The sequence below is a fragment of the Coenobita brevimanus genome, chromosome 14 (genome assembly GCF_032717465.1).
Source record: "Coenobita brevimanus isolate Jiangsu-jjx chromosome 14, ASM3271746v2, whole genome shotgun sequence".
Taxonomy (NCBI): Eukaryota; Metazoa; Arthropoda; class Malacostraca; order Decapoda; family Coenobitidae; genus Coenobita; species Coenobita brevimanus.
Genome location: NC_136967.1, coordinates 33,438,170 through 33,510,258, shown reverse-complemented (window position 1 = coordinate 33,510,258; position 72,089 = coordinate 33,438,170). Strand labels below are relative to the sequence as shown.

Here is a 72,089-nt window from a genome sequence, read left to right as displayed (position 1 = left end):
CGTCTTTGAGATGGTGTGACACTATGTTTTAGTATCGCTGACTGTCGTTCCTGACACAGTGATAATGCTTGTCTTATTCTAACGCCTTGTAGCACATCATGTTATTCACCATCTCCTAAGGCCAGTTGAGTTTATCCATACCCGTGGCATCATTAAGTGTGTGGTGTTAGTTAACATGGTGTAACAGCGCGAAGTGGATACATCACAGAGCTTACCCCTACCAGTATCTATAAAGTGAGCACATCACAGACAGCCATACCACTCTCTATAAACTGACTGCAATATGTACCGGTATATCAGCAGATACAAACAAATATTACAGTGACTATCATAGGTATAACAGTAGACATAAACAAGTCTGTGATGTTACTGGAGTTGGTGCATCAGACATACCCATACCAGTCTCGCTATAAAAGTGAGAATGGTGGACAGCACCAGTGGAGCAACTTCGGCTTGTAGTTCACTAGGTTCACGTCCAGATGAACAACAACAACAATGCCTCCAACACGAATATTTCATTATAATCACGTTGCTCAAATATTTGGTACAAATTTACAAGTAGTATAAGAAAATATTCGTGTTCAAACAAAAATATACGTGATTTAAGCATTGTTCCATTCACAGATCACATGAAAATCGAGACATTATTATGCTGTACAAAGTCATCTCAGGGAAAGAGATAATAGACATAAATGTGTGTGTAACCTATGGGGAAACATCGACAAGAGCTACACTGCAAAAAACTATATAAAAAGAGAGGTGACGAAGATGTAAGGAAATTTATCACATACATACCAGTAACTGCTTATAAGAGTGTGACGGCGGTGGAAAGGTGTGGAGTGGGTGCATCAGAGGAAGTCATTCCAATAGCAACAAAGTGGGTGCATCGCTGTAAATAAGTATGTGATTCTAGCTCTACGGTGAGAAATGGGTGAATCACAGTATCAATAACTGTCAATAAACACGTGATGTCAGAGTGGGTGCATTAGAGAGAGTAGTTTTAAGCAAATAGCTAATGCTTTCCTCATCCTAACGCTGGAACAGGCGACAATGATGCAGGCACAACGGCAGCTCTTACAATATCAACACAAGTTGTGTTGTTAATTCTGATTACATGGATTTGCTTGTTACCACTCAGGACTCCAGCGCCTGTATGGCGTGTTTTCGTGTTACTGGTGGTGTCGGTACAGGAATTATTAGCGTACCTGTGACGACGCACTTACCCTCGTATTCACCAAAGTGATGTTATAATCAACAACATTTGGCACACCTGGCATTAATGAAGAGGGCATATATCCTCTCTCGGGTGACATAACCTTGGACACTTCAAAATGTTTGTGTCAGTATGTATAGAAAAAGACAGTCTAGCCCGAGGACATTTTGATTTTATTCTTTCGCTTTTCTGGCAACCATATTCAGTTGAAGATAAACTCATTATTTGGTGGCGGTTTATATAACGCCTTCAGTAACCTCTTCATTACTAAAACGAACTCCTAAGCTGAAAAGAATCGTCTGGAAATGGCAAGTAAAAATATAAGACACGCACTCATAGTTGGAATGTTAATAACATACTGTAGTTTAGCATAATAATTCACTGCTACCATCAGTTAACCCATTTCCTGCGGTTGGTGCTCTTTAGTATTCTATAAGGCTGACATCAGATTTTCTTGAAATGACAGAAATATCAGCAGTCAGAAGCTTTAAAAACTACCTCGAGTAAAACCATTTCACTGCTATTAGTATACCCGAGAGTTTTAGGTTGGCATATGACAATCTTGTGCAACCAAAACAAATCCCAGGAATAACAGTGTGAACGGCATCAGCTTGAGGACTTATTTTCCACTTTAATCTTGCTACTCCCTGCCGATTATACTCAAAACTTTCTTGAAGTATCGGTGTAAGATACCACTGCTAACATTTGCAACACTAGGGGTCTTCCCTAAGTTGAATAAGATCGTCCACTTGTAGCTGGAATGAAATGTAAAACAGGTCATAGTTATGAATTAGTTAACATCGTTTTTCTCGGTCACAATCATTAAATTCTTCAGTCCCAAGATTAATTATTTATTTAATTCTTGCTACCTCAAGGCGAAGCTATAGAGTTTAGGAGAGAGTTTTTGAATTATCAGCTCAGATGTACTGTAGCTCTCACTGACTAAAGTGAATAGCAAGCGATCTTTTGTTCCTAACAGTACAACACAGAACATGTTTCATGAATAACAGGATGAGAGTGGGTGAAAGCACCAAATACTGACGATGTACCAGAAGCACCTGTGAAAGTGGATGATGTTTTGAGTAAGAGTTGCGACTTGAATGGTGGACTAAACCATGGCTGTGTCATGTCATCATGACTGTTTCATGTGTATAATATCGGAATACTGAGAAAGAGGAAACGAGAAACACTTGATAGAGGATTGATTCTGAAGACGGACAGATCTCTCAACTTGAAAAAAAAAAAAAATACTTGACGGGATAAACGTTAACCATTTCACTCTGATGATATTTTTCTGATTATTCTTTCTATTTCCAGACAATTTGTATTCACCTTAGTACAGACTTTTCGAGTCGGTGGGGTTTGATATAGCCTTCACTTAATCCATTACTAGAACACTTCCCCCAAACACTATATAAAACCAATTAGTAGTGGCAATAATACCGGTATATATATATATATATATATATATATATATATATATATATATATATATATATATATATATATATATGTTAGGACTCCATATTATAATTACAAATCATAATAGATAAATAGATAAATAGATAGATAGATAGAAAAAATGTCACAAAAGACTTTGTATAAACTTGTAGAGAAGTTTTGTAGATTAGTTATATATATATTAGACTTGTGGACGAGCGGTTGTTATAAGTGAGTAGATTTGTAAGTAGATACTCTTGGTTCCCTTTTGTCATGCAATGACAGGAGAGGTAAAGAATAGTATGGGACTATTTTTATTTGTCTTGGATATATTAACAGTCTCTCACACACACACGAGTGAAGTATAAGTAGAGTCCCGCGAGCTACCTCCTGTCTCGCTCTCTCTCTCTCTCTCTCTCTCTCTCTCTCTCTCTCTCTCTCTTCCATGTTGCTAAGCCCTTCTCCCTGCTACCTGCCTGTTCTATGGCTAGCCTTCTTCTGCCTCTGCTTCCTAAATTCTGGTGTAGCAGGGGTCGTGTCACGTGTGTTACACTGTGGTTGGAAAGTTCTAGATGCCTGTGTGTGAGTATGTGTGTATGTGTGTGTATGGTCACGAGGCGCTGTCGTGCGCCTATAAAGCATTCCTTGAGTTAAGAGTGTGTAAGCATGTTTAGCATTGCTCGATTCTCGCAGACACAATACCTTCTCATCATCTGACTTCCTGCTTCTATCTGTCTCTCCATCTATCGATTTATCTATTTATCTATTATGATTTGTAATTATAACATTGAGTCCTAATATATATATATATATATATATATATATATATATATATATATATATATATATATATATATATATATATATATATATATATATATATATATATATATATATATATATATATATATATATATATATATATATATATACGTGGGCCAAAACAAGAGTTATCCAGATTAAGAAAAAACATTGTGTGAATCCGCTCACCCTAAGTGTGTTAAACTGAATTTACAGAGATTAGCCTGTTCATCCCCAGGGCGTCTTGTATTTGTGAGTAATGCTGCCTTCTGACGATCAAAAGAGAGACTAATCGAAGTGAAGAAAGTAGACAAAGTAGCTTTGACTGATCATTTTAATATGGGACGTCTTTCCTTACCTGAATATAACAATTTGTTTGTAGGAACATAAAAAAAAAGTAAAAAAAACAAAAAAAAAAAAACATACGAGATCATCAGACTGCATGGACTAAAATCTTGAACACTCCATTATGGCTTGGAAATTTCCAGTAAAGAGTTTTCGTGTTTTCTTTCACCCGCTCTAACATTTGCACTATAACTATGTACAGTTACAACACGAAATTTAATCTTCTCGTAGATCTCATGTTAATGTTAAGAGTGAGGGACGTCAAGAAAGAGCTCTTTCATCTTAGCACAATAATAAAGGCTAGATTACCTTGATCCACGTGTTGGGGCTGCCCGACACGACCCTTCAGATATTATGCTATTTTGTCCGTACAACCGCATTAGTTCTAATTACTCGCACATTTACGGCTAATCCCACTGAACAAAGTTTTCCCTTCTATGATCATCATATATTCTCTGCACGGGCTTATAACATCTGCCTAGTCCTGCAAGTCATTGTAACTCGACGAGATTATTCCCTACGTATACAGCCTGACACAAAAAGACATACACACAGGTGGGCAACTTCTCCATTGCATGGGGCTAATTATAATATAATTCTTCTGTATTTCAGAAGATTTTATTCGGCTCTAGGCAAGTTTTTTGAGCTACATGTATTTCGTATACCCATTGCTAATCCCTTCTACCTCGCCCCTTGCCTTAGTAAAATAATACCATGGAATAGCAGTAATATGATGAAACAGACGTCACCCTGTTGAAGCAGTTCATATTTATTTGTTTATTAATTTTTCGCCTCAACTGTCCCAGATACTACGGTATAATAAAACTAAAACTAATTGCGTTTGCCCCATACTTGACCTCTGTAGTTAAATCTACTTTTTTTTTCCCCCTAAGGTCACCAAATACGAATTTTTGAAGATACTCACCACTCGTGCTTATCACAGTAGTCATTTCAGCTCTTTTGCTGCAGATGCTGTATACTCCTCTAATCATGCATACAGACAAATAAACATATACAGATATATAAGTTGTCACTACTTTGCTATTAGTTATTCATTTCCTCACAGGATAAATATGCTGAACCGACCCTCTGCCTGTATTAACCATTTGCAATTGCTGACTTGCACCGAAGCCTTATTTACCCCTGTGTGGAGTGCTGCTGTCATGTGTGACGTAACACACCAAGTAACTGATACAACTCATTACTTTTATTAATTGTTCTTAGTCTTTCTTTCATTGTCTCACGTTCTATTTGCTCTCGTTGTTACCCTGGACAGTATTCTTTTAACTATTGTACTATATGTCTACCTCTTTACGAAGGTTCTCAGTTCCTGTCTATTCACACATTCTTATGCAGTTTCAATTCCTTTGTATTCCAAGCATTTACCCGTTCTGTCTTTCATCCTCCATATCCTCCTCATCGTCATTATTATTATTATTATTATTATCTATCTATCTATATACCTAGGCTGCTTCCCCCAAGGAAAGGGAGGTAGCCGAGACAGGACGACACACTCCCCATTTACTCATCCATTCAAACACATTCATTCGCATCTTAGCCCCAAAGGGGAGAACGGACAGATCCTCACCGCACCACACCGCACAAGGGTCAACTGCGCAATGCAATCAGTGACATCCCCAGCAGGGCCCGACAGCAGAACTGGTTTACCCCTGCCACATCATAACAGACCCATCCCCTTACCCGCACCTGACCTGACTAGCTGATCAGACCAAATGCGGGAGAATATCCCCTCAGGGCTGCGTCATCACCTATTCATTCACAATTTCTCTCCATTTATTTCTGTCACGCACAGCCACTCTTCCTTGCTCAACAGACATCCCTCTCGCATCCAGCGCTCTTTTCACACTGTCCATCCTTCCTATTCGTGGTCTTCCTCTCAGCCTTACACCTCTCACATCAGATCTAGTTATCTTTTTCACCAATCGCTCATTATCCATTCTCTCCATATGCCCAAACCATCGCAACACCCTCTGCTCAACTCTACCAGCCATCTCCCGAACAACTCCAGTTCTCCTTCGCACTTCATCATTTCGCACCCGATCCATACGCGTCACTCCACACATACTCCTCAGACACCTCATCTCCATTACATTCAAACTTTTCCTCTCTGCTACACCCATATTCCATGTTTCAGCCCCATATAACGCAGTCGGTACCACAACACCCTCATACAGCCTTCTCTTTACATCCATTCTAAGCGAACGACATTTAAACACTTTTTTCATTCCTCCCAGCACCTTTCCTACTTCATTTATTCTAAACTTCACTTCTGCATCTATTCTTCCATCCACAGCAACATGTGACCCTAGATATTTAAAACAATCTACCTCCTCAAGCAACTCACCATTCAAAACTACATTCATCCCCCTACCATCTATCAACCTAGTACACTTCATCACTTTACTCTTATTCTCATTTACTTTCAATTTCCTCCTTTCACACACCCTTCCAAACTCCTCTATTATTATTATTATTATTATCATCGCCCGCCTTACGAGAAGAGCGATAATGTTTTTGCCTGCCTCTGTGTGTGTGTGTGTGTGTGTGTGTGTGTGTGTGTGTGTGTGTGTGTTCCCATTATATCTCATGAACGTCTTGAGTTACCAACATGAAACCTTCCGGGTTTCAAGACATGGGCAAAATATTGGCCGAGTTCGAAAATGGACGCTCGAGGTCAAGGTCAAGGTCAGCAAAATGGCTGCCAAAGGCCAAGTAGTTATAAATCGCCCGCCTTTAGCGCCTTTATATCTCATAAACGGCTTGAGCTATCAGCATGAAACCTTCGCGGTATCAGGATGTGGCCGAAATCTTGGACTTGACCAACAACATATTCTGACGGACGATTAGCATGCGGCTCCTGAATGCTTTTCTTTCATTATTACTATTATTATTACTACTACTACTACTACTACAACTACTACTACTACTACTACCACTACTACTACTACTACTACTATTACTGTTATTATTATTATTATTATTATTATTATTATTATTATTATTTTTAGTATGATTATCAGTTTTTCCTGTACAAAGGAAAAGGGAAAAAAAGAAATGTGTGGTAATCATAGGGACATTTGTCTTCGTAGTGTAATAGGAAAAGTATATGGTAGGGTACTTATTGATAGAGTTAGGAACAGAGGAATTAACTGGAGAAGAACAGCGAGGTTTTAGGAAGGGAAGAGGTTGTGTAGATCAGATATTCATTCTTAGGTCTTTAGTGGAAAAGTTTCTAGAGAAGGGAAAGAAGTTGTATGCGGCCTTCATGGATTTGGAGAAAGCATATGACAGGGTGGATAGACAAGGATTATGGAAAGTATTAAGATTATATGGAGTAAATGGGAAATTGTTGAATGCCGCGAAGAGTATGTACATACATAGGGTGCTAAGGCTGCATTGTGTGTGGAAAGTGAAGTGAGTGAATTTTTCTATTTGAAGGATGGATTGAAACAGGGATGTGTCATGTCTCCATGGCTGTTCAATCTGTATATGGATGGGGTTATAAAAGAGATACAACGTAGGGCAGTGGATGTTGGAACGGCCGTAAAGAGAGAGGGTAGTGTTTGGAAACTCCCTGTACTGTTGTTTACAGATGATACTGTGATGTTAAGTGAAGATGAAGGGGAGCTGCAAGGCTTGCTGGATGAGTTTGGGAGAGTGTGTAAGAAACTGAATCTAAAGGTGAATGTAGGGAAGAGTAAAGTAATGGTCTTCGAGAGAAATGAAGTCACTGAATGTACAGTCGGCCTAGGAAGTGACGGCAGAGTATCCAGAAGTTTCCGTTCAGCGATAATGTACAGTCACTCATAAAAGAAAAGACCCCCCCCCTGCGTTAGAGGCAATATAACTCGGGGTATTCAGTGTTGGTAACAGTGTATTTGACGTCAGCCATATGGGGGGATGAGGAGGGGTGTTTGAGAGGAGGGCCGAGTTAATCTGCACGAAACACTGCTTCAATCCACAATTCGAGTCAAACATACATTATATCTGACTTGTTATGTTGTCCTTCACACAAAATTAACTTTATGCTACAAGAACAAAGAACTTTCAGGTGATAACACAAACCCATACCCGAAACATTTATGCATTAATGCCGCACATGATGCAAATGAAACCCCCGGCCTCAAGGGTTAAATGAATGGTCTCGACACACTTAGAATGAACTTTGAATGAACTTCTCCCAAACGCAGCTTCATACCCCTACACCTGACGTCATTTACAGTGTTACCAGGACCGATATCATATTGGTTGAAAGGTGTCTTGGCCGGGGGGGTCGTTTCTTTTATGAGTGACTGTACATCATGAAGTGCTAGGAGCCCTCAAGTTTTCAGGAGAGGTGATGAAATGCAAGTATGATGCCAAGGCAAATGAGGTGAGCTTTAAGGATGGTCACCAGATTTGGTTATACAATCCTAAGCGGAAGAAGGGACAGTTACCGAAGCTGCAGAGCCCATGGGATGGGCTTTACACTGTGTTTGATCGCCTATCAGATGTAACATATCGGAATCGGGGAGGCAGGAAGTCTCGCCCAAGGGTGGCACACGTGAACCGTCTGTGGCAGTACCATGGGCCAGGACAGTACAGCTAGGACGTCTCCAAGGAATCTTGCTCTCCTGCAGCCGGGGATGTTCAGGAGGACCAAGGAACTGAAGTGCAAGAGCATGGTGAGTGTTTCCCGTGAGAAGAAGTGAATCAGGAAGAGGACCAAGACCTTCCAGGAGAAGTGGACTGTGTGGAGGAAGAAGGTCATCGTCGGAAACGGCATAGAAAAACGCCTGATAAGTTGAAGGATTATCTTGGGTATAGTTAGATGTTTCATTAAGATTAAGGTTTGTGTTTGTATATACTATGTAGTTTTGTCGGGACGACAAAGAACTAGGGAGGGGGTAGTGTTAAGAAGTGAGATTTGCCAGTTAGGTGCTCGAAAACCTTCTCGGCATTTAGCGTATGGTAGTTCCTGTAACTGTATGAGTCAGAGTTGCCAGTTTCCCTGCTGTTTGTGAGCGTAGTTATTTCGTAAGTTATGCATTAATTTTTGTGCTCTTTTTCTGTATAATGTTTTATTTAAGTCCGTATGGTAAATGATTTAGAGTTTTATGTGATGTAAGACAGCTTTGGCATGTTTTGGTTGTCTCTGAATTGGCAACTGTTGCCCGTCAACAGTATACTTGAAGTATCGAGAGTAATGCAAACTTATAGAAAGATGGCGAGAGACTAGCGCAAGTTTAGTTGGATTTCAGCTCAGTTTGAGTGAAGATCAGTCGGTTTTCAGTTGAGTTTGAGTGTCGGTACAGTGTCACTGTATATAGTGAAGTGTTAAGCATAATAACAGCGAAGTGTTGCTGGCAAGTATTAAATGTAATTACAGTTAGTGAAGATTATTTTTGGTACTTGTGAAAACAGTGAAGTGTTTATGGAAGTTTGTACATCATCAGAACTTGTAATAACAGTGAAGTGTTGTCAAGCATTAAGTGTAATAGTAGTTAGTAAAGTTTGTATAGCTCCAGTGCTTGTGAGAAAAGTGAAGTGAAGTTGGAAAGCATTAAGTAGATTTACTTGGAAAATAAAGACAGTGAACTTTAAGGAGCCATTGTTTATTTTCGCCTCAGCTGATCTTGTGTACTGCACACATAAAGGCTGACCATAGGAAGAACAACTCACTGGGCAATGTCCTTCCTGTACTGAACTACTGCTGTTGGAGCCTGTGGCAGTGTGGGACGAGGATGTAACACATACATGTAAACATTTGTTGTACCCAACCATCAGTCTGTTTAAATTGGTACCGATATTTATGACAGAAGGAACTGTTATATACATATTTTGGTTATTTTTCCCACAGTGTTGACGATGTACATATTTTGTTTATATTTCCCACAATATTTATTTTTATACAGACCATATAAATATTCTGGATATTTTTCTCACTGTTTATACAGGCGATATAAATAGTTTGGATATTTTCCCCACAATATTAATTTTCTTACAGATGATATACATGTTTTGGTTATTTTTCCCCCAATGCTTATTTTTATGCAGACGATATACCGTAAGTACTTTGGTTATTTTTCCCACAATGTTTATTTTTATACAAACAATATATGTTTTTGGTTATTTTTCCCATGGTATTTTTATACAGACAGTGGAGATTTATAACAGTTTTTGACTGCTTTGAACTTCCCTGTGGCGATAATGAAGTGATATTGAAAAGGTACTTAGGTGATAAAGAGATAGTGAATTGACAACGACTCTAGCCTATTAGGCCTATTATTTGTTACTTACTTTTGGTATATTTCTGTAGCGTCTTAACGTATTTCATAGCCATGACGTAAACTGGGGCTGATATAGGAAGTGTGACTGATGGGTATTGAAGTGGTATATGTCGGTCAGTATTCTCGTCGGTTAAGGAGGTTCCCTAGCACCTCTTCTTTAACCCCTTAACCGCGGGGCGTCACTTTCGTGACGCTCGGGCGCAATGGATCATACCGCGGGGCATCACTTTTGTGATTCTGTGTTATTTTGAATTATCCCGGGCTTTCATGTGGTGGCTTTTATCATCTATCAGTACTGCCAATGTCCAACACTAGTCAGCAATCCAAATCTCATCTGTACTCCCATCCATTGTTGACATTTTAGCGATTTTCCCTCCTTCCTGACTCCCCTCCCTACCTGCCCTCCATTACCCTGTCCTCTCACCTCCCAGGCCGTGCTGCGCTAAGCAAATCTCCCCCGGATTTTTCCACAGATTTCATTCATTGAAATAAGCCCTATGCCCTATACTTATACAAAATAATATATACCAAAAAAAAATAAGGTAAGTGATAGTGTTATACACCAGGAATTGGCTAATTATCACCTGACAACACCTCACGTGCATTCATTCGCTACATTACCACGGTGATTTCCCCTTTGAATTATGCCTTGTAATCTATGTCTGTAATAAAAATATATATCAGAAAGGAAGGGAGAAGCCTAGGTGACATTTACATTCACCTGGAACTACCTATTTCTTCATGTATTGCCGAGATTTTCAACCAATAATTTATTAGCATGTAAGTTAGCAGCTGTCAGCCTCAGTGTCATTGTCAACCTTTGCCTTTTCAGATAAGCCGCGCCAATTAGTTCCTTGTCCTCCACTGTGGTCAAACCATGTCACACTCGCGCCCCGCCATTTCTGCCGCTTCTGCGCCCATTGCAAAGGGCCCCGTGACCTCTACACCCATAAAAAGTCGTGAGGGAAGCAGGAAAGGACTTAGTGACTCTGCAGTGGGACGTGAACTAGCAGAATTGTCTATGGTGATGATGGATAGTGATTTTGACCCTTCGGGTGAATCGTGTGATGAGCCGGGTAAGGAAATCATGCCAGAAAGTGCTAGTACGAGTGCTTCAGTGTCAGAAGTTATCCCTAGGTCCAAGGGAAAGGAGCCGTTAGTGCAGCAAGGGAAGGAATTTGGGAAGGGAGTGAAAAGGCGGCGTGTTAGCCCCAGAACAATGGCCCCGGGTGCCCCAGCCCACCATGAGTCCCGAGTTGATTCACCTCCCCGTTCCCCAAGCCCCACTTCACTCATTTCTTCCTCTTCGTCTGCTGAATTATCTCCAGAGTCTTTGTCGTCAGAGTCACCACTAGCATCAACAGTGAAGGCAGGCCATAGAGGAAGAGGTAAATCCCAGACAAGTAAAAGTAGAGTTGGTACTAGAGTAAAGGCTGCTAGTGCTGTAAAGCAACCCAGGGTCTGTGCGAGTGACCTTGAACCTGATAAATCTGCCTGACAACCACCCACCACCCTCACCCACCCTACATCGCCATGACAGGGAATCCTGGACGCCTTCGCGTGGACGGAAGGGTCCGATTTTGTGCCAGAACATTTAGTTTTTGATGAGAGCTCCTCAGGAGTACAGCCAGCCTTCACTCTTGACGATAATGCTGAGTGTGTGGACTACCTTTTGGCCTTCGTAGATGATGAAATCATGCAGCTCATATGTGATGAGACCAACAGGTATGAATCACAACGTGCTGCACGTGGTACAGGTGCAGCCAAGATGCAACAGTGGTTCATGCTGGGAGTGCAGGAGCTGTATGTGTTCTTTGCCCTCATGCTTCTCATGCCACACTCGAAGAAGCATGAGTTGGAAGAATACTGGTCCATGGACCCCTTACTACCCTCACCCACCTTCAATAAGTACATGGCCAGAGATCGCTTCCGGAACATCATGGGAAACCTGCACTTTGCCGACAATGATGTACCTTCCCAAACCGACCCACTCTAGAAGATCCGGGAGATTCTGAGCAGAATGAAGGATAAGTTTATGTCATTCTTCCACCCCTTTCAGAAGGTTGTCACTGACGAATCCTTGGTTTTGTTCAGAGGACGTCTTCGGTTTGTACAGTACATTCCAAGCAAAAGCCATCGCTTTGGAATCAAGTTCTTTGTACTGTGCGACTGTAAGACGGGGTACATCCTTGACTTCGTCATTTATTCAGCCAGCACTGTCGATCTGGATAAAACACTCCCCCTTGGCTTCTCAGGCTGTGTAGTGAAAGTGCTCCTTGAAAAGTATTTTGGTGGGAATCATGTGCTGTATACAGACAACTATTATACAGCACCGAAACTTGCCAAATACCTTTCAGAGCACGGCATTGGCTCCTGCGGCACTGACAAAAGTAATTATGCCCACTTCCCTAAATTCACAGAGGCAGGAACCTCGCAGCGAGGAGACGTGCACCTACACAAGTCTGAGAAGATGCTGGCAATACGGTGGCATGACAAGAGGGTCGTGCACATGCTCACCACCGTACATAAGGGGGAAATGACAGACAGTGGGAAGGTCGACTGTAGGACAGGAGAATCTGTGATGAAACCTGATGCTGTGTTAGACTACAATATCAACATGCGGCTGGTGGACAAGTCCGACATGATGATTGGTGAGATCGACTGCCTCAGGAAGAATACTAGGTGGTACAGGAAAGTTTTTCTGCATCTCATAGATATGACGATGCCGAACGCCTTCATCCTGTACAAGATGAAGGTCAAGCCACCCAAGTCCTTCTCCCTGAGGTTGTTTGCCAGGACTTGTGTCCAGCAGCTGCTGGAAAGATATGGTAGGGTGACAGCAGCAACTCCAAGGCGCCATCCAGTAACACTTCCCGACCGACTTGAGCATAGGGCGTATATGGATCGGCACAGACTGGAGCTAATGCCTGCCACAGGTGAAAGGAAGGCTGCGATCCACAGGTGTCAGGTGTGTGCACATACCACCCGCCGCACACCTGAGCACAAACGCACCTCTTGGCAGTGCGCTGAGTGCCAGATTCCCCTCTGTGTTACCTGCTTCTTTGATTACCACAGCCAGAAGCAGTTCTAAAAGTGCAAGTGGGAAAGGAGAGTAATGTGTAAATAATCTGTAAATAGCAAGTGAAAGCAATGGATGTTCAGTACATATGATTGAACAGTGTATTATAGTTTTATCGTACTGAGAGTGACAGTGACTAACATAGTGTAAGTGAAATAGAAGGGTAAATATTGAAAACACAATAGAAAATGTAAATAGTAATGTAAGTAATTAGTATTATAAGAATATGAGTACAAATACTTTATATTATAACAGTGAAAGTGAATCCGTGACTCTCTACGTATTTTACTGAATGAAAAATTGAATGACTTCAGCGACAATAAACTAATACTACTGAAGGAAACTTATGGAGAAAAACTCCAGATATATGTAAGTGTGATATAGTAATAGAAATATAAAGTGTGAGGGGTTTTATGAATAATAAATGACAGAGTACCAAGAGCGAACTAGCGCAAGTGCGACGGTCAGACGCGCTCGTAATTTTCATTGCTTTCACAGTGTTTTTTTTTTGGAGTATGGATCCCAAACTACTTGAAAATCATAGAGTAGTGTTTATAGTGTTAATATCTGGCTGTGGTAATCATATTATGGGTTGTCGGGAAGTGTAAAGTGCAGACTTCGTTACCCAACTTCAGAGGTCTCCACAAGTCCTACATTCTCGGAGAAGCAACAGTTACCAACTCGGAGACTTCCAAAATATCCAGAGTTGTCACTGACTGCATAACACTCTAAATTCTTTAGCATACAAACAAATAAAATTACATAATTCAATAATCACATAGATAAAAACATTATAGAGAAAGAGAGCACAAAAATTAATGTATAACTTTACAAAATAGCTCTGCTCACAAGAGCAGGCTAACTGGCAACTCTGACATGTAGCAGAAGCTGTGAGAACCACCGGGAACCCTCCAGTGCTACCTAACTTTCAAATCCTGCTTTTCAACACTACCCCCTCCCTAGTCCTTTTGTTGTGCCGATAAAACTGCACAAGGTGAACAAACCTAATCCTTAATCCAAATGAAATATCTAACTATACACAAAATAATCCTTCAGCCTGTCAGGTCTTCCCCAATGCCGCTTCCAAAGACGTCCCTGCTCCTTCACCCAGTCCACTTTTCCTGGAATGACTTGATTCTCTTCCTGTTTCACATCTTGCCTATGGAAACTGTCATCATCCTCTTGTGCTTCAGCTCCTTGGTCCTTGTAAACATCATCAGCTGTGGGTGTGCACGATTTCTCGAAGATATCCTAGTTGTACTGTCCTGGCCCATGGTGCGGTCACAGACGAGTCACGTGAACCACCTTTTGGTGGGACTTCCTGCCTCCCCGAATCTGGTATGCTATGTCTGACATGCGGTCCATGATAGTGCAGGGCTCTGCAGCTTTGGTGACTGTTCCTTCTTCCGATGAGGACTGTATGACCAAACTTTGTCACCATCATTGAAGCTCACCTCACTTGCCTTGGCATCATACTTGTGCTTCATCACTTTACTTGAAAACTTCAGAGCTCCTTGAACTGGATGATGTTCCTCAGCCAGTTTTTCCTGAAGATCTTTCACATAGCTGGAGGTGTCTGTAAATAGCTCTTTGACAGATGGTCTTCCCATTAACAGCTCAACTGGTAGTCATAGCTACTGGCCAAGCATAAGTTTGGCAGGAGTGTAGCTAATCGACTTATAGGATGCAGATCATTATGCCATCAGCAACACAGTTAATTTCTGGTCCCATTCCATCTGTCCCGATGCGCAGTACCTAATCAGTTCTTGTCCTAGGGTCCAGTTGAATTTCTCCATCATCCCATCTGAGTGAAGCCTTAGTGGAGTCGTCCTGGACTTCTTGATCCCCAGTAACTTGCAGCACTCATGATACACAGCAGACTTGAAGTTTCAACCTTGGTCTGAATGTAGCTCTTGTGGCATCCCAAAATGACAAAAGAATCGGTTGGTAGTTGCAGCTTCCTGATCTGGGATAGCTTAGGCTCCTGGCCACTTTCTGAAGTAGTTCATGGCGACACACATTTACCAGTTTCCTTTTTCAGTGTGTGGCAGAAGTACAGTAATGTCCACTGCGACTCTTTCCATTAGCGCACCTGCATGGTACAGCTGAAGCGGGGCGCAACCACGGTTCTTGGGTCCTTTCTTGTCACAGCATACATCACAGGCCCAACACCACTCCTCAACATCTGATGCATGCCAGTCCAGCAGCAGGTCTGTCACAGCTGAGTTTTCTTTTCTCTGTGATGATCCTATTGTGAGACTCTGTTAAGACCTCAGATCTCATATTCTTAGGGACCCCGAGTTGCCAGTACTTGCTGATGTCACTGGTTGTCTCCCTCTGATGCTCCAGTAGTCTTGTTCAAACGAAGGTCCCACCGACTACAGTAGCCTTTAGTCGCAGGGCTAACCCTGGAAACCTCTTCCCAAGATGATCACACTGTACTCCACTGCAGCCACCCGAGCACTGGTTGTAAATCTGTATCCTCCATCTACATCCTCTTCAGATCTTCTTCAGCTGACACTGGCTCTTTTACTGCAGTGCGTTTTCATTTCATACTAAGGTTTTCTTTCCTATTACACTGCCTGCAAACTGGGTCACAAGGCTGATGACTTGGACTGTCAGCATTGCCATGTACCCGCCCAGAATGGTGCTGCATCTCATAGTGGTGCTGGTCCAGCTTCCCGAACCAGCACACTAGATGTCCTTCTGGATTCTTTAATATCTTTAGCCACTTACGTGCTGCATGGTCCATCCTGATGATGAAGTGGGACCCATACAAGTAGGGATGGAAGAAGTCAAGGCTTTTCATCACTGCCAAGATCTCCTGATGGGTCACACAGAAGTTCCACTCCGATGGGATGAGCTTCTTGCTGTATTATGTTACAACATACATACTCTTTCTGACCCTTCTTCTGTGACAGTACTCCACCAATGCCATGGTCACTAGCATCACAGTCCAGGATAAATGGTTGACTCTGATCTGGGTACAACAACACAGGAGAGCTTGCCAACGATTGCTTGAGCTCATTGATGGCCTTCTGAGTCACTGCAGTCCACATAAACTTCTGCTTCTTTCCTAACAACTTGTGCAGACATGCAGCCATCATTGCAAAGTTCTTGACATAACGCCAGTAGTACGTACACAAACACAGAAAACTCCATAGCTTCTTCACACAATTTAGAACTCGCCAGTTTTTCACAGCTGCCATCCTCTCCGGATCTGTATGGACACTGCCCTCGCCTACTTTGTGTCCCTGGCACTTCATTTCCTTCTGGAACAAGTAGCGCTTCTTAGGGTTCAGCTTGAGATGTGCTGCTCAGATCCTGTTGACCTTTCTGACAGCCCCTCCAATTCCTGGTCGAAAATCCGCCCAAACACAGTCACATCATCAAGACAGATGTGAGCTGTCTGCCAGATCAAACCTTCCAGTACTCTATCCATGAGGCTGTCAAAAGTAGCTGGAGCAATATACAGGCCAAATGGCATCACTCTGAACTGCCATAAACCTCGCCCATATGAAAAGGCTGCTTTCTCCTTGTCATATTCTATGACCTGGACCTGGTGATATCCTGCTTTCATGTCTAGGGTGGAGAACCGCACTTGGCATCTAACAGAGCATCCAGTGTGTCATCAGTTCTTGGCAAGAGGTATGCATCATTCACTGTCACTTCATTTAGGGCTCAATAATCCACACAGCATCTCAGTGAGTCATCCTTCTTCCTTACCAAAACAACTACTGATGCCCAAGGACTACTGGACTTTTCTATCACTCCATTACTGAATATTCTCCATCGTCCTCTGCATTTCTTGCCATTGAGCTGGTGCCATCCTCCACGGAGGCTGTTTAATCAGACGGTGATCCCTGGTGTTGATACAATGCTCCACCAGATCCGTGCATCCCAGGTCTAGGTCTCAGTTGGAAAAGACATCAGCAAACTTCACTAGCAGAGCCCTTGGTTGCAGCGCTTCTGAGTCAGACACTGGCAACTCCTTGAAAACAGGTCTTATAAGTGGTCTGGTAGATTTTCTTCTTCTTTGACCTTACTCCTTTTACAGGCCTTCCCCTGATGCCACTCAGGGTCCACTGCCTGGCACAGTCCCACTATTTCTCCCTTGTTGATTTCTCTCATGGGAGAAATTGGCCATCACAACTGGCACTTCATCTGCACCTGTTTCCACCAAATCCTCCCCACCATCACTCCAGCCTTCGTCTTGAACCATCCATCAGGCTGCACCACTCCTAGACAGCTGACAAAAGAGCCACTCACCTTACACTGGAGCAGCAGTTCTGATCTTGGGGTATCTTTGTAGTGTGCAATGTCCTCACCTCACCACCAGAACTGGTATGTTTCACTGCCATGATGGGAACTGACTTTCTTTGGACCTTGAGCTTCTTGGAGCAGAAGTCCAACTCACATCCCATGGACATCAAAAAGCCCAGACCAAGAAAGCAAGGGCCTTTCATGCTGGCCATGTAGACTAAAAGCATCGCCTCTTGCCTTGCCACTTCAGTCCAAACATTCAAGGGTCCCCTCAGTTCAGTGTGGTGCCCAGATCGCCACAAAATTGTTCTGATGACTCAGACAGATAACGATGACATAACACATCAGGCCTCACAAAATCCTGTTGAGGCTGAATCAATCACCAGGGAACACCCCTTGCTGTCTATTCTTCCGTCTGCCGGCACACTGTCAATCGAAGTTTTCTTCCATTTTCTCTGAGGTGGGGCTACGTGGGAAAAACCGGCTGGTTGTTGCTCCTTAACACAAGCCTGTACTAAATTTCCGCTTTTTTCTTGTCTTCTGCAGCCTACTTCTTATCCTCCTTTTTCTTCTTTGAAAAATCAGAATTGAAGTGTCCCACCTCACCACATGTCCAATGCTCTTTTGCTGCAGTCATAGGTTTACCTGCACTTTTCTGTACTTGCTCCTTCTTCCATTTGTAACAATCCTTCTTGAGTCCTGGCTTCTTGCAGAAACAGCAACGTCCTCTAATCTTTTCCTCTTCCCTCTTCCACTTGTCGTGGCTTTTCACAATACTAGCAACTTATATCAAATTTCTCCACTTCATATACCTGTCCCTTTCTTACCTTGAATCCTGCACTACGTCCTGCCTGCAAATTGGATGTACTGGACCTGACGTAGGATTCAAATTCTAGAGGCATGGCTAGTGCATCTTGCCTGCTTTTGGGTTGTGCATGCTTCACTTGCACTTCCAACTCCACACTATCAAAGGCATCAATGACCTAATCCCTCAGAAGAACAGCCAGCACATTAAGTGCTGTTTCAGGGTACGTCTAGTGTGCCATACTCTCCATGTCATGAGCAACTGCTAAAGGGATTTGCCTCGAGCCCATACATTGTTCCGGAATCTCTCTCTGTAAACTCAGTCTGGCATATGGTCCTGTATCTACTCTAGCACTTCTGCTAAGGACTAATAACTGTTCCTCTCCTCCAGTGACAGCTGGCCAAGAATCTCTATTGCAGCACCCTTGAGGCTATTAGAAAGTTGCATTGACCTCTGCCTATCATCCCAACCATTCTGATCTTCAAGTAACTGACTGCACACGGTAGCTTCCAAAGATACTTTACCATCAAATTCCTGAGGTTTCTTTTTAATTGGACCTCTGTTATAGCCATGCACTTCACTGGTTTAAGGTCTAAAATCTGGGGCATTATAATTGAGTGTTGGACTCAAAACTCCTACATCCTAATCTTTCAGCCCCATAATGCTACCTTCAGATGCTTGAGATTAATCAAGATTCACCATAGGCTACACTGTCCATTTTTTTTTTTATGCTAGGAAGAAGGAACTAACGGCCACGAGCTCACAATAACTGTTCCTTCCAAGAGGAAAACAAGATACAAGAGAGAGCCAAATTCAATATTTAATCATTTCGAGATGCCTGGACATACTGCCTTTGAAAGACTGGAGATCATAGGAAGCAGGAAATACAGACAAAGGGAGACAGTTCCTGAGTTGACCTGTTGCATAAATGAAAGACTGGGAGTAACGGTTAACTCTTGCATTAGAGAGCTGGACAGAAAAGTGATGAGAGTTTGCTGTTAGACGGGTGCTACGCGCTCATTGTAGAGGTGGGGGAATGCAAGCAGACAGTTCAGAGGAGCAGTGACCATTGAAGTAGCGATAGAAAAGAGATAAAGATGCAACAGTACGGCAAAGAGACAGAGGTTGAATGGAGCCAGTAAGAGGAGGGGAGTTAATGAGACAAAAAGCCTTTGACTCCACCCTATTGAGAAGAGCCGTATGTGAGGAACCTCCTCACACATGAGAGTTATACTCTAAACAGGGGCAGATAAAACCCGTGTATAGAGTCAACAATTGTGCAGGGGTAAAGAAGGAACGGAGTCGGCTTAACACAGCTAATCTCTTGGAAGCAGATTTTACAAGAGATGTAGTATGATCTTTCCAAGATAAGTCCCGAGTGAATGAATCCCCAAGTATGTTCAAGGATGATGCAGGATGAAGCTGAATATTATTAAACATTAGTGGGTACACCTGTGGAAGATTCTGTCAGGTTGATAGGTGTAAAAACTGAGTCTTTGATGCATTAAAAACAACCAGATTATTTTTACCCCAGTCAGAGATACGAGTCAAGTCAGACATTAGGCGTGCCATAGCCTCATCCCTTGTTTGTTGAAGTAACTGCTGAGATTGGTGTTGCGGGAACCGAATGGAAAGATGAAGGATGGAATCATCAGCATACGAGTGGATAGGGTTAGATGTAGAGCTTAAAAGGTCATTGATGAATAAAAGGAAGAGAATTGGTGATAGGACATAGCCCTGAGGAATACCACTGTTGATAGATCTAGGAGAAGAACGATGGCCGTCTACAACAGCAGCTATAGAACGATCAGAAAGGAAGCTATAGATGATGGCACAGATAGAAGGATAGAAACCGTAAGAGGACAGTTTGAAATTAAAGATTTATGCCAGACTCGATTGAAAGCCTTTGAGATGTCAAGTTCAATGGCAATGCTTTCGCCAAAGTCCCAAAAGAAGGATGACCAGGAGTCTGAAAGGTAGGTGAGAAGATCTCCAGTGGTGCGTCCCTGACGGAACCCATCCTGACGATCAGAAAGCAGGACGTGATAGGAGAGATGCTTTAAAATTTTTCTATTAAGAATTGACTAGAAAACGTTTGAGATACGGGATGTTAAAGCAGTTGGACGATAGTTAGAGGGTTGGGAATGGTGAAACTTCTTTGGGACCGGCTGAATGAGAGCAAACTTCCAGCAAGAAGGAAAGGTACAAGTTGATAGACAACGGCAAAAGCGTTTGCCTAGGCTGGGTGTAAGCACAGAAGCACAATTCTTGAGAACAACAGGAGGGACTCCATCAGGCCCATATGCCTTGTTAGTGTTGAGGCCTGTGATGGCGGAAAATACATTAGCTGAAGAAATTTTAATGTCAGCCATGAGGAAGTCAAAGGGTGGAAGTGATGGAGGAACAGCACCGGAATAGTCTTAGGTGGAATTGGAGGAGAAAGTCTGGGCAAAGAGATCTGTTTTATCAGTAGAAGAAATAGCTATAGAACCATCAGAGTAGAAAAGAGGAGGGAAGTATGATGAGGAAAAGTTGTTAGAAAAGTTTTTGGCAAGGTGCCAGAAGGAGCAGAAAGAATTTGAGTTATAGAGTTGAGAGCATTTAGTACAGATGAAATTATTTTTAGCAGAACAAAGAACAGACTTAGCACGATTCCGGGCAGAAACATAAAGATGATGTGATTCAGGGGTGGGTTTCCTCCGGTACCTTTTATAGGCCCTCTCCTTGTTGTGGACAGCATGAGAACAAGCGTGATTAAACCAAGGCTTTCTTGCGTTAGACAAAGTATATGACAAAGGAATGTATGCTTCCATGCCCGAGAGAATAACTTCTGTAATGCACAAGGTACACTCAGATGGCTCCTGGCCATGGAAGCAATAATATTTTCAGGAAAAATAAAAGAAGTACTGCCTTGAGGGCCTCCTCATCTGCAGCTTCAAAGTGCCACTGATGACGTTTCTTTGGAGAGTCCACAGGCCATACCGGAGCAATAGGACAGGTTAAGGTTGGAGGAGCCCAACAAAGAGAAAAGATTAAGAGTGTAAGCAGAAGGATTAGTTGTAAGGAAGAGGTCAGGTATGTTGGAGCTCTCTCCAAGGAGGTCAGGGATACGGGTAGGGTGCTGTACAAGCTGCTCTAGGTCATTAAGGATAAAAAAGATGAAGGCTTGTTCACCAGGTGGATCAGAGAAAGGAGAGGAGAGCCAAAAGTTGTGGTGAACATTGAAATCTCCTAAAAAGAGATTTCAGAGAAAGGAGAAATGGATAGAATGTGTTCCATCATAGAAGTAAGATGGTCAAAGAATTCTTGATAGTAGAATTAGGGGATAAGTAAATAGCACAGATATATTTGATCAGAGAATGACGGGAAAGCCGAAGCCAGAGTGTAGAGAATTCAGAAGAATCGAGTTCAGGAACATGATAGGATGATAAATTGTTGCTTATATATACACAACAGCCACCTTTGGCTTTGAAATGAGTATAGAGAAAGTAGGAGGATACAGAAAAGGGTTTGCTGTCAGCTGGCACAGGCAGCTGAGTCTCAGTTAGAAAAAGAAGGCGAGGTTTAGAAGAGAGGTGGTGCTCAACAGAGCGAAAGTTAGAGGAAAGGCCGCGAATGTTGCAGAAATGAAGACAAAGTGAGTCAGACAGTGGTTCCAGGGAGCTCAAGTCGTCACATGAGAGGGGCGGAAGGTGGGGGCATTTATGTTCCCCCCCCCCCTCCGGAGGACTCCGAGGCTGAGTGTTGGTTAGCCATGATTTTTATTTATGTATTTTGGAAAAGGAAGTGAAGTGTGTACTGTGCACGTAGTTTGGTGTAGATAGTTAGAGAAACTTGTATTGGAGAGCATGCTGGCCTACTGTCTGTGTTACTGAGACACTGAAAAAGTTCAGCGAAGGGGAATGGTCAGGAACTAGTCCTGAAGGCTGATGAAAAGGGAGCTCCAGCTCTCCCTGTCATCAGCTTCCATCCGCCTAGTGAGTACTGCCCTGCTCGACTGGTGCTACAGTCTACTCCTCGCAACAGTCTACTCCTCACATATGGTCCCTGTACACTAACCTGAGGCACAGCAGTGCAAGATTTCTATACAGTCTCAGTAATTCTCTCACTACAGGTAATTATCTTCAACAGGTGGTCTGTATGCTGTCTGCATTCCATCACGTTATTGCTCACCTCACACTTCTGCTGCTGTCGCTCAGCGTATACTTCTTCCTTCAACTGTTGATGTTCTTCCTTCAGTTCCCCCTTGAATGTGTCTAGTTGTTCCTGCATCACCAGTTGCAACTCCTTCTGTTGTTCCTACAAAGCCTCTTCAAGCCACTCATGTCGTTCTTTCTGTTCTTCACTTTATGCTTGTAGTTGTTCATTTTGTGCTTGCAGTAACTTCATAATTACAGCCAGAGACGTCGCCTGCTGCCTAGTTTGCCTTCTTTTCTGCACGCCTTCTGGCTCTATGTCGATTTGACTCACTACAGCACTTTTCTATCCCAAATCCTGACACAACTTGTTACGTCCTCATCCCACACTGCCACAGGCTCCAACATCAGTACTTCAGTATAGGAAGGACGTCACCCAGTGAATTGTTTCTCGAAGGTCAGCCTTTCAATGTACGCAAGATCAACTCACGTGTTGTAATAACATAGGCTTCTTACGTTCGTAGTCTTTGTTTTCCAGGTAATTTCACTGTCTGCATAACTAGTTTCACAAGTGCTAGAGCTACACCAACTTCACGAGGCCGCAAGTAAACTCACTCCTCTATTTTCTCCCCCATCCTTTTATAACCTCGGACGTTCTAGGTATTCCTAGCAGCAACAGGTCCAAGTCGGAGCCATCCAAAATATTCCAGAGTTTTCTTACAATATGTGGCACTAATTGTTTTAACATACAAATAGAAAAATAGGAGTGGTACATAATTTAACAACCCTCCAAATAAAACATTATAGGGAGACAAAAACAAAAATAAAAATTGATGCATAACTTTACAAAATACCTCCACTCACAACAGCAGGCTACCTGGCATCTCTGAGTAACAACTGAAAATGCACAAACTATCCGGAATATTCCACCTCCACCTTGCTGGCACTCCTGCTTCTCAACACCTGTATGTTATATACATCTTTTTCTGTTTTTTTTTATGCAAGGAAGAAGGAACCAAAGGCCAAAACATGTAGGATTGTTCCCTCCACAAAAATAAATAAATAAATAAATAAATAAAAACAAGATAGCAATGATAAGATGGTCTGCATCAGTTGCCTGCAAGATTATACCTAGAAGTGCAGGATAATTTGCAAAGAAAGAGGCGTTACGGATCTCCCAAGCCACTAAAAATAAATACAATATCCTCTCTGCAATCACTTACTTACTACCATAGTGTTATCGGAAGAGGAGGTATTATAGTTGCGTAGACTGTAATTATTGTTATCATTGGACTACTGATGAAAAAGATGGTGTTCCGGCACCCATTTGAACATTCATTTAAGCTAGTTCAGATTTGATTATACTCTCCATATCATCCTTACATTCTCACTGCCTTGCGTGTTTACATTCGCTCATTAATTCCCACCGTCACTAACTCAAGAGTTGCCATTGATCACCAGCTAATTCAATATGGAAGTCGGGCTACTCATGCAGAGACCACAGAAGTCGCATTCTTTAAAAATCTCTCCCGTGATAGTTATTGATATATTGTACGTAAGCTCTCCATGATAATATTCTTAGGTAGTTATACTAATTTCATAGATATGTTTTAGTGCGATAAATGCAGGAAAACGTTACTATAAAAGCTGTGAAAGCACACCGGGTGTGACATCATTCATCGCATATTTACAAGTCTCTAGCTGCACCTTTTGTTTGAAACCCATATACTGTAACTTAGTTTTCTAACAGAACAATACTTCATCCCCAAAATGCTGAAGAAAATCTGCAAAGTTTTTCATATGAAAATTGTAGATGTTTAAAGCCGAAATCATGCAGAGACGAGACTGCCGGCAGAAATACGATGACGCCGAGGGCTCCAAAATACCGTACAAAAAGTCAGAACACAACGCCAGTGGTGTACCCTGAACAGGGTGTTCCTCTAGACTTCAAGAAAAACTTCAGTCTAGGCACTGTCCATTTTTCTGTGCAACGGTTTTCCATGATCTATGTACAGCAGGTCCAGCGGGGCAGTAGACACATGTGAGTTTGTTATTGTTTATAATCGTCAAGTACGATCTTCAGCCGTGTCGTGCCAATATTTCTTAACGAAGATTGTTACATATTTCTCAGAACACTGTTTATTTTTGTTTTGATGGACAAATACATGAAATGGATGTAAAATAAAACTTAACGATATTTAAGGAAGGAAAGAATAATAGCGGTCCCAAAACCGAGATGGTAGACTCAGCCCCCAATTTTTTATTCTGATTTAATTTATCACAGCCTCTCTTCCTTGTAGCAGCGAGTAAAATAGTGTTCTTATAATTTCTCCCTTTTAGTGACATAGAGGGCGCATAAAATGAACGGGGTTTAGTTGACCGACTTTGATGTCAAAAATTAAATAATCTGATGAAAAGTGGCAGTTTTTCCTTGGTTAGTGACATCGGGAATTGTAACTCCACCCTTTGGCTCGGAACCATTCTCACGGTGGCCTTGAGAATAGATGCGACCTTGTGATGGTGAAGAATTGTTACTCGATTTTGAAATTTGGTGGAGGTGTTGAGGGGTAGCCCATGACGAAGCTGACTAATTTTCAGAACAATAGGTTAAAGATCAAGGTCAAAGGGCCAAGTCATATTGAGTTTGTCCTGTAACCTTGATAGTTGCTCTATTCTGCTCAAACACTGTAGGTTGTGTTATGAGCTGAGATATAACGTGCAGTCCTGGGCAAAAAATGTTAACTTTCACCTGTTTAACAAGACACCTCCTTTCCAACATGTTTTGGTATTACATTTAAAGAGCGTGTGTGTGTGTATGTGTGTGTGTGTGTGTGTGTGTGTGTGTGTGTGTGTGTGTGTGTGTGTGTGTGTGTGTGGATATACAAAATTTTTAATACTGAGGTAAATATTATTAAAAAGGTAAATTCTCTTGCCCTAGGTAATACATATGCAACGTCGTTGAAAATGTGGTTACATAAAACGAGAGAGAGAGAGAGAGAGAGAGAGAGAGAGAGTCTGACACACACACACACACACACACACACACACACACACACACACACACACACACACACACACACACACACACACACACACACACACACACACACACACACACACAGAACGAGCCTGCATCCCACCAACAATTATAACTAATGACCGCAATTTCGAGTGCTGCACATCGGCCAAATTTCCATTAATACACATATACACTTGACATGCAGGGGGGCACATATGTACCGCTCGTCTTCCACTCCGCCGGGTAATATCTCGTGTGTTGCTGGGACGCCTTAGTCAACGTTATCAGTGTCCATCCTGCATATCTTCCTCACACTCTCACATTTACAGTACGTCTACACCACAGGCAGCGTTATCAGTATCCATCGTGCGTCTTCTATTCATATCCTACTCACACTGTCTCACTGACGTCCACACCACAGTCAACGTTATCAGTGTCCATCCTGCATCTTCTATTCATATCTTACTCACAGGCTCACAGTTTCGTCCACACCACAGTCAACGCTATCAGCGTCCATCCTGCATCATCTGTTCACTCCCTACTCACACATTCACGCCCTCACGACAGAGCGCGTTAGCAGTGTCTATCCTGCATCATCTATTCCCATCTTACAAACTCTCACGCCCACATCAGAGGCATCAGTGTCCATCCTGCTTCATCTATTCATTCCCTACTCACACACTCACGCTCAAGCCCACACCATCCTGCATCTTCTCTTCATTCCCTGCTCATGCTTACACACACGCCCACACCAGCATACAAAGCCGTCCCCTCAAAGCAAGAAAGCCTTGGTTTAATCACGCTTGTTCTAATGCTGTCCGCAACAAGGAGAAGGCCTACAAAAGGTACCGGAGCCAACCCACCCCTGAATCACATCATCTTTACGTTTCTGCCCGGAATCGTGCTAAGTCTGTTCTTCGCTCTACTAAAAATAATTTCATCCATACTAAATGCTCTCAACTCTCCAACTCGAATTCTTCCCGCTCCTTCTGGCACCTTGCCAAAAATCTTTCTAACAACTTTACCTCATCATCCTTCCCTCCTCTTTTCTACTCTGATGGTTCTGTAGCTATTTCTTCTACTGATAAAGCAGATCTCTTCGCACAGACTTTCTCCTCCAATTCCACCTTAGACGATTCCGGTGCTGTTCCTCCATCACTTCTCCCCTCTGACTTCCTCATGGCTGACATTAAAATTTCTTCAGTTGATGTATTTTCTGCCATCACTGGCCTCAGTACTAACAAGGCATATGGGCCTGATGGGGTCCCTCCTGTTGTTCTCAAGAACTGTGCTTCTGTGCTTACACCCTGCCTAGGCAAACTCTTTCGCCTTTGTCTGTCAACTTGTACCTTTCCTTCTTGCTGGAAGTTTGCTCTCATTCAGCCAGTCCCAAAGAAGGGTGACCACTCCCAACTCCTCCAACTATCGTCCAATTGCTTTAACGTCCTGTATTTCAAAAGTTTTCGAGTCAATTCTCAATAGAAAAATTTTAAGGCATCTTTCCTATCACAACCTTCTTTCCGATCGTCAGTATGGGTTCCGTCAGGGACGCTCCACTGGCGATCTTCTCACCTACCTTTCAGACTCCTGGTCATCCTCCTTTCGGGACTTTGGCGAAAGCTTTGCCATTGCACTTGACATCTCAAAGGCTTTCGATCGAGTCTGGCATAAATCTTTAATTTCCAAACTGCCCTCCTACGGTTTCTATCCTTCTATCTGTGCCTTCATTGCTAGCTTCCTTTCTGGTCGTTCTATAGCCGCTGTTGTAGACGGCCATCGTTCTTCTCCTAGATCTATCAACAGTGGTGTTCCTCAGGGCTCTGTCAAATCACCAACTCTCTTCCTTTTATTCATCAATGATCTTCTAAGCTGTACATCTAACCCTATCCACTCATACGCTGATGACTCCACCCTTCACCTTTCCATTCGGTTCCCGCAACGCCCATCTCAACAGTTACTTCAAGAAACAAGGGATGAGGCAATGGCACACCTAATGTCTGACTTGGCTCGTATCGCTGACTGGGGTAAAAATAATATGGTTGTCTTTAATGCATCTAAGACTCAGTTCTTACACCTATCAACCCGACAAAATCTTCCACAGGTATACCCATTAATGTTTAATAATATTCAGCTTAATCCTGCATCATCCTTGAACATGCTTGGGGTTTCATTTACTCGGGACTTATCTTGGAAAGACCATATTACATCTCTTGTAAAATCTGCTTCCAAGAGATTGGGTGTGCTAAGCCGACTCCGCTCTTTCTTTACCCCTGCACAATTGTTGACTCTATACAGAGGTTTTATCCGCCCCTGTGTGGAGTACAACTCTCATGTGTGGGGAGGCTCCCCACATGCAGCTCTTCTCAATAGGGTGGAGTCAAAGGCTTTTCGTCTCATTAACTCTCCTCCTCTTACTGACTCCCTTCAACCTCTGTCTCTTCGCCGCACTGTTGCATCTTTATCTCTTTTCTATCGCTACTTTAATGGTCACTGCTCCTCTGAACTGTCTGCTTGCATTCCTCCACCTCTACGACGGGCGCGTAGCACCCGTCTGGCAGCAAACTCTCATCCCTTTTCTGTCCAACTCTCTAATGCAAGAGTTAACCGTTACTCCCAGTCTTTCATTTATGCAACAGGTCAGCTCTGGAACTGTCTCCCTCTATCTGTATTTCCTGCTGCCTATGATCTCCAGTCTTTCAAACGCAGTGTGTCCAGGCATCTCAAAATGATCGGATCTTGAATTTGGCTCTCTTTTGTATTTTGTTTTTCTCTTGGAGGGAACTGTTACTGCGGGCCATGGCCTTTGGTTCCTTCTTCCTCGCATAAAAAAAAAAAAAGATATATTTCAAGTGCAGCGCTATTCCCTGTAATAAATCCCATATACACTTTTATTTACATTTACAGTGCTAAATAATGGCTGATAACGGAGACTCCTGCCCCGTGATGGCCGTCCCCTTGGCCCCGAAGATCCAGCAGGAACTACAGACGAAATTCGGATCTTTTGATAAGGGACTGGTGGAGGTTGGACCAGGGCGGTACCTCCTGCCACAGCACTGCAGATTGTACCTTGATAAATATGCCCAGTTCAGGTGAGTAGATTTGAGAGAGAGAGAGAGAGAGAGAGAGAGAGAGAGAGAGAGAGAGAGAAAAGTGAGTCGATGGTCTTTACACACGCAAAAAAGGAGAGAGAGAGAGAGGGAGGGGGGAGTGCAGGGAACGGTGTAAGGCTATGAATTTCGTTAAAGCAGACTTACTGGTCAATTATAAGACCCGCCGATATGTCATAAAAACACCCCTGCTAAAACCAATACACCAAGTCCTGTATGATACAGCATTACCATGTATTCAGTATAGACGGTGGCTCTACCATGTATTCAGTATAGACGGTGGCTCTACCATGTATTCAGTATAGACGGTGGCTCTACCATGTATTCAGTATAGACGGTGGCTCTACCATGTATTCAGTATAGACGGTGGCTCTACCATGTATTCATTATAGACGGTGGCTCTACCATGTATTCAGTATAGACGGTGGCTCTACCATGTATTCCGTATAGACGGTGGCTCTACCATGTATTCGGTATAGACGGTGGCTCTACCATGTATTCAGTATAGACGGTGGCTCTACCATGTATTCAGTATAGACGGTGGCTCTACCATGTATTCAGTATAGACGGTGGCTCTACCATGTATTCGGTATAGACGGTGGCTCTACCATGTATTCAGTATAGACGGTGGCTCTACCATGTATTCAGTATAGACGGTGGCTCTACCATGTATTCAGTATAGACGGCGTTAACCACCGAAGTGGTGACATGTGGAGGTGTATGATACGTAGGACTGCTGGGCCTCACGGAACTGTCGCAACAAACAAAAAAAAAAAAAAAAAAAAAAAAAAAAAATCAGACCTACTTCATATACCTCACCGGAAGCAGTATCATCCAGACTGAATCTTCCTCATCATTGATCCTGCCATCTTCCCCACTCCACCTTCAGTACATCCCCAATCCACATCCACCATCCCATACCCCCCTCCCCTACCCTCATTCATCGTGACATGTAGGTTGTTGAGCAGCCCCATTAATCGCAGGCAAGCAACCACTCTCCACCCAGTTAACACGTGTACCATAGAAAGCAGCACATCACCCCAATATTTGATTATATGGTTGTCACCCAGAAGTGTAAATGGTTTCCTGAGTTAAAGGAAACCACTAGGCTTGTCATTTAGCTTAGAGCCACCTGAAGTTGAAAGAGTAACAATAAAAGTGACAAGAAGGATGGAAGAAATAGGAAGAGAGGAGAGCAGACACAGAAAATGAATGATAAAGGTGATGGAGGATGTAAGCTGCGCTACATTAGGTGAGTGGATGATGATCGCCACCAACTACCTGCCACCGAGACGTGTAAGTAAATAAGACATACTGTATTTCTGACGATGGGAAAAATCAGAGATCTAAAGAGTATATGACTATAGTCTATTTGATCGACCTGTGCAGCTGAGATGCATGGGCCAAGTAGGATGCGTTTGACTCGCGGCTGCTGATTGGCCGCAGATGATTTAAATCTACACCTCTTCTTATTTTAACACATATTTATATTTTTAAACTGCCTTCAAAAAAAGCTGCCAGATTAAATATGGAATAATTTCTGAAGCTGAAGAGCTCAAAATTAGCTTAAAAAGTTTACTGTTATCAAAGAAAATTAAAGTTGATTACGAAGTTTCATAAAACAATGAGTGACGTTTGAAATAAATCATCCATCCACGTTGTACATCCACTTCTGCATCTTGCACTACATCCACCCACGGTGTACACCCTCGTCCGCATGTTGCGCTATAATATCCACACACGGTGTACACCTAGGTCCGCATGTTGTACGATACATGCTGCATTTATTTCAATGACGCCATCGGAGGCCAATCAGTAGCCGCGTATCAAACACACCCTACTTGCCGCATACATCTCAGCTGCACAGGTCAATCAAATAGACCACAGTGATGACTAACTTTGCTCCTTACAGTAAATATGCAGTTGAGTTTTAACGTGATTCTCCATGTGTCAGAACATTTTTCTCTCTCCATCCCTTCCTCCCCCACCCCTCTCTCTCTCTCTCTCTCTCTCTCTCTCTCTCTCTCTTTCCTTTTTCTTCTTTTTTTTTTTCTTCTTCATCCTTTACGTGCCATGTCTGGCAGGTCCAAAATAGAGAAAAAAAAATCCTCATGTAAGAAGTAGAACTAAAGATATTCCATAAAGAATTCGGATTATAGAAAAGACTCCCACGTTGACAGGGTACACTACTGGGAGAAGGCTGTGGTACACCGTTCGAGCCTAGTTGTGCTCAGTCTCTCCTAATTTCGTGGGGCGGGAGGTAAGTGAGCTTCAGTTTACCATTACGTTACGCTGGGTTAAGGAATTCTCGGATTTGTACGCGTAAAACTGTTTTCTCATCGTTCTCTTCCTTAGTTTGCAAATTTGGCGATAGGAAACTCTTACTGCCAGTCAGCTCATTCTTTTTTTATCTTTTTTTTTTTTTTTTTATGAAACGATTTTCTTCCCTACGATTTTAATTTTTTTGGCCAGGTTTCGGCCAGATGACGTAGTGGTGATGACGTTTCCCCGCAGCGGCACGACGTGGACGCAGGAGATGGTGTGGTGTATGACGCACGACCTTGACTTCACCACAGCCATTAACACGCCACACAGAGAGCGATCCCCCTTCCTTGAGTAGGCACCAACATCACTTGATTCTGCTTCACTGGTAGTGGCAGTAGTGGTGGTGGTGATGGTAGTAGTAGTGGTGATGGTGGTGGTGGTGATGGTGGTGGTGGTGACGGTGGTGGTAGTAATACAGTAGTTGCAATAATAGTAGTAATTGTGGTGGTGGTAGTAATACAGTAGTTGCAATAGTAGTAGTAATTGTGGTGGTGGTGGTAGCAGTAGTAGTTGCAATAGCGGCAGTAGTAGAAGTAGTAGTAGTAGTAGTAGTGGTGGTGGTGGTGGTGGTAGTAGTAGTAGTAGCAGTAGTAATAGTAATAGTAGTGGTGGTGGTACTGTGTAGCAGCAGCAGTACTAGTATTAGTAGTAGTAGTAACAGTAGTAATTGTTGTGGTAGTGGTAGTGGTTGTAGTGGTGGTGGTGTGTAGTAGTAGTAGTATAAGTAGCAGTACAGTAGTGGTGGCGGTGGTGGTGTGTAGTAGTAGTTGTGGTAATTCAGGTTAATTTGAATGTAAACTACTTTGATGGGTATTGTTTTCACTCGGCTTGTCTGCCTGTTTGTTTGTCTGTTTGTTTGTTAACAACTTTACACGAGATCTACTGGTGTAATTTTCACTAAAATTTCAGGGATGTTGGGCTACGACCTTCTGATGACCTGATTGAATTTTGCGCCAAATTGGGCCAAGGCCCAGGCTGTTGGCCCCCAAAATGTAAAACAAAAATAAATAGTTTTTGTTCATAACTCTTTTCAAATTCGTCATATCGACATGAAACCAAACCCTATAGGTGCATCTTTCAAGTCTTGATCCTATAACATGCCTCATTACATCAGGGGGGTCACCCCTTACTTAGCGGTATGGGGGTCAGTGTCAGGTGGTTCAGGCCTAAAATTTCAAATGGGCATAAAATCGTAAATTTTCACCTCATTTGCTCCAAATTTTATGAGACACCTTTGACTAGATATCCTGTTGTGTTTATACGTCAGCAATTAAATGACTGCCAGGGACTGGTTTGCTGTGCCTTGACACCGCTTCTTGTTTGTTTGTACTCTTATGTCTTTTGATTTTTCATTGATTCAAGCCATATTCTCAATGATCAGGACTACGTAACACCTCTCCCTCAGAGATTTGTTTTGCCTATCAACCAACACGTCAACATCATAGTAATGGAAGAAGTGTTGCTTAGTCTCCTGTGTCCTCCATTGAGTATGTATAGAGGGAAGCCTTCTGGCGGTGGCACTGAAATGGACAGGCCACCCCTCTGCCTGGTTATACAAATGTCCCTCAGATCCCTCCTTATCCCCGAAAGGAGAATTGTGAACGGAAAGAGGACTGCTGCTACCACCACTACTAAATACCACCATCACCACTACCACCACCACCACCATCACCACCACCACTACTACTACTACTACTACTACCACCACCATTACTATTGCTACTGCTAATACTACTACTACTACTACCACCACCACCATTACCACTACTACTGCACTGTTTGGGATAGACGTTAGGAACTGGAGTGGTCAGATACAGCCTTCATTAACTCTTTTACTGGAAAATAAGACAATACTACGGCTCTACATCCTTTTCCACAACCTGGCCTAAAATTGCCGTCTTTCCATCGTGAATGCTGAGTTGTAACAGTGGGTTAATACTAGACTAGGATGCTGATCACGAAGAAGTGCCATGTAAAAGTAGTAGAGATGTAGAATTGCCCTTTTCTGCCCCTGAACTACGAGAAGTAAGCTGCGTATGGACGGAAATTTGTGCCAAGTTAAAGTGAAGGGAGTGTAGGTGGATATTTTGATCCTTTTTCAGTTTATATCCCATAATTCACTGGTAGAATAATATAATGCCACGGTGCGGCATCCTTTCCAATTTTATGCCAAGTTAGAGTAAACAGAGTATAATTAGTATGATCTATGTAGTTTCGCCTAAATTTGCCATCTCCCCATCTTGACTACTGGGGTATAATAGTTTAACATTACGATATGGTGCTTGTCACGAAGAAGTGCTGTGTAAAGGATGTACAGCCACAGCATTGTCATTGTCTGCCACTGAGCTATTATTATCACTAGAATATGGCGCTAGTCATGAAGAAGTGGTGTGTAAAGGAGGGAGGGAGAGAGAGAGAGAGAGAGAGAGAGAGAGAGAGAGAGAGAGAGTTTTCTAATAGGACAATATAATTATTTTGTCCAGTGCTACCCCTGTTCAGTACTCTTACAGGCGATAGATGGACAGGCAGACAGATTGATAGATTAACAGGGGATAGATAGACAGACATATAGATCGATAGATAGAAGAAAGATTGATGGATAGAGACTTATGGGCAGGTAGAAAGATGACTAGTTAAAGAGAGAGGGACAAGCAGACAGACAGGTAGATAGATAGACAGATTGACAGAGAGATGGACAGATAGACAGATAGATGATTAGATAAATGGGGAGGGACAAACAGACAGACAGATAGATAGACAGGTAAATTATTAGACAGAGAGGGACAAGCAGACAGAGAGTCAGGTAGACAGATAGACATATGAATAGATAATGAGAGTGGAACAAACAGCAGAGAGAGAGAGAGAGAGACTGACAACCATCCTTTTTTTCAGAGGTGACTCATTTTCCCGTCCAGGTTTTCCCCTGCCCGGTTCTCTGGTTGACAGTTTTTTAAAGCAACATTCAGACGTGAACCCGGGCACCACTGGGGTATTTTTGGCCCGTGCTGAGTCCGTTCCTTCTCCTAGAATAATCAAAACCCATCTGCCCTTCTCACTTCTCCCGCCATCCATACTTGAAAGCTGTAAGGTGGGTGATGTACTCTCTCTCTCTCTCTCTCTCTCTCTCTCGCCCGCACGCGCATGGCATAAATTTTATTAAGCTTCACCATTATCAATGGTGACGCTTCACGTTTTCGTCAGTATTAGTTTTCTTTGCACTTATGCCAAATATAAATTACTTTGACCTATTTTTGAGGGTAATATACTCAGGTTTATTACAAAACTGCATATTTTAAATTGAAATATTGCAGAAAGTAATTGAGATTCGGATATTTGGGTAAAAATCCTATGAAAAAAATGCTTGCTGTATAACTTTGGCTTAATATTTTGCCATTTAGCCTAGTAGAAAATACAGAATTCAAATCTGCTCAGTTTTTTCTTTGCAACACGGTCTAGAGAAAACTACAGAAGTTTTAAAGATATACATTTCTGGATATATAGTTCTGGTCCCCCGTATGACCTGAATGGAATATAGTTACAGTTTAACATGCAGTTAGTCAGTTATTGAGACAAACGCAAAATTTACATCTGAGTGTTTCGACATCATTGTCTTCAGGTCCTTTGTTGATGTTACACAAGAAGATACCTTAGGGTCTTCCAGTTCTTGTTTATTTTAGACATACTTAACCATCGAGAGGACAAAACGACAAAGCCAGCCAGAAGACAGGGCGTGTGTGCTGGGCACTGCCCAGGCCGTCTTCCCCCATACTGTGTTTAACCCGCCCCGTCCCGTCGACGTATGGGTATGTTGCAACGTTTTGCATTTGCTAGTCCTGGCGACGTACCGGTACGTCATGCAATTGCAAAGTGCATATTTTCCACAATTTTCAAATTTCGCGCTTGATTTTCAGTACATATCGTCGCTTGACCTTCCCCTACCTGCCACCAGGTGGGGACACTCGGCGACCCCGCGCGACCCGCACTCACCTGCGGCTCGTTCACTCACCTGTTAGCAATGGTCCTGCTCAGACATGGCGACGAGAGGTCTCTCAGAGGTCGAAATTCAAGCCGCCTTGGATGCCTTTACTGGCGACAGTGATTCCCCACTGGACGTCGAGGTTGTTGACAAAGATTATGTGCAGCCAGAGGAGGAGGAAACCACCAGCAGTGATGAAGAAGTCCTGTCCTCCACGAAGCGGCAGTACGTGACTTACCGTGCTGCTAGAGAGGGGCAGCCGGCCAAAAAACCACGTGCAACATCTTATGCCCAGCCCCAACGTGATATGGAACCCGAATTTGATGACGAGGACGAGGACGAGGACGGAGCCGTGGGACATGCTGCCATGTGGTATGGACGTGAGGTGATTACTCATCGTGGCCCCGAGCACACACCACGTCGGACGAGCAGGTATGGGCCTAGTATTTTGTTTGGGGAGGTAGGAAGTGCCGTGGAGGGAGTGGGGAGTGAAAGAGAAAGTGCAGGGAGGCGTATGGAAAGTGAGAGTGGCGTGAGTGAATCATCGCTCTCCCTAGGTAGTGTGAGGCGGCGGGGTGTATCACGCGGGCGAGTGCGGGTGCGTTCTGTATCACGTGGGGTTGTGATGGAGGGGGAAGGTGGGGAGGAACCACTCCCAAACACGTCTTATGCTTCCCAATATCCCTAAACACGTGGGCGAGTGAGGGTGCATGAAAAATCACGTGGTGTTGTAATGGAGGGGGAAGGTGGGGAGGAACCACTCCCCAGCACGTCTTATGCTCTCCAATATTCCCGAACTTCATCCCCACAGCCCCCTAATGTTCCTCAAGGCCATAAGGGTAAGGGAAAGGGAAAAGGTAAAGGCAGAGGGAAGAGCAGTGAGAGTGGGGAAGCCTCCCCAACCTCCCCCACCAGCATCTCCTCCCTCACCAGCATCTCCCCACCCAGATAAAGGCGGTGATGGGGATGATGGGGACGAGGGATTTGTGGGATGGAATTGGGAGGATGGGAGTGATTTTTCTCCCCTCATTCACTCTTTCACTGAGCAGGGGCGCGCTGGCTGCATTGCTCCCGGAATTCACCGGAATTCCACCAGGATGGATTTTTTCCACCTGTTTTTTAGTGAGGCATTCGTGGAGCATATTGTTTACCAGACCAACCTTTTTGCAAGCACCCAGCACCTTGAGAGTGAAAGATTGGGAACAAGGAGCAGGCATTCTATCATATATGATTACCCTGTCTCCCTTTCAGAAATGTTCTTATTTTTTGCCCTGGTCCTTTTGATGGGTTTTATACGAAAGAACAGAATTCCGGCTTACTGGACAAGGGACCCTGTTATGCTTACACCAATATTTGGGCAAGTCATGAGCCGTAATCGCTTCCAACAAATTCTAAGTCGCCTCCATTTCTATGATGCTCATGATCCTGCAAATGCGAATGGCACAGATAAGATGAGGCGAATTAGGTTGATCTTTGATCACCTGAGGCAAACCTTTTGTTCGTCATTTTATCCCTATAGAGACCTCGTCATAGACGAGAGTCTCGTTTTGTGGAGAGGTAATATTTCATTTAGGCAGTATATACCCAGCAAAAGGCACCGTTTTGGGTTCAAGATCTTTGTTATGTGCGACTGTAGGACTGGATACGTGCAAGACATAGTCTTGTACACCGGTGCAGAGACAGACATAATAGAAGATTGGAGTATTGGACTGTCGGGAGCAGTGGTAAAGACAATGATAGAAGACTACCTTCATCGTGGTCACGTCCTCTACTTGGACAATTGGTATACTAGCCCTCTTGTCGCTCGTTATCTACACATGCATGAAACGGGAATCTGTGGAACCGTGAAGGTGAACCGGCGTCACATGGTCAAGGTAGGGCAGAAACTTGACAGGAATGAGGTTGTCTTCTTCAAAGCCAACAACATCCTTGCAACTGTGTGGAACCATAATAGAGAAGTAAGCCTCTTGTCAACGGTTCACCGCCCTTTGATGCACCGTACTGATTCTGTTGATTACCGGAGAGAGAACAGGCGTCACATTTGGAAACCTGAGTGTGTCATGGACTATAAAATAAACATGCGCCTGGTGGACCAGTAAGACTCCATGATATTGATGGTAGAGTGTGCCAGGACCACGATGAAGTGGTATGTGGTATAAGAAACTGTTCTTTCACTTGCTAGACATCACTGCTCTGAATTGCCACCACCTTCACGCCATGACAACAGGAGTTCAGGAAACCTTTGAAGGGTTTGTGAGGGAGCTCACAAGAGAGATGTTTGCACGGTATGCTGTTGAAAGGCCCCAACATCGCACCCGCACTGCCCCTATTGCCCAAACTCCCCTGAGAATATCCGGCCGCCATTTTCCCACTCCTATGCCTCCCCAGCCAAACAGAACTAGGTCCCAACGCAGGTGTCACGTGTGTAGCAATTCCCGAGTGAGACTCACCACACAGAGGAAGAACATCCGCTATGAGTGCGTCGAGTGTGACGTGGGTCTCTGTATTCACCCATGTTTCAGCGAATATCACACCTTGATGCAAACCTAATATGGTGTGAATGCGATAGGACGCTGAAACTATGAAGTAAATGCGACAGACAGAAGCTCAGTGAAATTATCAGTCCTGCTAACCTGAAGATATTAGTATAAAGTGCATACGGGTATAACATAAGTGCAAAAATTGTATGTAAGTGTATAAATATGCTGTAAGTGGAAACATACCTAGCGAGGATTTTTTTAATAATATGTAAATATTATTATTGGAAATGCAAACGGGTATAATATAATTTCAAATTATTGTAAGTGCTGAAATATAATCTAAGTCAAAATATTCCTAGTGTGTGTATAGAGATGCGATATCCTGACGCTCAGTGGAATGAATAAGGCCTGTAATTATGAAAATAGAAGTCAACAAGTGGGAAAGTGTGTAATATATGTGAAGAATTTATATGTAAGTGTTTGAGTATTATGTTGGTCGAAACATTCATTGCGAGGGTATGTTCATGCGATATTCTGACGCTCACTTGAATAAATAATGCCAGTAACTATATATAGTGCAGGATAGGGGTGTAAACTTGTGTAATGTAAGTGGGAAAGTATAATTGGAGTGAAAAAATAAAGTAGAAGATGAAACACGAGTGTTTGAGATTGTGCTTGCCACGTGAATATGCGCTAGATTAGTAAGAGAGAGTAAGAAGAGAGTAGATGAGGAATTTGGAAGGAATTTGAGTGTAAAGTGGAGGGACTGTAAGAAAATGTTCTGGAAAGAGGTGAAAAGAGTAAGACAGGGTGGAAGTGAAGTTAGCAGGGGAGTGAAAGATAAAAATGGTAGATTACTAGTGGAGAAAGGAGAAAAAGTGAGCAGATGGAGAGAACACTTTAAGGAATTGTTGAACATAGAGGATGGAAGTAATGTAAGTATAAGTGGCTGGGGAATGGCTGGGAGAAGGAGGGAGGTGAGAAGACAGAAAGAAATCAGTAGGATAGAAGTTGTGGAAGCAATGAAGAAAGTTAAATCAGGGAAAGCCCCAGGAATTGATGGAGTGTGTGGTGAAATGCTGAAGCACAGGGGAGAGATAGTAGTAGAATGGATGTGGAAGATGTGCAGATTGGCCTGGGAGGAAGGTAGAGTCCCGGAGGATTAGAAGTCAGGTATAATTATTCCCTTGTACAAAGGAAAAGGGGAAAAAGAAGTGTGTGGTAATCATAGGGGCATTTGTCTTCTTAGTATAATAGGAAAAGTGTATGGTAGGATACTTATTGACAGAGTTAGAGAAAGAACAGAGAAATTAGTTGGAGAAGAACAGGGAGGCTTTAGGAAGGGAAGAGGTTGTGTAGATCAGATATTCATTCTTAGATCTTTAGTGGAAAAGTTTCTAGTGAAGGGAAAGAAGTTGTTTGCAGCTTTCATGGATTTGGAGAAAACATATGACAGAGTGGATAGACAAGGATTGTGGAAAGTGTTAAGAATATATGGAGTAGATGGAAAGTTGTTGAATGCTGTGAAGAGTATGTACGATGGTGCGAAGGCTGCAGTGTGTGTGGATGGTGAACTAAGTGAATTTTTCTCTTTGAAAGTTGGGTTGAAACAGGGATGTGTCATGTCTCCATGGTTGTTCAATCTGTACATGGATGGGGTAATAAAAGAGGTACAAGGTAGGGTAGTGGATGTTGGAGTGGCCCTGGTGAGAGAGGATAGTGTTTGGGAACTCCCTGTACTGTTGTTTGCAGATGATACTGTGTTGTTGAGTGAAGACGAAGGGGAGCTGCAAGGCTTGGTGGATGAGTTTGTGAGAGTGTGTAAGAAACGGAATCTAAGGGTGAATGTCGGGAAGAGTAAAGTGATGGTCTTTGAGAGAGGTGAAGTCAGTGAATGTACAGCGAGGTTGGATGGTGAGGAATTGGAAAATGTACGTTTAAGTACTTGGGTAGTGTGATGAGTAAGGATGGAGGTTTGGAGGGTGAAGTGCTTGAAAGGGTACAGCAGGGAAGAAAGGTTGCTGGTTCTTTGAAAGCAATGATAAGAAACAGGGAAGTGAGCATGGAAATGAAAAAGTTACTACATGACAGTATTGTGATACCAACTCTAACGTATGGAAGTGAAGCTTGGACGTTGTTGGAAGGACACAAGTCAAGAGTGAGAGCAGTGGAAATGAGTTATTTAAGAGGAACCTGTGGAGTCACATGGAGAGACAGGCTGACGAATGAGGATATAAAGGAGCATTGTGGTGTGGATGTGGATGTGATAGGAAGCGTTATGAGGAACACACTGACGTGGTTTGGCCATGTGGAGAGGATGGAGGGTGAGAGACTGACGAAGAGAGTGTATGTGAGTGAGGTTGAGGGGGGAAGAGGGAGGGGGAGGCCGAGGATGAGATGGAGGGATGGGGTGGAGAGGTATATGAGAAAGGGGGGTGTGAGTTGGGAGCAGGGCAGGGAAATGGCCGGGGACAGGGCGACTTGGAGGCGATTTGTTTGTGGCCACCCCAAACGGGATTGAGCGTCTGGCAATAGATAGATAGATAGATAGATTTCGCTAAATGCCCTCGTAATGAATGTAAATAATTGAAAACATTTACAGTGGTGGAGGAAAGGTTCTGTGTAAAGGAAAAAATAATAGGAAAGTGATAAAACAATTGGGTATGTTGAAATACGAGTCATAACGAGTGCGCTTAGTAAGCCGATGTTCGCTATTCTTATGCTGCGTGTCATCGTAATGAATGAAAACATCTGAAACCATTTACAAACAGTAAAAATAGGTAAAATGTCAATGAAACAGAAGTATACAAGTACAAAAAATGATATATTGACAGATACAAGAAACTTAGCACATAGCATGTTACCACTCTGACCTAACTCGCTATGCTCGCGCGAAGGTACATTGCTTATTTTTCATATATATGTGTTTGAAAGTCATTATATTGTTACTCTTATTGTCTATTAGTTCAAATTCAATAAATGTAGAGGTGTTGTTTGTTGTTTCTCCCAATATTTCCTACCATAGAAAACGTGAGCGCCTCACACGTCAATGATAGAATACGATACCTGGCACGGGGGACCTCACCTGTTCCGACCACTTATGGACCACGGTAAGCACTTTCTTGGAGATTTTCCTTTGTTTCTCAACCAAAGCGGAAGTTTTAGCCAAAATTTTTTTTTTTCCAAAATAGCTCGGGATTGGGGGATGCCGGAGGTGCGGAAAACCTCGGGATGTGACGGGTTAAAGTCAGCCCACACTCCACTCACCGGGCTAATGTATGGCCCGGCCTGCACTATAGGTGCAGGAAATCTTTACACGAACGAACGAACGAACCATTGAGAGTTACAGCGAAGCTTCCTTGTTGTGGCTACACAATAAGGTTAGCTAATTAGTTTTAATTAATTTGGTCTCTCTCTCTCTCTCTCTCTCTCTCTCTCTCTCTCTCTCTCAGAAACTGTTAGTTACCAGCCTGCAGTCCAAACGGACCCAGGTTCGAATCCCGGCTGGGGCAGGGAACAGTTTAAGGATTTGAATTTCATTAAATCAGGCTTTACTGATCTACCAGAAGACCCGCCGACATGTCGTAAAAATACCCCCGCTAATACCAATACACCAGTCCTGTATGAGACAGCCCTAGCATGTATTCAATATGGACGGTGGGTGTTAGCGCCGAAGTGGTGACATGTAGAGGTGTATGGTATGTAGGAGGACTGCTGGGCCTTGATAGCAGGCTGTGAAGCCTATGCCCAGAGTCTGACACATAAAAAAAAAAAAAAAAAAAAAAAAAACAAGACTCCACACCGGAGGGGGTTTGAGACGGGTATTGCATTAACTCGGTTTCTCTGTTTATCTGTCAATTTTTTATGAAAACTACTGGTGCAGTTTTAACTAAAATTGAAGGGATGAAGGGCTATGACCTGATCACCTGATTAAATTTTCGGCCAAGGCCCAGACTATGGGCTTCTAAAGTGTAAAAAAAAAAAAAAAAAAGAGAAAAAATCGTTTTTTCGCCATAACTCTTTCAAAATTGTCATATCGACATGAAACTAAAACCTATAGGTGCGTCTTTCAAATCTGCATCGTACAACATGCTCATTACATCAGGGGGGTCACCCCTCAGCTAGTGGTATGGAGGTCAGGTGGATTAGGCCTAAAATTCCATATGGGCATAAAATCGTTAATTTTCACCTGATTTACTTCAAATTTGATATGTGACATATTTGACAAGATATTCAGTTGTGTTTATACATCAGCACTAAAATGACTCACAGGGACGGGTTTGCTGTTCCTTGGCACCGCTTCTTGTTTTGATCTGTTTTGGTTTCTACCGTAGTACACAAATACGAACTTAAGCCGTTTAAATTATCTTTTGAAATAAGAATGGTGGAGATGAAAATTAAGATGAAGATGATGATGATGATGATGGTTTACATTTTCATTCGTAGGTGATATATGTGGCTAGACATCCGGGTGACGTGTGTGTGTCTTACTACCACCTTCAAAGACTCTTCAAGTCAGCGAATTTCAAGGGCGACCTGGAAGAGTTCCTGGATTTGTGGTGCCGAGATTTAGGTAAGAAGAGAGAGAGAGAGAGAGAGAGAGAGAGAGAGAGAGAGAACGAAGAATGGGACTTTGCTGAAATTTAATAAACAGTTGATTTTAGTGCCGTTGATAGGAATAAAGTGCATTAATCCTTCTTCTTTTTCCTCACCTTCTCCTGCATCTCCTTCTTCTCCGACGCCTTCACCTTCTTTTCCCTCTCTTCTCCTTTTCTCTCTCTCTCTTTTTTTTTTTTTTCTTCTTCTTCTTCACAGTTCTGCGAGGGCCATACTGGAGTCACTTAAGCGAGGCATGGGCAAAACGCACCCACCCAAACCTCCTCTGGCTATACTTCGAAGACATGAAGAAGGATCTGCTGAGGGAACTTCAGCGCCTGGACCACTTCCTCGCCACAGGCCTGACGGAAGACGAGCTGCTGCAGGTGGCCCAGCATTCCAGCTTTGCCAACATGAAGGCCAGACCTGCCACTAACCTCAGTCTCATCCCGGAATCGCCTGGACTGATGCCGGGAGAGGCTGAGTTTGTGAGGAAGGGTGAGTTTAATTAGCGTCGTCGTTGTTGTCATCATAATCTTAATCATCCTCTTCTTATTTATTATCGTCGCTGTCATCATCATCATTGTCATCATAATAATTATTATTACTTATTGTCTTCAGTACCATCATCATCATGATCATCATCATCCATTGTCATTGTCACCTTTGGCAACATTGTTATTATTATTGCCATCATTACCATCATCATCATCGTCTGTTGTCGTCGTCATCCGTCATCATCTTCACTGTCATCATCATCATCATCATCCCTGTCTTCGTCTTAGTGTTCATTATCATTGTCGTTGCATCAACATTATCATCATCATCATCATCGTCATCCCTATCTTCGTCTTGGTGATCATCATTATAGTCATTATACAATCGTTATCATCATCATCATCATCATTACTTTATGTCGGCTTACTTCGCCGATTCTCTAAAGACGAGAATTTATAAACTTTCTCAACAGTACACATCAGAGACTACTCACGAGTGCTGTTTGTAGTACTGTTAGCCTCTCGAGAAAGTGACTCCACTCCTGACAATCAATAACTAATGCTAATAATAATAAACAGGTTCTTGCCGGTGCTTAACTCCTGGCTGGCACAACGGATTTAAGTTTGATACAATGGAACTGGCCTAAGTAAAAGTTATGAATTTTGTAAAGAGTTTGTGCAAGCTAGGAGCAGCAACTAAAATAAGCTTAATGTGGAGAAATAAAACACGAGTCTAATTACATTAAGCTCAAAGAAAAGAATTGTAAATTTATTGATTACAATGAAATAAATTTACGTCATATGAGTCTCAAAAATGAATTCAAAATAACAAGGAGAATACACTCACTCGCTCATTCAAAAGCTCATTAAACTTAAGCCTAGAAAAACGAACAGAAATACTGGTCAATGAAGGGAAGCAGAAACGAAAGTCTGGATGCCTGTGATGAACATCAAAACGCTGCTATTCGCTGTAAGCCCGCTTCGCCAATTCACTGTCTGGGTGGAGATTCAGGAACTCGCTGTACAACGGAGGCACTACTATACGCTGAGCACAAACGCTCCTATCCTCGAGGCAACTCAAAGCTGACTAAATGCAAACGGGGAAAAGAGGTAGGGGCTGGCCGTGTTTGCCGGATGTAGGCGTGGCCTAACTCAATGGTCAACGGAAAGAGGGCGAACAGTATAGGCTCACAATAAATCACTCAGTGAAAGCACTAATGTCATGTGTAAGAATGGTCACTTGTGAAACAGTGACAAATGTTCTGAATACCATCCCGATCGAAGTGATTACAAGGACGGTTGAACTGAGTGATGCCCAGTGGGAATTCCACTAGAGTTCGTGGTTTTCTCACTAAAGTACAATGTCACGAATTTGCATGAATACACTCGCGCAAATTCGTGACAATCATCATCATCATCATCATCATCATCATCATCCCTGTCTTCGTCGTAGTTTTCATCATAATTGTCGATACATCATCATCATCATCATCATCATCATCCCTGTCTTCGTCGTAGTGTTCATCAACATTATCGTTATATTATCATCGTCATCATCATCATCATCATCGTCATCATTATCATCATCATCATCATCATCCCTGTCTTAGTCGTAGTGTTCATCATCATTGTCGTTACATCATCACCGTCATCATCATCATCATCATCATCTCTGTCTTCATCTTAGTGTTCATCATCATTGTCGTCACATCATCATCATCTTCACTCACCTCATTAATGGATGCAAGCCAGTGAGACAAAGTAGGTTAAGCATGTCAGGTTTGAATGACCAGGTTACAGTATGCTAAGCTGGGCATACAACGATACACAAGATGGATGGTATATTGCACCCTTGCATCGTGTGGTCCTGGCTCAGTCTGCTGGTATGGGGAAAGCAGAGATTTAGGCTTCATCATGAAACTACTAATCCACCATGCAGTCAGTGGAAGCATAAAAGTGGAGAGTATTAAGGATGAAAAGATTTATGGGAAGTAGTGAAAATGTAGGAAAGAGGGAGAGGGAGTGGGAGACGGAGGATGAGATGGAGGGATGGAGTGGAGAGGTATATAAGACAGGGGGATGTGAGTTGGGGAGAGGCCAGCGAAATGGCAGGAGACAGGGTGACATGGAGGCTATTTGTTTGTGGGCACCCGTTACGGGCTTAAGGCGTCTGGCTATACACAGATAAGCAGAAAAATTTATGGGTAGTAGAAACTGTTTTCGCTGACTGAGCCGACCCTGCAACACATGGACCTATATTGTAACTGGGTAAGAAAGTTCCCTAACACCTCTTCCTTAGTGATTTATTTTGAGATATGGCTGGTTAATATCCTTCTGTACGTTATTTTTGCGGAGTATGGTGATGTTAGAAGTAGTTATGTAACACTGAAGAGTACAGTAAGGTATAATAAACAAACCACTTAGGAAAAGGTGTTAGGGACCTTCCTTAACTAACAAGAATACGGGCCATTGTGTAATATATGAACCATCCTTTGCTAGAAATAGGTAAATATAAGCTGGGTGAGATTCAGGTGAGCCCACAGATAAAGGTGAAATAGCATGTTTTACCTGACAAAGATCCATAACCCTTTGCAGCTCAGTTGATGGCCAAGTGAAGTCAGAGTGGAAGGTCAATTTAACTATTAATGAGGGAGACTTATGTCCACTTCATTGCTATATTTCACCTAAATTCACGCAACTGCGACTTAGTTTTCAAGTTGTAGGTGTGACCCAGTTCCATCAGGTGAATTTACATTGCGTATTGTGTGTTCTCAGTGTTCAACCTGTGTTCTTCTCTCCCTGCAGGTGCCACTGGGGACTGGGTCAATCGCTTCACTCCCCAAATGAAGGCCAAGTTCCAGGTACCATACTCACAAATTTTCTTGGGCATGATTTGAGTATGAGATTGTTACTTTATACTTTTATTTCCACTCCTGACACTTTATGGCCAATCTTAAGTTAGTATTATGATGCAAAATTTATACCAAAAACAATTATCTGTGATATTACTGAACCACTGCAATTGAGATTTGTTTATTGCAAAAATTGACAAGGATCTTTATTCTTCTCCAGGCTTGGGTGGAGACGGGGAGTAAGGCAGTCGGGGAGGTGCCACCTAGGTACACCCAGGGATAAAAGTTCACTTAACTTTACACCTGTTCTGTTTCCCACTCTCCTCTGTTGGCTAATGTTCAAATGCTGAGAAGCCTGTTGTGTTTCTCTTTCCATTAATAATGCCCTCTAATCTAAACTATTAGTTGTGGAGGGCTGGGTGATGTCCTGCTCTGAGTGAAGCTAAGTGAGCTCATTCAGCTCAGTTTATGGACACATCCGATGCGTGGATGTCCGGAGGGGTGGGTGCGTTGTAGTATGGTGTTGTGATCGAGGTGTTGTATTGCCCTGCACATGAATACAGTCGATAGGTGTTTTTTCATTGCTTGTGTTGGAATATCTGGAGGTGGGGTATTGTTGTACAGGGTTTGATAATGTTTGTGTGGTGAGTGTTTTATGCGCCTAGGTGTGTTGTGTGTTTGTTTCATATAAGGGCATGGGTATTGTGTATTGGAGACGGCTGCTGCAGAGAACTGTGTGCCCCTCATATCGAGGTAGTTCTGACTGTCACGGTTTTTTTTTATAATATCACTGTGTTTTTAAAATAAATGCTATGTATTATTTAATTGATAATAATATTCAATAATATTAAAGAGCAGAGACAATGATTGTCTTGCTAAATCAAGCAACGATTCTCTAAGAACGAGAATTTATAAACTTTCTCAACAGTACACAGCAGAGACTAATTACTCACAAATGCCGAATTAGTACTGTTAGCCTCTGGAGAAAGTTACTTCACCCCTGACAATAAATAACTAATACTAATAATAATAATCAGGTCCTTGCTGATGCTTAACTCCTATGGCACAACGGATTTTAAGTTAATACAACAAGACTGGTCTAAGTATGCAAGCTAGGAGCTATGTGGGAAATAAGCTTAATTTGGAGAAATGAAACAAGAGTTTACTTTACATTAAGCTCAAGAAAAAGAACTGTTAAATTTATTGATTACAAAAATAAATTTAACGTTACATTTCAAATCAAATCAATGAGACCGCACTCACTCACTCACACAAAAGCTAAATGCTTACGCCTAGGAAAAACACCTTAATTAAACTCTTAAAACTAGGATTACAAAAAGGAAATACCGGTCGATGAATGCTGTGTATCACCCGGGGGGTGGGAGTACTGGGCAACTGTACTAGTGGAGCTTGGGTGCTAGCTGACCTCTCACACTTCTTGAGCACAGGACCTCTCTCCGTCACAACAAACACTCGACTGAATTCAAATGATGTATAGGCAGGACGCACAAGCCACCAGAAGAAGGCGTGGCTAACGGTTGAGGCAAGCAGGGGCGAACAATAAAGAAACAATTGTATCGCTCAGTAGAGCACTTAGTGACGTGCATTAAATCGGTCACTTTTGAAAGTGACGAATGTTTTGAAAAGTATACTCCGAAATGGAGAGAGAAACGGTTAACTGAGCGATACACAGTGAGTTTTCCACTAATAGTTCGTGGCTTCTCACAAAAGGGAAATGTCGCGAATTGATTCGTTACATTACGCCCCTACAAAATTAAATTTTTTCCTTATGGGAAAAAATTTGTGGATATATATATATATGTACACATCCTAAGTCATTCACACAAGATTCACACTGTGGTGTGTGTGCTATCCTGCTACAGGAGAAAGTCGCAGTCGCCAGTGAACGAAAAAACCTCGTATTTACGTTAATAGAAGCAAGCTTGAGGGAAAAACTCCGTGACGACGGTGAAAATCCTGTACTCAGGTCAAACTGAGCGAAAATTCGCTACATTTACACTGACAACTAATTGTTGTGTAGCGTGGTGTATGTAATACACGGTGTAGGTGTGACAGTTGTTGTGTAACTGTACCTACGTTTAAAATGACACAGTAAATAATAATATGGCGACGACGAAGGCAGAGGAGAAGAGGCGGCAGCGTGCGGCAGACGATCAGCTGGTCCACACAGCAAAACTGCTACACCCATTGCTGAACCTGCAAAACCAATTGAGGTGGAGCATCAAAAATGTCAATGAGACAAAAATATTATTATGTTACAATTACTCTCTCTGCCTAGCAATCAGTACATGGTACGAAAAGTACGCTCTGGCTGAAAAAATACGAGTGACAGCCTAAGCTTCGTACATTCGAGGTCGCCATTAATTACAGCACACGATTAGTGTCAAGTTGAGAATCCCTGTGCAAACTCGGGTCTTCCATAGCCTCGAACTGCACACGGGTCCTCAACCTGTGCCTTAACCTACAGTATTTATATTAGTATCGGAGAGCTGAGAATCCTTGTGCAAACTCGGGTCTTCCATAGCCTCAAGTCGCCTCTGCGGAGTTCTCACTTCCCCCTTAACCTACAGTACTTATATTAGTATCGGGGAGCTGAGAATCCTTGTGCAAACTTGGGTCTTCCATAGCCTCAAGTCGCCTTTGCGGAGTTCTCTCTCGAACTTCCCCCTTAACCTACAGTACTTATATTAGTATCGGGGAGCTGAGAATCCTTGTGCAAACTTGGGTCTTCCATAGCCTCAAGTCGCCTCTGTGGAGTTCTCTCTCGAACTTCCCCCTTAACCTACAGTACTTATATTAGTATCGGGGAGCTGAGAATCCTTGTGCAAACTTGGGTCTTCCATAGCCTCAAGTCGCCTCTGTGGAGTTCTCTCTCGAACTTCCCCCTTAACCTACAGTACTTCTATTAGTACCGGGAAGCTGAGAATCCTTATGCAAACTTGGGTCTTCCATAGCCTCAAGTCGCCTCTCAACTTCCCCCTTAACTTACGGTACATAATATGTGTGTACAGGCCCTGGACATAATGTGTCCTGTGGGGCCAATGGGCGAGACGTCAGGTCTGCACCCACTTCACCACTACCCTGTCTCTCAACTGACTCGGAGATTACAGGTGTGGTTATGAACGGCACAGGAAGGACACATCCCTGATTAGTGGTGTTACTTTGACACACACTGCAGGAACGGACAAAACTATCTATGTCCCGTCCCATCCCTGGCCAGAAAAAGTCAGCTCGGATACGGCCTTGGGTCTTCTTTTTGCCCATGTGACCTCCCGAGGCTGAACAATGACCCCATTCTAACACTGCTAGGCGGTACTTGGCGGGAACGACAAACTGCAGTCGAACCTCGCCCTCGGGTGTTCGTGACTCACAGTAGAGCCGTCCTTGTTTGCGAAGGAACTTGGCTCGACCTCCCCGTGAATACTTTATCACTCGACCCTTTTGTTTGTTCCGCACGGCAGCAAGTGTCGGGTCAGATTGTTGTTCTTGCACAACAAGTTGACTACACATCAGATCTTGCGGCGATTCAATGATCACTGGGGTGACACAATCTGGAGCCTCAGCCATGGCTCGTGTTACCGCAGCAGCCGAAGTCTGAGTAGCGTCATCATCGGAGCAACTATCTTTGACTCCTTGAATGTTGCCGATGATGAGTTCAAATAAAGGTTCTGGCATGACAACTGCAAGTGTCGTACCAGTATAAAATGGAGATGCCACCTGGATACATGCCTCAGGGAACAATCTCACTGATTCATCAATAAGGTTTGCATGGATCTGTCGACCTGTATACTGCTCAGGCCGAACTAAACTCTGCTTAACAGAGCAATCTGAGGAACCATTGTCTCTCAGGACCTTCACAGGAATATCTCCCACAAACCCTGGCTGAACAAGGAAGGTACTGTCACCTGTGGGAGGGCCTGTGGAGGAAGCAGCTAGCCACTCATGAGGCTGCTGAATTGATGTGGCAAACATTGTGCCTTGTGAATTATGTTGGGAAGATGGAACATTGGCCATCTGTGGAGGGGGGTTCACTGTCACTGTGGGACTAGTGAACTGTGGGGAAGTACCCACACTGGTAGGGACGTGACCACCGTGCTGCTGCTGAGGAATGAAGGCTGCATTCGCTTCCTGCCTCTTTGGAGCTGGTGGTGAAAAAGTTTGTCCCATCGGTCGGTTGCGTGGCTGATACTGCTGCTGGTTAGGTTACTTGTTGTACCTCTTCCACTCAGGTTTCTGAGTGTTTTGCCCCTGGTCCTTCTGCGGTTTGCTTGGACCTTGGCCATTATTCTGAGAATGGCCTTGTTGCTGGGATTCAGTCTGAGACGGCTTCCCAGACTTATCAGCTTTTCTGTTCCAGGTGTTTTGCTTACGAGTTTGATACCCGTATGCAGTAAAGAATGCGTCAGCCTTTTCTACCATTTGGCTGGCATCTTTCACCTGGCAGATCTTAAGCTGTGCTATGAGCTCAGCAGGCCACGACCTCTCTAGCTGTGTACGCAGCATAAGGTCAATTATCCCCTCACGCGTGGAAGGAGTTTCATCTTTCTCCATCCACTCATTTAAGTAAGCTGTGAGACGATCAAGGAACTGAACAGCTGTCTCCTTGTCTTGGAGACGAGCTCGCATGAACTGAACTTTGGCGTCGTCTACTGTAAGACCATACGCCTTAATGAGTGCAGCTTTCATCATCTCATATGTGAGATTGTCTCCACGAATTCTGTGGAGAATATCGAGGGCAGGGCCCTCAAATAGGCTAAGAAACTGAAGCCGCTTAGCTGCCTCATCCAGTTGATACATGTCTGCAATGTCCTCAAAACGAGCTATGTACGGCTCAATTCACTCGTTTTCCTTGTATGAAGGAAGCTTGATGCGTGGGGTCGCCAGGACATGTGCAGGGAGAACGCTCGTGGAGCTTGGACCAACTGCACCAGACGTGTCTGAAGCCAAGGAATCTCGCTTGAGCTTCAGCACTTCAAGTTCATGTTTTTCGCGTGCTTCTCGCTCGGCACGTTCGTGTTCTCGTTCTCTGTCTCGTTGTTCACGCTCGTGTTCGCGCTGTTCTCGCTCGTATTCGCGCTGTTCTCGCTCGTATTCACGCTGTATCTTACGCTCTTCGCGGGCATCATTCTCGCGCTGCTGCTCCTTATTATGCCGTGAGAGTATGTATTCTTTAATTTCAGTTGGGTCTGTAAGACCCATATCTTTGGCTTCCTGTAAAAATATGGTGGTAGCCATGTCGCTAACTCAAATCTAAATAACTAGCGACTCAGTACTGATTGCTGCTTCGCAAACGAATGCTAATAAATACAAGTAAAGAGTACAGACACAAGCTAGTGGTGACCAGTCTTACCTAGTTAACTGGATAAGAATAAAGCGAAAATGCAAATGACTGGGAAGACTCAACAATTAACACAATGGGTACGACGACTTCCCAGAAGCGAATAAAATCGTCTGGCGTTACCAAGAATAAACTAGAGTTAAGTACTCTATGGATTGATAAAGCAAAATTCACTTGCTAAATTAACGGTAAACACTAGTAAACTTGTGTCTATAAACTTTAATGATAAATACCTAAATATGAACGAGTGAGCACTATCTCGTGAATAGCTTTATAGCTAGGAGTTAATATCCTGGCGAGGTCGCCAATTGTCACGGTTTTTTTTAATAATATCACTGTGTTTTTAAAATAAATGCTATGTATTATTTAATTGATAATAATATTCAATAATATTAAAGAGCAGAGACAATGATTGTCTTGCTAAATCAAGCAACGATTCTCTAAGAACGAGAATTTATAAACTTTCTCAACAGTACACAGCAGAGACTAATTACTTACAAATGCCGAATTAGTACTGTTAGCCTCTGGAGAAAGTTACTTCACCCCTGACAATAAATAACTAATACTAATAATAATAATCAGGTCCTTGCTGATGCTTAACTCCTATGGCACAACGGATTTTAAGTTAATACAACAAGACTGGTCTAAGTACCAGTTATGAATAGCAAAACGTGTATGCAAGCTAGGAGCTATGTGGGAAATAAGCTTAATTTGGAGAAATGAAACAAGAGTTTACTTTACATTAAGCTCAAGAAAAAGAACTGTTAAATTTATTGATTACAAAAATAAATTTAACATTACATTTCAAATCAAATCAATGAGACCGCACTCACTCACACAAAAGCTAAATACTTACGCCTAGGAAAAACACCTTAATTAAACTCTTAAAACTAGGATTACAAAAAGGAAATACCGGTCGATGAATGCTGTGTATCACCCGGGGGGTGGGAGTACTGGGCAACTGTACTAGTGGAGCTTGGGTGCTAGCTGACCTCTCACACTTCTTGAGCACAGGACCTCTGTCCGTCACAACAAACACTTGACTGAATTCAAATGATGTATAGGCAGGACGCACAAGCCACCGGAAGAAGGCGTGGCTAACGGTTGAGGCAAGCAGGGGCGAACAATAAAGAAACAATTGTATCGCTCAGTAGAGCACTTAGTGACGTGCATTAAATAGGTCACTTTTGAAAGTGACGAATGTTTTGAAAAGTATACTCCGAAATGGAGAGAGAAACAGTTAACTGAGCGATACACAGTGAGTTTTCCACTAATAGTTCGTGGCTTCTCACAAAAGGGAAATGTCGCGAATTGATTCATTACACTGACAGGGAGGATTTTTGTTTCAGATTGCAAGTAAGCTGTTGGTTTGATATTGGTGGAACCTGTGGTGATGCATAAAGCATTGTTCTGTATGATCTGCAATGTGTTGTAGCGAACATTAGATAGGATGGGACCCCATGCCGGGGAGGCATATGACTTTACTCATCTAATGTTTGTTGGGTAAGAAGAGTGTTTCTTTTTGTTCAACATAGTGTGGCCTTATAGTTGCCCTTAGTGCATTAAGTCTGGTGATGCACCGCCTCTTGATGTACCTGGCCCTTGAAGGTGAGTCCAGTGTTATATGTCACTCCAAGGGTCTTAACAGAGGGTGTGTGTGGCACATGTACATTGTTAAGTGTGATGTGGGGGGAGTGCCTGTGGTCATGTTTACTGCTGATGATGAGTGTGGTGCTGGAGTTGACTGGGGCAATCTTCAGCCTGTCGTCCACACAAGTCTGCAGTGTGCTGAGCAAGTCCTGTTGCGGTGTGGAGTCTGTGTTTGCAACGAAGTGTGTGGTTATTTTGGTGATGCCATCTGCATAATGAGGCAATGTTTGTAAGTGGCTGGGGTGTGGGAATGTGTGTATAGGTCGAAGAGTATGGGTGAGACAAGAAAGACCTGTGGAACTACGTTAGGGAAATTTCTTGTTCATGATGACTTGCCGTGGAATATAACATATGCTTATCTGCCAGATAAATAGCTGACAAGCCAACAGTTAGTGTTGTTCTCCATATTCATTTTCATTATCTTGGTGATTACTTTGCATCGCGGGATGGCATCTACTGCTTTACTTATCTGTTGTGAGAAGTGTACTCTGACGTGGTGTCATGGAGTTCATGCCATTCGATGCTCGTTGCGTGAGATTAGCCAGTAAGATGCTTGTAGAACACATTGCTTTGAATCCGTGCAAGGGGGACATGGGGAATGACTTTATCGAGAATGAGACATTCACCTATTTTGGATGGTGTGCTAAGTAGTGTTACGAGTCTGTACAAAGAAGGGAGTGTCGGGTCATTGTTTGGTTTAGATATATTGGTGACTGTTCCGTGTTTCCAAATACAGAGAATGCTGCATTGTGAATATGAGTAGTTGCTGATGTTTGTCAGGGTCTGGATGCCTTGTGGTCCTTAATGCTCCAGGTGCAGGTTGCTGATACCATCTGGCCTTGTGCTTGTAGGGTTCTTTTTGTTGATGTTAAGTGTCTCTTCCGGAGCGAAGGGGGTTGCATTGTGATCGAGAGAAAAGGACGGCCTATCTTGAGAGGTTTGTTATCAGACCCTGTGCATGTTGTGACTTATGTTTTGTAGTGATTTATAAGAATATTTGCTTGTTCTTTGTAGAATGTGATGCGTTGGGTGTTGTAGGTGATGGTAGCGTGGGTCTTGGAAGTGCATGTTTGTGATTTAGTGATGCTGTTAAATATTTTGTACAGTCTAGAGGTGTCTGTGAAGCGACAAAGTGTTGTTACAAAGGCCTTCCAGTTTTCCATATTCTTTGTGCAGAAATGTTGTTGATCACTTTGTTTAATCTTGAAGCCTTGTGATGGTGTGTTGTGTGTGTGGGATAGGTGAAGTGTGTTTAAATCTGTTGCATTGCCTTATGAGGAAGAATATCTTTGGTGAAAATTTTGAGTTTTAATGTATTCTGTTGCCTCGTGGGTTGTGGTGTTTGTGTGTGTTGAGTATGATGTTGTGGACTAGTAAAAATGCAACTGGAGCTTCATGTTTCTAAGCCCTTAGATGATTTTCCCTGATACTGTAGTGTGTACCAGGAAGCAATATGATGGACATTCCCCAACTGTGAAGTAGATGCAGTGGAATGGCTGAGAGAGGTATGGTATGTTTCTCTGCTCATAGACAATTTTCTGTGGTACTGTACTGTACATCAGGGAGGAAAGTGATGTACAGTATATGCTGTAAGTGTGAAGTAGATGCACTGGAATAGCTGAGAGAGGCTTGGTATGTTTCTCTGCCCATAGATGATCATCTTAGATGTGAAATGTCAGGAAGAAAGTGACACTTGCTTGATCATGAACTAGACGCAGTGGAACAGTAGGGTAACTTGATGGTGTTGTTGATTCATGAGTTCAAACCTTCCTATATAAAGGGTATATCAACTCTTGCTATACTATATATCTGTGGCAATATTTTCTTAACACTTTGAAGACTAATTATATATTTCTGTATATTTGTAGTTTATTCTGCTACTATCACTATTTTTGTTATTATTACTCTGATCGAAATCTTTATGAGTTTTACAAAATAAAGTTTTTGTTCGAGTTTATGAATATTCTGTATTATATGACCCATAACTCTTGTACAAAATTTTATTCAAATAATACCAAAATTCTGAGCTGACTCTGTCTTATAAAAATGGCCTTTGACCTTTCCCTCTGACCTTGACCTTTGATTATGCTCATAATCACACCCTGTTATTCGTGTCTTATCCACAACCTTTCACAAATGGTGTAAATCTGATGAAAATTTGAAGTTGACCATGCCCCATGATCTAAAAATTTGACTTATAGTTCTAAAAAAAATCATTACTCTGTGCCCCACCCTCAGCCATTCAGCCAAGCGTGATTAAAAGCAGACTACAACAGTTTGAGTTATTTTGTTAACTATGACACATCCGAATCGAAAATTTGACCTTGACCTGTGACCTTGATCTTTCAATGAGCGTTCTCAAAACTGAATCACCCAATTCCTGCCATACCCTCAGCTCTTCCTCCAAGTTTTGTCATAACTGGATAAAAACTGTTGACGTTGATTTTGCTGAATCAACGTTTGACCCAGCCCCGTGACCTACATCTTTGACCCATTGTTCTTGAAAGACAAGAACATTCCTCCTGTTCTGTCCTTCAACCGTTCCCCCAATTCTGACTGAAAGCAGATTACATCTTTATCTATTTTTAAACACACACACACACACACACACACACACACACACACACACACATCAAAACAAAACACCCGTTTTCGTTTCGCGAGTCCTGGGTACAAAAACGTGATTTGGGTTGAGAGGGGTGGGGGGGATGGGTTTGGGTGGTGGTGGGTGTTGGAGCAAGGAAGAAGTAATACTTACCTGTTAACAAAGGTGGTGCAGGTTGCCTTCAGTGGATCTGTCTATCCCATTCTCTTCTCTCTCTCCGAGTATGCCTGGGCAAGTCCAGTCCAGCTGTTGTAAACAACAATAACAGCAATAAAGCCGTTCAGTCTCTCTCCCAGTAGTGCGTTTTCCCACCCACCTCCCTCGGGAGTCGCCGACCCAAAAACCGAGTCAGCAGACTTTCGCTTTGTACAAATATTACTTCACTTTTATTTATGCCTTGCTCTACTACAGGATCACTATATTTATTCCTATATTTATTGAGGAAAAATATCATAAAAAATATTGCATTCCTTTATAAATAATATATTGTAACGAAAGATGCAATTTTTCTTGATTTGTCTGGAGATAATTAAAGCTGATTTAAATGTATATAAATGAACACTTTTGTTCTCTATTTTCACATAGGATTAAAAGAGGGCAAAAAAAGTAATTATAATATTTCTTAATCTGAACGATGAGAAAATAATTAAACAAATATATAAATAAATACAAAGGAAACAAGTTCAGAACTGCTGCATCTTGCTTACTATACCGTTGGAAGTATGAAACTGCTTGCACCACACATGCTTGGCAGTGGGATCGCCACACACCTAGGCCAGCATTGAGAGATGAATTGGATAGACGCCTCGTCTTGTATGAGAATGAGCATTTGCAACTTAATACTAGCTGGTATGGATTTATTCATACCAAGTCAACAGTTCACTAAAAGGTCGAACTCTCCAAAATGATTTGACAGCAATTGTGCCAGAGCAACAGCCCAAACATCATTAGCATAAAACTCTTACTGAAAATCAAAAACATCTGAATCACTCTCTCAGTTTAAAATTGTTAGAAACCATGCAAAAGCTGTAATAAATCTCGCTAAATCAAACTTTCCTCAAAATCAAACATCAAAACTACTTAACAGCCCTAATGACAAATGAATATTCTGGTCAACTCTCAATTCTTTCAATAATAACTTTAACAAATCATCATCCATTCCCCCACTAAAATCTTCAGATGGCAACATTACAAATGACCCGTGTGGGAATGCAAATATCTTTGCCTGTATATTTGCCAGAAATTCTACCATAGAGGAAGTCAGCCAGAACGTCCCAGTACTAGAACTTGACTCTCCCGAAATTTTTCCACTTAAAATTCAGACAAGATACGTAAAATCCATCCTAGACATTTTACGTACCAACAAAGCTCCAGGACCAGATGGAATTTTTCCAATAATTTTGAAGAAGTGTTCCCCAGAGACTGCCTCTGTTCTAGCTAAATTATTCAGACTAGGCATACTATACTTCTTCATTCCCTAATTCATGGGAAGAAGCTAATATCCACCCAATTCCAAAGAAAGGAAGTTCCTCTGATGCCTCTGATTACAGAACAATAGCTGTCACATCTTCTCTTGGTAAAGTATTTCAAATTTTAAGTAATAAGCACATAGTTAAACATCTTGAATCCAACAACTTAATTAGTGATAGACAATATGGTTTTCGCCGCGAAAGATCCACCACTGACGTATTCAATCTCCTGACTCGTACCATCCATCAGTCAATCGATCTGCATGGAGAAACTCATGCAGTAGCCCTTGATATTTCTAAGGCTTTCAACAGAGTATGACACCATTCCCTGCTGTCCAAACTCCCTTGCTATGGACTAGTGTCTTTTGTTCCTCTGCTTTCCTCATACCTCAGCAACAGAAAAATAAGATTAAAGGTAGATGATGTACATTCCACTCAATTAATGCTGGCGTGCCACAAGGATCAGTTCTGGCAACAACCCTGTTCCCGGTTCATACTAATGATCTCTTATTTGTCACCCAGAATCTCATCCATTCATATGCAAATGATTCAACACTTCATAGTTCATTCACACTCACCCATTTACAGTGTCTAATATCTCTAACTCTCAACTCAGTACAGCCATCTCCATAAATCAAGACTTCTCTACGATCAGTGAATGGTGACAAAACAATCTTGTCTCATTTAATGCTAGTAAAACCGTATATATACAATTTACTAATAGACTGATGCTGCCAGATTCGTATATTACCTTCAGTGCTACCAATATTCCCCTTTCTAAAAGTACTGTATTCGCCCTCAGCTGGACCTCTCATGTCAGATCGCTTGCTAAAATCGCCTCAAAGAAACTTGGATTATCGTACAGAGTCCGGAACTTCTTCACTGACGAGCAGTTAGCTATAATTTATAAGAGTCATGTGTGCTCTCAACTTGAATATTACACACTTTTGTGGAATGGATGTGGAGAGGTCGCATTAAAACAACTAGACAAATTTCAGAACAAAGCTGCTAGAATTATTTATTATTCTCCTATTATAAATAAACTACCTCCCCAACAAGTAAGAAGGAATGTTGCTTCCCTTGCATTATTTTACAGATATTTTTATAGCAAATGCTCAGACGAAGTTGCGTCCATTGTGCCACCTCTCCATGCCTTCCCTCGTGCTACACGGGCATCTGGTAGTGCTCATGACTGGAATGTCACTCAGCCATATTGCAGAACTTCTGCCTATCAGAATTCTTTCATTCCCCGAACTGCATCTCTCTGGAACTCGCTTCCCCAGAGTTGTTTCTCTGCAAACGTCAACCTTCAGTTGTTCAAGTCCAACTGTTACTGATATTTTATGAATGGAGGACACCAGTAATCTGGTGTATGGATTTTTTTTTTTTCACTCATTTGTTTCCCATGCCTCTGTTCCGTTATTAAAAAAAAAAAAAAAAATAAAACATCTCCACTCTACTCCACATGACTTTTATTTGGCTTAGGGTATACTTCTCGCACTGAAGGGATTAATGAACGTTGCATCTAACTCCTCTAGTTCACAGTCTCGCCCAAGCGGAATAGCATCGTCTGGAGAGAGCAAGAATAATTCTGAAACAATATTGGCAAAGAATGGGTTAATTATCTTTCAAGTTTCAGTTAATACCAGTGGCGTATACAGGGGGGAAGGGGCACTCAGTCATGCCTCTCCCCCCTTTTGTCCCAGTAGGCCTACATATTTGCGGTCCTAAATACGTATATAAAACAGACCGCTATCACAAAAACTGCAAGGTATTGAAATGGATCTAGTGCAAGCTCTTGACAGTGTGAAAGACTGTATAGATGTGTTGCAAATGTACAGGAATTATGATGCATTCAAAGGATTGTTTGGGACTGTTAACAAAAGTGTGGAAGAGTGATTCAAGCCCCAAGGAGTGTAGGCCGACAACAGTACCGGTCTAATCCCCCACTGAATCTGGTGATGCAGAAGCATACGCCTACCACAAACGAGCTGTTTTTTTGCCTTATATTGATACAGTATTACAGCTGCTGAATGAGCGCTTCACTTCAAAGCATTCTTCATGGCAGAAGCTATGCTATCTCTTTCTTTCCCTTTGTGTAAGTAAGCATTCCCAGATGTACATGAAGCAGCTGCAATATACAATAAGTTCCTTAAAGGTAGCATAGTTATGCTACAGATGGCAAAACACATGAAAGAATCGGGAGGAGAAAGATAGACCAAAATCTGTTGTTGCATCTCTGAATGTCTGCCAAGAATTTGGCACGTATCCTAACACTGAAACACTGTTGCATATCTTTGCAACACTTCCGGTGACAACTGCTAGAAGTGAACGGTCATTCAGCTGCTTAAAGTATCTGAAGTCATACCTGCTCTCCACCATGTCGGAGCAAAGACTGAATGGATTAGCCTTACTTTTTGTACATAAGAATATTGAGTTGAACTATCATGAAGTAATCAATGAATTCAGCCGTAAAAACAGGCTGCTTGATTTCAAATGATCAACTCTCACACTACTCTAGTAAGGAATCTCTCTCTCTCTCTCTCTCTCTCTCTCTCTCTCTCTCTCTCTCTCTCTCTCGCAACTTCATTAATGTGAGTGTTAGTTTAATGTGCTTATTGTTTCATATGCAGTACCCTCTCTTTTTTCTCTCTCTAAGTCATTAATGCTAGTTTTAACTTTTTAAATGTTTCACATAAAAAGGAACATTGCAACTTCCAGAATGAAGGAATCAATAATTGTATATTACGGTCTAGCAGTTTTTTTTTTTTTTTTTTATACATGCTGGGTACTGTAGAATTCCCTAATTAAATATTTTTCAAATAGCTCATTTTTGTTTTGGCCAAGATACATAAACTTCTTTATATTGTTTTGCCACTGAATGTCAAATTAGTGCAATATATCCCTCCTGAGGCCTCAAAATGCCCCTAAAAATGCTTGATTTTCAAAAAATATCCTGGGGAGCTTACAATGCCCCCCCCCCCCAGATCTCCCAGCTGTAGAGGCTTGCTTCGCTCTCTCCCTCCCCTTAAAAAAAATCATGGATTCACCCCTGTGGACCCCCCCCCCTTTTCCATGGACCTATATACGCCACTGTAAGAAATGAATAACATAAGGCAATGATATACTAGAAGCTAACCTGTAACCACTGAGCTCTATAATGGAAAGACTATCTCCGCAGCCAGCATGTAACTTTGGCCGCCACATTGAAACACCTGCACTCGTCGCCTCCACAATGGTAATGCAATTGGATCACTGTTCTTATCTTGCTGTTTCTCTTTCGCTGTTGCTTACATAAGCGAAGCAGTGGGCCATGGCACTATATTTTCCGAATTCATCGGCTGATTTCAAAAGACGTGGCCTTCGGTGGTGTAGATAAACATCAGCTCCGTCCTGGGCCCCTGGCGGCGGTTACTCCAAACTACGTGGCGCTACCCATGAGAAAGCCTCTTCATCCTATACAGCTCAATGCCTGTAACATATAATTTTCCCGATTTGAATGTGTACTGTATTACTCCGGACTCCACGCGTGGTGCACAGAGTATCCCAGTGCTCATGTTTACGTCCCAGGATTTCAATAACTGATGATCTACTTTCGAAGGCCAACCTAGGAAAATTCTAGTGAATGTAATACTCTACTTGCTTTTCAAATGCTATGGTGATGATATAGGAACAATAAGGATGCCGCAAAAATTAAACTATTCTTATTAAGGATACCCTACCCGAAGCTTCAGCAAGACCTATTCTGCCTCTTACTCCTTGCCTCCTCTTAACATATAATAAATGTAATTATGCGCTGTATTCGCTATTGATGTAAAATTACTAGATATGGCAAATTATACCATTTTCTCTGACACTAAGCAATAAAGAGGACTAAAACGTGGGCTTACACTCGTGCAGTGCAAAAGCTAAGGTGACCAGAGTCCCGCTTTTTTGACGTGTCACGCTTATTTATTTGCGACTAATACGTCCCTTTTTTTTTTTTTTTTTTTTTTAGCAAATTATCTTCCGTGTCCCGCTTTCAGAAAATTATTATTACATTAGATATAAGATGACCTTACTTTATGAAACTATGATGAATTAGTAAAATTATGCATAATCCAAACCAAATGAAATTGCGAATTATTAATATGGAATCTATTATACTCACTGACATCTTTGATCAGCTATTCACCGAACCATACGGTATGTTCGGAGTTTGTCTAAGACGTTAGTGTTTGATTAGCAGCCTCAGAGTGATATATATATATATATATATATATATATATATATATATATATATATATATATATACACACGTGACAATGTCCCGCTTATAGCTCCAGTAAATCAGTGGTCACTTTAGCAAAAGCACATACTTGTTCGATGTTTTAAATATGGAATATCTTTCTTTTTAAATAAACCGCTGTCTCCTGTCTAACTGAAAATGCTGATTCGGAAATTTTGAATTCATTCATATGTTTATTGCATTTTACTACTCTTGCCAGTCGTTCAGGCACCGAGGGTACTATAGACTGTGACACAAGTCTGCGTTCTCCATGGAGCTCCGACTCATGGCAAATTTGCGAGGTTCTTTTATATTTCATTCACTGATAGTTATCAGGCTTATACTTAGTCTTCCACAGATTTTTCTTAGTGAAAAAATGGCCGAATGCAGTGAAATAGCTGCATTTCTGTGAGTAAAAGTTTTCATTCGTGCTTGTTGATCGAGCCATTTAAAATAGCCTACTAAGTTACGCCGCATTCCCGCTTTCTGTCGTCGTCCATGGAGACAACAAAAACGGAAATAAATGACTTTCAACTATTCGCTAGTAGTCTAACGGTAAATATCTTGTAAATAATAATGGCAGATTTTCAGTGTTTACTGAAAGCCTTTTCTTTTCAGTTTTACGCCATTAAAAAAAAAAAAAAAAAAATGCTTACTACGACACTCGAATTAAACTCGCAACTAATTCCTGACTGAGCTTGAGCGATAGTTCTGAAATTTCATTTAGTTCCGGTTAGGGTTATTTATTATCGTAACAAACAGTTTCCTACAATTTTGAAATGCATAAGTACTTTGCCAAGTACTTATTGTTTTCTATTACAATTTTACATAACAGGTGTCTTCTTGCAAAGATATAAGAGGAGTAACATTACATTCATTATCACTGACCGAAACCTTCTGGATACTCCGCCGTCACTTCTTTTGCCGACTGTACAAAGTCTACTGTAAATAATTAAGCCCGACATCATCATCCTTCCTGTTTCTCTTGTAAGCTGTCATGCTGAAATTTGATGGAGAGAGAGAGAGAGAGAGAGAGAGAGAGAGAGAGAGAGAGAGAGAACAATTTGGTAGAAAATGGAAAAATACAAGAATACAAATCCACGAAAACTATAAGAAACTCAAAATGGGTGGGATACAGATAAGCAAAAGTGAAAAGAAAAGGAATTATGAGAATGGAAGAGAAAGGATTAAACATGATTAACAATGAGGAAAACAAACAAGAGGAAAAGCACAAAAGAAGAACACTGAACAAAACAAGGATATAAAAAGAAATAAAAGGAAAATAAAGACAATATGACAAAGAACTAAAAGGGAGCTAAGACTCATGCAGGGCGGAACTCGAGACACCTTTGTTGGAATCTCAGGCCCCTTCTCTTTACCTCATCTTGGCTCCTACTTCTCTTGTTGCTTTCCTGCTGTAAAGTAGTGAAGAAAGAAAGAAAAGAAGAGAAACAAGTGAAAGAGAATGAAAAATGAAAGAAGAAAAAAAGAAGGGACGAAGATGAAATGAAGAAGATGTAAACAAAAATGAGTGAGGAAAAAAATAGTGGAAAAGAGGAAAACGATGAAATAAGACATGAAAAAGAGTAAAGAAAAGACGGAAAGGGGGGAGGGAAGAAAGGGAATGAGTTGTAAGAGGCAAAGGTGTTAACTGTACACCTGTAGTAGAGCCCCAGGCTGCTCTACGGTACTTCATCTACCCTTCTACCTCTCTTGTAGCTTGTGTTGCTGAACTGAAATGTAGTTGTGGGTTTGATCTCATGCAGCAAAAGGTAGTGGTAGTGATGGTGGTGAATGTTGTGTAATCTTGATGGTGGTGGTGATGATGACGGTGATGGCCATGTAAGTTAGTCTGGATACAATTAAAGATGATTAAAAAAAAAAATGATGATGAAAGTGATTTGGTAATGATGGTGATGGAGGTGAAGGTGGTAATGATGGTCATGGTGGTGATGATAATGATGGTGGTGAAGGTGGTAATGATGGTGATGGTGGTGAAGGTGGTAATGATGGTGATGGTGGTGAAGGTGGTAATGATGGTGATGGTGGTGAAGGTGGTAATGATGGTGATGGTGGTGAAGGTGGTAATGATGGTGATGGTGGTGAAGGTGGTAATGATGGTGATGGAGGTGAAGGTGGTAATGATGGTGATGGTGGTGAAGGTGGTGATGATAGTGATGGTGGTGAAGGTGGTAATGATGGTGAAGGTGGTAATGATGGTGATGGTGGTGAAGGTGGTAATGATGGTGATGGTGGTGAAGGTGGTGATGATGGTGATGGTGGTGAAGGTGGTAATGATGGTGATGGTGGTGAAGGTGGTAATGATGGTGATGGTGGTGAAGGTGGTAATGATGGTGATGGTGGTGAAGGTGGTAATGATGGTGATGGTGGTGAAGGTGGTAATGATGGTGATGGTGGTGAAGGTGGTAATGATGGTGATGGTGGTGAAGGTGGTAATGATGGTGATGGTGGTGAAGGTGGTAATGATGGTGATGGTGAAGGTGGTAATGATGGTGATGGTGGTGAAGGTGGTGAAGGTGGTAATGATGGTGATGGTGTGAAGGTGGTAATGATGGTGATGGTGGTGAAGGTGGTAATGATGGTGACTGTGATGGAGGTGGTATGATGGTACTAGTGGTGCAAGTTAATACAGAAAATGTTAACCTTACTTCACGTCTTGTAGTATGTGATGCTGTAATACACGTATAAAACAGAAAGAAAAAAAGGAAGAGAGAAGAAATGTGGCAAAAGAAACAAACTGGGAAAGAAAGAAATAGTAAGAAAAAAAAAATCAGAGAAGAAACATGGGAAAATATATATATATATATATATATATAACGAATGCAGAACAGAGAAAGGAATGAAAAAAAAAGTTGATATAATTAGATGTTTTTTTTCTTTTTTTCGGGCCCGGGTCTCTTCTTTTTTTTCTGACCCGGGTCTCTATTGTTTTCAGACCCGGGTCTCTATTTTTTCAGACCCGTCTATTTTTTCAGACCCGGGTCTCTTTATTTTTTCAGACCTGGGTCTCTTTAGTCTTTTCAGACCCGGGTCTCTATTTTTTCAAACTCGGGTCTCTATTCTTTTCAAACCCGGGTCTCTTCAATTTTCAAACCCGGGTCTCTTCTTTTTTACAGACACGGGTCACTTCTTTTTTCAGACCAGGGTCTCTTCTTTTTCTTCATTAATGAGTCTTTTTTTTTCAGACCCGGATCTTTTTTTTCAGACCCGGATCTCTTCTTTTTTCATACCCGGGTCTCCTCTTTCTTTCACATCCGGGTCTCGTCTTTGATGACCCATGTCCCTTCTTTTTTTTCAGACTCGAGTCTCTTTATTCTTTTCGGACCCGGGTCCCTTCTTTTTCTCAGACCAGGGTCTCTATTGTTTTAAGACCCGGGTCTCTCTATTATTTCGGACGTGGGTCTCTTTATTCTTTTCAGACCCGGCTCTGTTTTTTTTTCAAACCCGGCTCTCTTCGTTTTTTTCGGGCCCGGGTCCCCTCGTTTTTTTCGGACCCGGGTCTCCTCGTCTTTTTCGGAACCGGCTCTCCTCGTTATTTTCGGACCGGGATCTCTTCCTCTTTTTCGGACCCGGATTTCTTCCTGTTTTTCGGACCGGGATCTCTTCCTTTTTTATTCAGACCCGGGTCTCTTCTTTTTTTTTCCGGACTTGATCTCTTCTTTTTCCTGACTCGGGTCTTTTCTCTTTTTTTCCGGATCCGGGTCTCTTCTTTTCTTCCGGACCCGGGTCTCCTCTTGTTTTTTCCGGACCCGGGTCTCCTCTTGTTTTTTCCGGACCCGGGTCTCCTCTTGTTTTTTCCGGACCAGAGTCTCCTCCTGTTTTTTTTATACCCGGGTCTTCATTTTTTTCATACCCGGGTCTCTTCAGTTTTTTTCATACCCGGGTCTCTTAATTTTTCCATACCCGGGTCTCTTCTTGTTTTTTGAGACCCGAGTCTCTTCTTTTTTCAGACCCGGGTCTTTTCTTTTTTCCTGACTCGGGTCTCCTCTTTTTTTCAGACCCCGGTCTCTTCTTTTTTTTTTGTAGACCCGGAACTCTTTTTTCCAGACCCGGGTCTCCTTATTGTTTTCAGACCCAGGTCTCCCTATTGCTTTCAGACCTCAATATTCTTTTTAGACCCTGGTCTCTATTTTTTTCAGACCTGGGTCTCTATTCTTTTCAGACCTGGGTCTCTTCAATTTTCAAACCCGGGTCTCTTCTTTTTTACAGACACGGGTCACTTCTTTTTTCAGACCAGGGTCTCTTCTTTTTCTTCATTAATGAGTCTCTATATTCTTTTGTGACCCTGGTCTTTTTATTCTCTTCAGACCCGGGTCTCTTTATTCATTTCACACCCGGGTCTCTTTTTTTTCTGACCCGGGCTCTTTATTAATTTCAGAGCCGGGTCTCTTTATTCGTTTCACGCCCGTGTCTGTTTATTCTTTTCACACCCGGATTTCTTTATTCTTTTCACACCCGGGTCTCTTCTTTTTTTCAGACCCGTCTCTTCTTTTTTTTCTGACCCGGGTCTCTTTTTTTCTGACCCGGGTCTCTTCTTATTTGTGACCCAGGTCCCTTCTTTTTTTCGGAAACGAGTCCCTTCTTTTTTCAGACCCGGGTCTCCTTTTTTTTTTTTCAGACCTAAGTCTCTTCTTTTTTTTTCAGACCCGGGGTCTTCTTTTTTTTTCTTTCAGACCCGGGAGTGTCTTTTTCCCGGGATCGTCTCCCTCATCCTCCCTCCCCCTCATCTCCCCCACACGCCCTAACTCTTCCCCAGCTACTCGGGCTACTCCACCACCTGTTGCTCTCACTCCAGTCCAAGCTGGAGTTGTGGGGATGCTTGAGGGTGGCGTTGAAGGCTTTGAAGGAGCTGAGAGGGGCGTTGAGGGTGGAGTTGAAGGCGTTGAAGGAGCTGAGAGGAGCTTTGAGGGTGGCGTTGAAGGCGTTGAAGGAGCTGAGAGGGGCGTTGAGGGTGGCGTTGAAGGCGGTGTTGGTGGAGTTGAGAGGGACGTTGAGGGTGACGTTGAAGGCGGCATTGGTGGAGTTGAGAGGGACGTTGAGGGTGACGTTCAAGGTGGCGTTGGTGGAGTTGAGTGGGGCGTTGAGGGTGGCGTTGAAGGCGTTGAGAGGGGCGTTGAGGGTGGCGTTGAAGGCGGTGTTGATGGAATTGAGAGGGGCGTTGAGGGTCAGGTCGATGTAGGTCGGGTCGGCATAGGTTCGCTCTTTGACACTCAGGTGGGTGTAGGTCAATACCTGGATTGTCATTTTTTTGTGCAGTCGTCGCGATGATTCAAAGCGTTTTCATTCTAAGCATTTTTGCATTTTTTTCTCTTAATTTTCCAGCACTTTAATATTAAGTGTCGCAACATAGGTGTGGGGCATCACAATGATGAATCTGAGATGAAATCAATGAGCTGCCTTCGTGCTGTCAGTTGGAATTGCCTGTGGACCTGCCCTTATTACATATGTCGAACATCTAGCTTGCAAAAAAAAGAAACTAAAAAAGAAATAATAAAATAAGTGATTAGAAACTTGATAATAATCAGTTTTGTAATAATCCAACACCTCTCAGCCTCCTTTCCATCATCCTCAACTCCTCCCCATCATCTACAACCTCCTTCCCTTCATCCTCAACCTCTTCCCCATCATCAACTTCCTCCCCATCATCCTCAACCACCTCCCCATCATCCGTTACTGGATTGAGGCGTCTGGCTTTAAATATAAATAGATAGGGTAAAATATAGCCTATAGGTTACTGGACGGATAGATAGACAGATAAAGAGACAGACATAGATAGACGGATTGATAGATAGATAGATAGATAGATAGACAGATGAAGAGATAGATAGATGAATAGATAGACAGACAGACATATGAATAGATAGATAAAGATAAATACTCGTTCTGTTCCCGAAGATGAAGTCGAGGACCTTGGGCAGCTGAGTGACAATGAGTTTTTCGTGCATCCGTCTGTGTGCATTGTACCGGCGGCAATTATGTACCGGTATTGATGACTAAGGAGGCAAACGAATCCTGTCAGGCTGACGGTGTGCCCTTGTCTTAGTGATTAAGACACATGTGTTTGAGGACTGTACAGGGAAAGAAAGGTTCATTGTATTAGGTCCTCGGATAATAATGTGAAAGATTAACACATGAATATAAGTAGCGGATGGGCAGACTGATTAATATAAATCTTATCATTTAGGAAGAGGGTGGAATTCAGGGAAAATACAGTGCCAAAGATATGAAGTAAAAATTCAGATAAGATATAATTGGATGGTGAGGGTGGGGTGACCAAGGCCACTCTGAGTTATGACTGGTATCAAATAAAACTCATTAACCTGAGTGCTGCGTAGGAGAGAGAGAGAGAGAGAGAGATACCAGTATCTACCCAGAGTAACGGACAGCAGGTATCGATGCCAGACCTAATAATCCCTATGCATCTTCTGATCCCCCTCACACGAGAACCAGTAACTCCCCTTAACCTCTTCATCCAGAAGACATATTTCATTGGATTATTCTTGCCGCTTTCAGATTATATTTTGTCAGCTTGGGGTAGACTTCTTGTAGGGAAAGGGTAAATAAGGGTATATATAATCTCAACGGAACGAAAACTTTATCCCAAGCTAAACATTATCTTCTGAAACTATCAAGAATTTACGGTGTCGTATTGCACAAGATAATGACGAGGCAACTAGGGACTACGGTAGAGGTACCTGAACATCATCATACATATATTTATCTTGTCTTGTGTTGCATATACCAGTGTTTGAACGATGATGATGATGATGATAAAGCAACAATAACTCTTCCAAAATGACGCAGTACTGCTTAGCCTGCTGCCTGGATAATTGCCTGGATAACTCCAGCACATTACTAGCAGATCCACCTTTTTCGGCGTGCCTTGTGCACCACGTCCGACTATTTCATTGTCATTGTTCTTTTATACCTCTTGTCATTTAGGCAAATTCGCCAAGTCCCGATAGTAACCCCGTCACTCCGATGGTGTATATTTCGAACTTTGGGAGTCAGATAAATCCTTCACTGAGTCATTTAGTACTAAGGTGCGTTCTACGTTGAACATGAAAGAGCATTCAGATATTGTAACATCTTCGCCCTGTAGTTGATCTACGGAACTATTATTTGAGCTTGCTCGGTGAACTTGACTTTCCATTCACTGTTCGCAAATTCTATTTCCTTTTATCCTTTCACGACCCTCAACCCTTCCACTAACTTTAGTTCAAATCAAATTAAAACTATTCACGTTAAGCTTGCCTTGAATCCTTGTCCTTCCACTGATTGTTCTTGAAATCGAACCTCCTTATCCATGGTTGATCCACAATCAATCAATCAATCAAGAAGGGGCAAACGCCGCGGGGAGCATAACCTCACTCACCATCCGACTCCACCCACGCGGGTCCCTTTGTGCAACCCTCCAGGCAGTGACTCTTCCCTCTCTAAGAATCTCCCGACAGTAGTGATCGACCTGCTCCGGCCATGAGTTACGTGCCCTACCCCTTGGCCTCCTCCACACTGGGTTAACTAGTTCTGAGATAACCCTTTGAGCAGGATCAGCCTTAGGAAGGCGAGCCACGTGCCCATATAGCTGTAGTTGGCGTTGACGCATTACGTGGGCAATAGGCCTCGATTCAGTCTCCCGGAGTAGTCGCTCGTTATGCACCCGGTTGTACCAGCGATATCCCATGATCCTGCAAAGACAGTACCAAACGAGTTAATTCGCTGCTTCAGGTCACTGTTTAGTGTCCATGTCTGACAGCAATAAAGTAATACAGGAAGCACCAACACCCTGAAGATGCGAACTTTTGTCCTTCTACACAAATAACGACAGCAACAATTAACCGAAGTGAGTGAATCCATAACCCCGCAGGCCATGCCAGTCCGATGAGAGATCTCACTGTCTTATCTACCGTTGTTATGGACTACACTACCAAGATAAGTGAAACTTTCCAAGACTTCTATATCCTCACCACATGCTTGGACAGATTGAAGTGCTTCATCCAACAAGCCACAAGAGAGAGGGGTGTGTGAGCTAGAGGAGGCCAGCGAAACGGCGAGAGACAGGGCGACATGGAGGCGATTTGTTTGTGGGCACCCCTTACGGGATAAAGGCGTCTAGCAATAGATAGATGGAGAGACACTTTCCTCTTTAACCTTCAGGCGCTACCCAGCGTTCCACCAATTAATACAGACTATGTTTGTGCGGGATTAACATCAAATATACCAGGTAACTTCTCCTAAGGAGAACGTCAGGGTCTGACCTAGGTCATTGACTGGCCTTTTGCGACAAAGAGAAAGCATGCATAACAATGAAACTGTTTTCTTCTGAAGAGAAAAATATCATTGTGAAACTGTCAACGTTTGCTATGATTATGAAAGTTTCTCTCTCTCTCTCTCTCTCTCTCTCTCTCTCTCTCTGACGATAATGAGATGATGAATATATTATGGAGGTGTCAAGGGCAGAGCGTGAAGCATCCTCTCTCTGGGATCATGTGGTCTTCCTGCCGTCAAGTTGTCACTGGAATAAAACAGAAAGGAATACTGAGACAGGTGAGGCAGGACATGGTTAGGTTAGATTACGTTCGGTGAGGGAAGAGAGACTAAAGGTAGGGTAGGTTAGCTTGCGATTAGTGAGGGAAGAGAGGATAAGGGTAGGTTAGGTTAGAATACATTCGGTGAAGGAAGAGAAGATAAGGGTATGTTAGGTTAGGGTCGAATAAGATACGTAAGGTGTTAGATTACGTTATGGTTGGTCAACGTGAAACCTTCAGATTACAAAAATATTGCCAAAATCTCGGGCTTGGCCAACAGCATACTCTGGAGGGCGATTAGTATTCGGCTTCCGAATGATTTTCTTTCATTATTGTAGTGTCTTCTACTGTTTGTCTATCTTCATCTGGCCGAAATTTCCTTCCTTTTGTACATTATTTCCTATAGCTCAGCGGCAGCGTAAGACAACAGGTCTCTACATGTTTTCCATTGCGTTTCTTCATGATTAGCATCGTATTATCCTTTTTACAACTAAACATTCAAGGGGGAGACTTGACAATTTTAGGCCAAGGTAAAACAGACCGAGTGTTGTCCGATCTCCCATTCTTCATTCGCTCAACATAGCCAATCCACGCTATACCTTTCATAAATTATGTCACGAGAAACAAAAATAATAATATACACATTCATATTACCCAACGCGACCTGTAGGGGCTCCGTATTAGGCTACCATATTTATGAACGTTTATCCCCTGCAGCCTGAGGACACATTTATTACCTCCACCAACGAAGCTGAAGGAGGTTATGTATGCACCCCTGTTTGTCTGTTGGTTCACAAGATATACAAAAAAAAGTTATTGATGGATTTAAATGAAAATATGTGGGTCGTGAGCCAAGGAAGAGTTGATTCAATCTTGGTGGTGACCTGAGTTGTCTGTTACAGGCGCTGGCGGAGGTATGTGCTCTCTGAGTGTGCTTAACTTGGTACAACTGCTTTCACGCAATGCTATCAGCTTAGGAGGGTTATCTCGTCATAAAGAGAGGAATTAAAATTTTATCCTACCCATTCAGTTCACAGAGCAGAATAAACCAATCCGAAGTAATCAGAAACAATACCATATGGAAGAGACGTCAGAAGGTGAAAACATTGAGAGTAGGTGGCACGTGTGTATTACTGTATGTGGGGTACATATGCAATATTGTAAACTCTTTCTTTAATCCCGAAACAAACTTTGCTATACATTATCTGCCTGTCAGGTTCATGTGGTCATACTTTTTTTAAAAACACGGAATTACACTGTGCAGCCTGCTCGCAAACACACACACACACACACACACACACACACACACACACACACACACACACACACACACACACAGATGTACGCACATACACATGTACACGCACGCTGTGCACCCGATGAAAAATGCATCTTTGGTCAGGCGCTGTATGATTTTGCCATGAATTTTCCAGTTGTTCGCACCATTTCCTAGGGCAAATGTTAATGAATGGACAGTATATGTCATAGGTTTTACGGAGTTCCTAGTCTATGCTTTATCATGAAAACCCCAGATGTAGCCTACACATACATTCAAAATGAAATCTTCAAACTTTGCTGCCCAGTTTGAAACTGTGAAGAAAAAAAATGATTGACTGTACAGTTTAAACATTAATATCGATACTCATTGCATTTCATTGTTTGCAACTACTACTACAACTGCTGTAGATACTTTCACTATTTCTGCCGCTACTACTACTACTACTACTATTACTACTGCTGCTGCTGCTGCTGCTAGAGAATTTCATTAAGGTTAGAAGAGCGGCCCACTGTAGTGCACAAGGAGTTAATGAAGACTTGAGCCATCCCCTACAGCTGGAGAAAAGTTTCTCGGCAACTGGATATGAGCGTCCACTACCAGACAGTGTAATGTACATTATACACCACTGTTCTGAAATGGTTAAACAGTGTAGTGTAGGTGCGAAAGTACATTAGAAAAAATAAAGTGCAAATGGCTATGTTTGTGAAAGGTAGCCAGATCCGAGGGCTTGTATGGTGTGTTAGTGATACTGTGTCCCAAGGCACTGGACATTTTGTCAGTAGTTCTTCCACTTCTGTACTTTCTCTTTAATCCTGTCTGACTCGATCTTTTGTGTCATAATGATGAAGATGATGTTGAAAACAATGTGATCATGATGATGATGATGGTAGTGATGACGATGAAAACAATGTGATCATGATGATGGTGATGGTGGTGACGACGATGATAATGATGATTTCAGAACGAGATCGGGAGGAAGATGCCGATGAGGGAAGTAAGAGGATAGGTGAGAAGGGGGGGATAGAAAAATCAGAGGGAGTCCTAATATATGAAAAATATCAAGCGAGATGACAGCAAATGAAACTTAATGATGATGAAAAAGCCGTGCCTCTTGATAAGCCCATTGGTATATACATCCTGTGTGTGTGTGTGTGTGTGTGTGTGTGTGTGTGTGTGTGTGTGTGTGAGAGAGAGAGAGAGAGAGAGAGAGTGATAATGAGTCATAATACTGTTTCTAATACAAATACATGCCTCAGGATCTAATTCCCAAAGGAAGTTCATCTCGTGTGTGTGTGTGTGTGTGTGTGTGTGTGTGTGTGTGTGTGTGTGTGTGTGTGTGTGTGTGTGTGTGTGTGTGTGTGTGTGTCTTGGCCAAAATAAGTCAGCTTTCATATTAACTATCGAATTATAGCTGGAAATTATCAAACATGGCTGTGACGAAATGTATATTTAAGGGATGCAATATTTACTTATTCCCTTCGGTCATAGGACGTATAGTGTGGGCAAAGGATAGCCCAGTATTGCAGTTTTTATTCTTCTTACGTTCCTCTGCTGGGTATGATTCCTAAACTGAGAGAACCTTGGTAAATATTTCAGCTGACAGAGGATTCTCTCTGATAAGATGAAGTAGGAAGGAAGGTGACGGATGTGTTCTGAGATAGATGCACTGGAATAGTAGAAGAAAGTT

General features: G+C 42.5%; 1 protein-coding gene across 1 annotated transcript; it reads left to right on the top strand.

Annotated features, from left to right (window-relative positions):
• Positions 1-28,296: 28,296 nt before the first annotated feature.
• Positions 28,297-45,507, top strand: LOC145390342 (sulfotransferase 1C4-like). Its single transcript, XM_080265299.1, has 7 exons — positions 28,297-28,480; positions 30,971-31,114; positions 33,770-33,911; positions 41,726-41,852; positions 42,095-42,373; positions 45,178-45,233; positions 45,445-45,507. Exons 1-7 carry the CDS (start codon positions 28,305-28,307, stop codon positions 45,505-45,507), a joined length of 987 nt encoding a protein of 328 aa, XP_080121425.1. The 5' UTR covers positions 28,297-28,304.
• Positions 45,508-72,089: the final 26,582 nt, after the last annotated feature.

Coding starts and splice junctions, on each gene's coding strand:
- LOC145390342 (XM_080265299.1), top strand. CDS start 28,305: ATGGCTGATAACGGAGACTCCTGCCCCGTGATGGCCGTCCCCTTGGCC. Junction 28,481..30,970: donor GATAAATATGCCCAGTTCAG/GTGAGTAGATTT, acceptor TTTTTTGGCCAG/GTTTCGGCCAGATGACGTAG. Junction 31,115..33,769: donor GAGCGATCCCCCTTCCTTGA/GTAGGCACCAAC, acceptor TCTGGTTGACAG/TTTTTTAAAGCAACATTCAG.